Consider the following 71,185-nt stretch of genomic DNA (forward strand, 5'->3'; position numbering starts at 1 on the left):
GGTATTGGTATTGGTATAGGTATAGGAGGTGAACCTAGCCCTGGAACTGGAGGTGGTGGAGGTGGAGGTGGCGGCGGCGGTGGTGGTGGTGGACCTGGTGGCGGTGGTGGAGGAGGTGGCGGTGGAGGAGGCGGTGGGGGAGGCGTAGGAGATGGATATGGATATGGCCGTGGATGGGGCGGTGGATATGGAGGAGGAGGCGGAGGAGGATGGGGGTGGGGAGGAGATAGCAACGAAGGAGTATGGGGTCCCGGAAACGGCGGTGGTTGTTGGTTTCCCGGTTGTGATAAAAAATCAACGAAAGGTCAACATTAATCAAACATATTTAAAGACTGTTTTACATTTATTTAATGTACGACTATCATGGCTATGTTTGTTTTCAATATGGATTCTTTTATGAGATGCTTACGATTGAGAATATTCAAGAAAAATAGTTTCCATTTTAAGAAAGAAAAAGGTAATGAAATAACTTCAAATTTGGAAATCTATATAATTGGTTGATATGTAAACAAAATGTGTAGGCCAAAAAGTGGAGTGGAGATGATCGTAACGTTTTAAGTACAGAGAAGTTGGAAAGTGGGTGGATCAATTGAATAAAATAAAATAAAATTTGGATTTTTTTTTTTTAAAAACTAAGCTGTGAATCCCCAATTATTAATTAGTCCTGTAACTAATACTAAACAAGATAGGGATCGAGTAGTTTTGTGGCTTGTCTTAGATCTAAAACTCTACCCACACAGAATTCTATAAACATATGTTTTATATTCTCAGTGGTGAAAAAAAAGACTCCGTCAATGTTTAGGTTTTCAATGTTGGTCTACGTAATATGTCTCGTAGCTTTTTGAAATATGCATTTCAAATGGTATAAAGTTTTGGCACAAACTTGCGCTTCGACAGCTTCGAACGACTCAAGGGCTAGACTAAATACTAATACATTTATACATCCGTACAGGGATGCCCTGCTATAGACGATCCCTAATCATGCATAGGCACGTTACACAACTAACAAAAATCACGTGTCATGAGTAGTCTTTTTCATATTTAATTTATCTATATATGGAAAAAAGCAAATTATATATTAATTTTGTTCTTCACAAAACTGTTACTATGGTTGCACAGTTGACATTCTTATTTGCAGGAACATTTACTACGAATATGTACAAGAAACTCTTCTTATCTAGTCATGTATCCATGTTACTTAATTTTTTACGTATTGAGTTTTAGATAATCTTGAATCATAGTCATATAGATCTCTTTCAAAACAAGTAAATTGCATACCCAAAAAAAAAAATTAAAGAGAGTTTGAAAAGTAGATGTTACAATTAAGATCTTGGTGGGTTTTCATAGAATTGTGTACCAGGCGTAATCGTTTTATCCGGGCCTTGATTATACAGAATGCCCTTGAACTGATGACCAGCTATGCCTACCGTCGTCTGATATGCATATTGGCAATCTCCATCATTGGTACCACTCATTCTAACGCACCGGAAAAGTGCATTCGATGTCACTTCATCTGGAAATGTTGCATTTCCCATCTCTAACCCTAGCAAATTACACACCATTTAGTGGCTAGTGCTAACACTTTACGACAAAACATATTTCAAATCCTAACAAGAGCACAATGTTTTGATTGTTCCAAACACAAAAGAAAAATTGACCTTAATTTTACTTTTTACATCAAATAAACATTTTCATCATTTTGAAATAGAATTTCTTGGATTATAGGTGCAATATCTACAATGATATTTGATCAAAGAAAAAGTGATGCATTGTCTTATAAACATAAAGGTAAAACTTCATATTTTTAATTACTAAAAAGAAAAAGAAAAAAAAAATCAATTATGAAACAACAATGCAAAACTGAAAACAAACCTGATGAGTTAAAAGTAGCCGGTTGATCAATCTCTCTATACGGATTCGGGATGTTCCCAACTCGGTCTCCATCGGTGATTGGGTTGGAGGTTGGCGTCTGTATCTTCTGCTGCCGTTCACGGCGTTTGGCGATGGGGATCCAAGTGCTCCTCACGTGAGTGGGACAGTCGAGCCCGTGGCTCTTGCAGCAAGTTCTACACCGCCCGTGCGTGCACCCTTTCTTGGCTTGGTTTCCACAGTCTTGACAGCTTATGGTTAGGGATCTCGATGACGTGGTCAAATCACAGACGTTGATCTGACCCGGATATAGATCGAGGCTTGGATGCTGCCATATCTGATTGGTGTGGTGGCTCGTGCTTGTGTTATTTGTGTTTCTGTACCAAACCCAATTTGCCTTTTGTTGATTGTCTTCTTCGTTGTTTCTTGATGACCCTATCCCAGCCATTTTAAACTTTAACCTAGCTAGCTCCTCCTATAAACCCTAATCTAGAGTTTACAATATCCATAATTCACAAACCCTAGTTACCATGAAGTCTTGAGCTTTTGATAACTCCGGCCACGTCGCCTTTTTTTCTTTGTCTTTGAATTGTCTTCTTAAAACCTCAAATCCTCTCCGATCATATTGTGTGCTTTCATAGCTGTTGTGCAAAACGAAATCAATAAAAGGACATTAATTTCANGACAAAACATATTTCAAATCCTAACAAGAGCACAATGTTTTGATTGTTCCAAACACAAAAGAAAAATTGACCTTAATTTTACTTTTTACATCAAATAAACATTTTCATCATTTTGAAATAGAATTTCTTGGATTATAGGTGCAATATCTACAATGATATTTGATCAAAGAAAAAGTGATGCATTGTCTTATAAACATAAAGGTAAAACTTCATATTTTTAATTACTAAAAAGAAAAAGAAAAAAAAAATCAATTATGAAACAACAATGCAAAACTGAAAACAAACCTGATGAGTTAAAAGTAGCCGGTTGATCAATCTCTCTATACGGATTCGGGATGTTCCCAACTCGGTCTCCATCGGTGATTGGGTTGGAGGTTGGCGTCTGTATCTTCTGCTGCCGTTCACGGCGTTTGGCGATGGGGATCCAAGTGCTCCTCACGTGAGTGGGACAGTCGAGCCCGTGGCTCTTGCAGCAAGTTCTACACCGCCCGTGCGTGCACCCTTTCTTGGCTTGGTTTCCACAGTCTTGACAGCTTATGGTTAGGGATCTCGATGACGTGGTCAAATCACAGACGTTGATCTGACCCGGATATAGATCGAGGCTTGGATGCTGCCATATCTGATTGGTGTGGTGGCTCGTGCTTGTGTTATTTGTGTTTCTGTACCAAACCCAATTTGCCTTTTGTTGATTGTCTTCTTCGTTGTTTCTTGATGACCCTATCCCAGCCATTTTAAACTTTAACCTAGCTAGCTCCTCCTATAAACCCTAATCTAGAGTTTACAATATCCATAATTCACAAACCCTAGTTACCATGAAGTCTTGAGCTTTTGATAACTCCGGCCACGTCGCCTTTTTTTCTTTGTCTTTGAATTGTCTTCTTAAAACCTCAAATCCTCTCCGATCATATTGTGTGCTTTCATAGCTGTTGTGCAAAACGAAATCAATAAAAGGACATTAATTTCACCCTTTATCTCTACCTCATCTTTATCTCTTTCTCTCGGTTCATTACTAGTACTCGTCTCACGGACCATAGCATGCCATGTGGCAGTGATTTAACCGGAGAAATCGCACATGGGTTGTGTCCCAAGGTCATATATTAATGTACATCATCTTATGCCCTGCTGATTATATAATTCGCATAAAGATTTTAGTTAAGGTAATCTTCGATTTCATACGACAAATAGTTCACAACTAGTCGAAAATTTAGGTTCCTTTTGATTTCATACGACATATGTGCAACACATGCAATCATTCACATTCGAAAATTTCATTGCGCTTAAAGTTTAATGATAAGACAAAAACTATTTAAATTTTAGAATCTAAAGCTTCAAAATAAAAATTTTACTCTATACAATGCAAATTTTACAAAACAGACGAAGAAATATTTATGTTGTTTTTTTTTTAACTTTCTACCAGTCCCCGATATTGGCCAATTTTGACATTTTTGGTAATTATTTGTTTGTACGTGTTACAACTGAAGCACTAATCTCTTACTGTTGCGGTTAAAAAAAGGTGTACATAGTAAACTCATATCCTATATGCACAAACATTTAAAATTAATAGGGGACGTACGGAGAAATAAAAGAAGCATGTTACTCTAATTTGTATTATACTATATGTAGTGTGGCTATTCAAGGGAACAAAGCGCCACCTACGTTATGCTCTTTTTTGTATCCACTACTCCATTAACTTTTATCGTCGTCGGTTAAATATGATATGAGAAAAAAAAAATCATAATAAGTAACTTCAAACTGTTTACTTTTTAGTGGAAGATATATTCAAACTGTTTTTAATATCTCTAACTACTTTATGAAAATATGGACGAAATATTCTTCATCATTCATTTTTCGTTTCATCTAGTTTTTGAGTTGAACTGTTTTAAATTTAAATTTAACCCACGATAAAATAAAATAAAAAATGTTTGAGCGTGGAAATTGGAATAGTCCTCCAAAAAAAATTCAAAAACTGTTTTAAATATAACTCATCTTAATTGAAAAATATATTTTGTTGTGTGTTAGTTAAACAAAAACAAATTGTGGAAATTAATAATTTGTGTGTATATAGGAAAAACAGAACGGAGTGATAAGAGAGGGATAACGCCCGAGAAGATATCAAATTCGTTCTCAAATTTGTTGAGCGATTCTCGAGTCTTTTTATTTTTGTTTTTCTTCTAATATTCTTGATATAATTATATATTTTTTGTAATTAGTCCTTTTTTTTGGTCTAAATTCTGAAAGCTAGAGGGATATCAGGATATCTCCAACGAACTTCTGTAATCTATATATATGATCGAACTAGTATTATCCACTTTGATTTTAGATGCATTTTGAACAAAAATATCGAAACTGTTCTTAATAGATTATTTTGAATCTCCTTAATAAGATTTTTTTAAAGTTATTAATTCAATTATAAATGAAATATTGGAGCTAAATGAGGTATAGAATCGGATAGTGGAATTAATAAAACAGAAAAGATTTTCATTCGTTGGCTAAATGATATCCATTAGAATCTCAACAAATCTTAAAAAGGAAAACTAAGCAAAACCTACCAAAGTTCAAAGAACACTAAAACATTTAACTAGTCTTATTCATGAAAGAACATAAACCAACCCTAAGCTGTCTCCTCCTCCGGCAAGTAGTATCTGTTCTTCAACCAAATAGCATCGGCAATAATAGGCTCGTCATCTTTGTTCCTATGCCAAGTGTAATGGGCATGAGTCCTGTTCTTTATCTCAAGCATGGCGTGTCCGAAACTGGCCTCCCTAAAGGCGGAATAACTTGGTTGCGGATCCGTGTAACTGCATAAAAAAAATAGAGTATCTTAATCAAGAAAGATACAAAAGCTTTAATCAATGTCACTATACAATGTTTTAAAAAAAAAACCTGTTTGCGATTCCTTCGATGTTGCCTCCATCTCCAATGGTGATGTAAACGGGTGCAGATTGGTCTTTCACCGGAGTACTCATTCCATCAGTGATATTGTACTTAATGTTGGAGACGCGCTCTGATCGCTCGTAGGCATGAACATGACCAGCAAAGACGATATCGACTTTGTTTTCGACGAACCATGGCTCGAACGTAACTCTCATGCTCTCACCTTCCATGTAGTGATAATTGTTGCTATTGTACCACGGCGCATGAACAAGAACAATCAACCAGGGAGTCTCTGATCGGTTAACTTTCTTGAGCTCATCCTGGAGCCACGAGTTCTGAGGAGTGTACTTGTCTATAGTACACAAGAAACCATCAACATTAATGTGATATAGATCAAAATGTAGTAGAGTGCTAGTCTTAGGTCGTACCATAAGCTGAGTAAGAGGAGAGTACGATGATGTAAGCGGAGGCTCGTTTGATGGAGTACCAAAGCGGAGAAGTACTCTGTGAGGCTCTGTAGGGAACATGGTAGCGGTTCATGTACGGCTTGAAGGGTTGTGTCTCGCCCTGCGTGCAATTCAATGTTTTAACTCTAAAATTAAAAAATGTGTGTTCTTTAATTATGGAAAAATATAAATAGATAGGAACTTACTAAATATTGGGCATAATCAATCTCGTGGTTCCCTGCGGCCCAGATCCAAGGCTGGTACGCGGCGCTTGGTTCCACAAACCGGCCATATGAATCCCATTTTCTTTGGTCGTGATTAGGATGATCATCAGCGTAAGACAAGTCTCCGGCAAAAAGCACCGCTTGGCCTTTTGGGTTCGACATGTAATTGTACAATGTCTGGTTGGAGGCATAGGTTTGTCCAAGATCACCTATAAATGTAACATAGTTAAGATTAGTGAAATTATATAAAAAACCTCAAAATTCGTTTTTGAAAGTGTGAATCTATATGGGTTACCTATGACACCGAATGTGTAAGCAACATCTGGACCAACTTTTGGTGGAGTCATGAAGTTGAATTGTCTAATGGAGCGACCAGTTCCAAGCTCGTAGAAATACTTGGTATCATACTGCACACACACACACACACAAAAAGTTAGTATATTTAAAAACCTATTGAACTAGATAGATAACTTGGAGGGCAAGGCCCAGTAAATGTACAAACCTCAAGCCCTTTAATGGTGGCATGGTGAAGATAACCAGATGTGTAGTCGTAGTATCTATAGGTAGACGTTGACGCTACAGCACTCATCTTTTCACTACCATCAGTATCAGCGTTCCAATATCTAACGATATTGGAACCATCGTCCAAGTTTAAAGGCGTTACCCACGAGATAATCATACCTCGACCAGCGTGATCTCCTTGTGTTATGTGAACCTGAGAAAGGAGCAAGAGTGAACGCTCAATAAGTCCCAAAGTGAGAAAAAGAAAATGTAAAAATTGATTTTATATAGAGAAATTGAGATTCACTTGTTCCGGAGCGTTTAAACCGGCGGGTGGAGGAAAGGTTTCGAGTGGCATTTCTTCGGATGGTTCAGATACTCTGACATAGCTACTGGTGACTCCGGCGTGGCTCACAGCGAAGATGCTTAGCAACACGACCGCATAGCAAAAGAGTTCTAAACGATTCAAATTCATTTTGATTTGGTGTTTAGAAAGAAAGCTAATAGTGTGTGTCTTGCTTTGTAAATGATGTTGTTATTATGTGATCGAAATGTTTATATAGAGAAAAAAGAATGCTAGGTATATTCCACTTAAATTCTTCTCAAAGATTTTGTTCCAAAGAAAGGTAGTTTAGAATATATTCTTAGAATTATTCTAAAATCTTAAAAAACGAGATTCGCTCATTTGAGTAAAAAAATAATAACTATTTTTTTTCTACAAATTGAAAATATATTGACTCTATACGGAAAATAAGTATATATAATCAAATTTGTCATTACATCCAAATTTAGCTAAAACATGTGCAACACTGTTACATTTTCTTTTTGTAAAAATAAATATAGCATGGTGTAATTTTGATAACCAAAATCTTATATCTTGTAGAAGATTAATTTGTTAGTCAACTGTTTAAGTGTAAGTTATTAGCCATTTTGATTAAAGTATCACAATTACCCTCCAAAACAAAAACAATAGATAATTTATATCCTTTAATATAAGGCTATTGTATTGCTATCAAAAGTTTTTTTTTTCTGACGGTCACCTTGGTGGTAAAGAAAGTTTGTTTAGAAAATATTCTTAGAATAAAGATGTTTGAAAACGAGATCCAGCTGATTTGAGTGAAAGAATAACAATTATTTGTCACTGAAAAATAATTCAGTAAAAAAATCACAACAAAGAGTTATTAAGAAATGTTTGGCCGATGGCACTATAGTCTACTTGCTTGCCAAAATTTCCATTTGGCCATTAACCAACGTGACAAATTAGTACATGTGCTATATATAGCACGAATTGAAATTTATTTATACAAATATTTTTGAATATTTCTATATGTTAAATAATATTTTGATATGTTTTATTAGTTTTTAAATAATCACAGAATATAATCTGAACCTGTTATCTGTTGTAAACATTATAATTTATCATATTCATTACATTTAAACCGTCGTCTCATATAAATATTTTAAATTTTTTTTAATTACTTTTGGTAATTTGTTTTTGTATGTTCAGTATTGATCATATTTTTAAAAATATCAAGTTAGGCTTAAACCTTATAATTTACTAACAAACTATTTTCCATATGAGTGAACTAGAAAGTCAAATTCTTCATTATTTTATGTGATTATCTCTAAGCTGAGTCGATGAGAATCAAAATCAAAACATATAATATGGTTTGGAAATTGTGTTTTTTTTTACATCTAAAAGACTACCATAGTGGAAAGAATTATGAATTGAGTGCTTTTATGTTGCTAAATAACACAATGATATTATCCTATGATTCTAAAGAATTGAGAAGTGAAAACAAAAAATTGCACGAAAATTGTTAAATTTAAATAAATATATTCACTAATTTATCCTACTATATTAATTGAGAAGTATATTTATAAAAATAATATTAAAATTGTAAAAAATTACATTCGAATGCCATTAGAAATAGTTAGGATCCTTAAGGATAATTAAGACAATTTAACTAGGATAAATAAAAAAATAGTGTATTAAAATTAAGATATTAAGAAATATCCATTCAGTTAAACAACTTAGATTTCTACATATTTTTTTGGCAATAATTTCTGCAGCAATAATCTGATTGTAAGTAGACTGGATGAATTGCTAATAATAAATAACAAAATAACAAAAAAACTATTTCAAATTTAATTCAAATAAAATGTTCAGCCCACGGTTTAACGTGGGTTAATACCTAGTTGCAATGTAATCGTTGATTCATTAATTGTTTTCTATTATATTATAAAAAGAAGAAATTAATTTTAATCTAGGAAGTTGATGAAGTTCATAAAAATGCAAAAAATTACATTCGAATGCCATTAGAAATAGTAAAAAAATAGTTAGGATCTTTAAGGATAACTAAGACAATTTAACTAGGATAAATAAAAAAAATAGTGTATTAAAAATAAGATATTAAGAAATATCCATTCAGTTAAACAACTTAGATTTCTACAGATTTTTTTGGCAATAATTTCTGCCGCAATAATCTGATTGTAAGTAGACTGGATGAATTGCTAATAATAAATAACAAAATAACAAAAAAACTATTTTAAATTTAATTCAAATAAAATGTTCAGCCCACGGTTTAACGTGGGTTAATACCTAGTTGCAATGTAATCGTTGATTCGTTAATTGTTTTCCATTATATTATAAAAAGAAGAAATTAATTTTAATCTAGGAAGTTGATGAAGTTCATAAAAATGCAGATATTAACTGTATGGGATAAACGACCAATTTAATAAAAAAATTATGTGTAGTATCGCGACAAAAATCTATTTCAACATTTTGTTTACTTCATAATAATTGACAAATAAAAATCTTTTTTTTAATCCCATCATAAATTTACTGAATAAAACTTTAAATTTTTGGAACCAATTTCTTGCAGAGCTAAATAATTACCGGAAAGAGAATGACAAATAACACCAATACTAGTACTCTGCTTAAGTGAGGTCTGAAGATCTAAACACTCACCCCGGCTATCAACTTCTATACCTATACCTTCTCAAATTCTTGTTTAAGATTTTATTCCAGTTAAAATATTATAACTAAATATATCAAATCAGTAGTTTTTCTTTTTTGAATCTCGTTATATTTCTTCTACTTTCATGACCATTTTGCGATAGTCTAATGGCCCTATTTAGACCATTATAATTATATAATCATGTTCCATTTGGCCTTTAACAACGTGATTATAAAAATAACCTTTTCATTATAGAGATTAAATAATTTAAACTCACAAAATTCAAATTCTTAGACATCAGGAAATACCTGCAAACTCATACAAAATAAAGAACACAAATATATCTTTCCACTCATTTCTATTACGCCCAATCATTACTATAAAATCAAGAGTTATTAATTTTCCTGCAATTCTTCCTGATTTCACCACTCGAACCTGTCAAGGGAGAGATGTTCCCCATCTTGACCATCGATTCTGCGAACTGCTCAAAGAACTCTTCTTGATCCTCTGCATACTTCTTCACGAGCTCTCTCGATTGTTCATTGCTAGAGAACAAGACTTGGTCCGAGTTCAACAGTCCCATGTTCTCGATCAAGTTCTTGAAGTAGCTGTTATCAAACCTTCCGGCACTGTTGATGTCCAGCTCCGACAGTAACTGATCCCCACCAGATCTAGGGCACCTTTGGCGCAAGTTAGCAGCGTAGGATTGCTCTAAGGTTGTGTCGGGACTTCCGTTTCCAGATTGGTTGTAAAGTCTTTGTCTAAAACTAGTACATCTAGAGAATCCAATGGTGTGGCTCCCTGAATAAAATTTGAGTAAGGTTATGATAAAACCTTTTTTGAAAGTTTAACGGTAATTTGAAATGCAAGTACAGTAAAATTATGTCTTGTGTGTGAAGTAAGCTTACCAGATAAAGCAACAACGTCGGTGAGGTCAAGACCTTGATTGTTAAATCTCAAGACAATTGTGTTGAAAGTGTTGTTAGGTGCAGGGATGTTGTTGTTTGATCCACTCAAACTTGCACTTGTCGAATCTCTTCTTCCCAAAGGAACCATCCAGCTTGGTCCACCAGTCTACACAAAAACCAAACCAAATCAGATCTCGAAAATTTTGAAAAGCAATAGAGACAGAGGCAGAAAAATAAAGTGGCTTACAAGAACAGCGGAGTCTCTAGCAGCTAGAGTTAAGGCGTCAGCACAAGAAACAGTGTTAGGGCATTCACTCTCCAGTGCAGCTTTGATCTCGTCAACAACTTCAAACCCGCGGGCCGATCTGCTGTTAGGGTTTGAGTTCTTCTCAGTAACTATACTCCCACTTGTGTCTAAAAGCAACGATCCATCACAGCCCTACAAAGGTTCAATCAAACAAGTAAAAGTAGTGATGATTCATCTCAAACATTAGTCGTTAACTTGTTGAGAAAGTTACTTAAAAAAAACTCTTCAATACCTGAACGAAACAATCATGGAAATGAAGCCTCATGAGGGAAGCAGCCATACGAGTCTCCCTTGCAACAGCATTGGCTACAACTGACCTCACAATTTCTTCGGCTCTAGGGCACGAGCTGCGGTAGAAACCTGGAAAGAGATTCCCTCTCTCACCGCCATAGTTACTCTCGTCGTCGTCGCAGATGCAGAGAGTAAGAGCGTAAGTAAGATATAGAAGAACGAGAAAGCTTCCGATTCTTGCCATTGTCAGTTTCGGTTAGCTAGATCAAGAAAGAAGAAAGGAGACGGATGACTTTGTTATGGTAAGAGATATGGAAGAGGAGAAAAAGAATCGAAAGTATATATAGGCGACTAAGGCGAGAGAGAGTTCGTGGATTTTGGCGTCATGGAGAGGAAAAAGCAAAGGCAATAGAGTTGGTACCTTGATTGGAGTCCATTAATTAAGATAAATAAACGAAAAAAATGACAATACGTATATTTGAAAAAAATGGTTTGAATTCAAAGAGACTATACAAAATCTTGGGTTTGGTATCCAAATGTCCCAAACTTGCATGAGTTGTTTGACTAATTCACCTCCATTTTGGTTATTATAATAGTTTGTTTGTTATTTAAGGTTTGTATAAAGTTTAAACTCAGTTTAATTTGATAGAGCCAAAATAGAATCAAAAGTTTAAAAGTGATGAGATTAAAATGTTAAGATGAAATATGTGACAAATTTACGTTGATCTAATATATAGATGTGTCACCTAGTTATACTTATTTTTTTGTCAAACCACCTAGTTATACCATATAAATAAAATTATATACAAGGTATGATTCGGTCACAACGCACGCGGCAAATCTTAAACGCGTTTTTTAGTCCTTGACACTTAAGATTTAAACCTAGCTGTAAGAAATGCATTGTATAGTTTTACTTGGTCGTGATTAAATAATAGTCTAGCAAAGATGTTTGTGAAGGTTTTTTTAAGAAAAAGAGACAAAGAGGAGGAACAGTTTCTAACTGCTCTTTTGACAAAAATGCGATAACAAGCAATATCCCTCAAAATTTCATTTGTTTGTTGACTTATGAACAATAAAAAATGCAAAAGGGGTTTTGTCTTCTATCATAGAACATGGATATGCAGGTAAAAAGCAAATCTAAAGGATGAATAAAATAACTACGAACATTTCAAACGCGTGTTGTGAGTCCTACTTGCACTTAGTTTCTTGACTCTTGACATGGTCTCTTTCTAGAAACTAATCAATGATCAAGAACACAAAAGCCCAAAATAGAATGTCATCCTATATATGGGGTAGGTTATGTTTGCTATGCAGAGCCATGTCTAGAATCATACGAAAAAAAGACAGTTTAATTAATGGGTTTATGATATACAATGATAAACAGAATGTTGAAAACAAAAAGATAAACAGTATGTTTATAATAGTGTTATTATTATTTTTTAAATTTAATTACTACGGAGTACATCAATTTTAGAGATGAAAAAACACTAACAATGTCGGACTATTTAGGTTTCAGCGTTTGATCAACGTTTGAAATAGCATGAACTTTCTTGATGAGCACCTTAGTATATTCAATATATAGATAAAGGTTTCTACATTTTTCCATAACAAATGGCTCACCAGTCACCAAGTGATTTGTCTAACTCCGCGGTCTAAGACTAGAGGGAGAAACTTCAGAGATTTGAGACCATCTCTATCATTAATACTCAAATGAATGTCTTAAACTTTAAATAATATTTAAAAAAAATACTAATCTGATTTTAGATCCTTACTAACTTGTTTTTATTTTTTCTCCTCCCATTAGTCATCCTTAAATATGGGTGTCTTATATAATGCTCTGGCAAACATGATGGGTTCCTTCAATCTCAGTTCTTTCGGTCGCTGCTATCTTCTTATCTTATCTTTTTTGAATAATATCTTCTTTCTCTTTTCAGTTTGTTTGATTTGATGCATTTACATGTTCCAGTAAGACCTGGAATTGTCTCTGTTCTTGTGTTCTCTAAAGTACTGGACTGAATAAGTATCTATCTTTTTGTTTCCCTTTCTTTCACTGATCATGACCTTGAAATAATCGTAACAACATAACGTAATTACACAAACGTGGATCAAAATGTTGCATTACAACTGAAACCAGAAACAGTAACACTTTGTTCAGCCATAAGATTATATTCTGCTTGAAGCAAATCATTTAAGTAAGAGACAAAGCTCGTTCCTTAAATAGCTAGACAACAAAGCCAATGGTCAAGTGTATAATAAGAAATTCTTATGGCAAACAAAGCCAATGGTTAAGTTTCCAAGTAGATGACGTCCTCAATCTCATCCATAGAGCACTTCAAGTCGAAATAGCACTCCTTATCGAACCATATGTGTGGTACTCCTTTGATTTCAAGCTTTCTCAGGTCATTGCTTCCAATATCGTAACACAACAAAATATAGAATTGAGAATGCATCTTCACTAGTGCCAAGATAACCTTGCCATCTCGAGTTGTACCTTTAACGATCAGAGTAATGTCATGGACTACATGCTTTTGACAAGGCTGTAAAAAAAAGTCTCTTCTTCGACTATTGCTTCTTCCCAACGTCTTTCAATACCCATAAATCCACCAAACACTTATCTTCGAGGCGGGTATGATCGAAAACAGCTATTTTCCCATCATACTCGATAAGACCAGCTTTCATCCTGTTGGATAATTCCAACTTGAGGAAAAAGGTATCTTGTAGGAAGTTGCCATAATAGATAGAATAGGAAGAAATAAAAGTTCCTAAGATTAATAAGTTGTATAATGTTAATTCTAATAGGTTTAAGAAAAGTTTAAACCTATAAATATAAGAGTCTATGGAGAGGTATTCCATAAGACTTGAGAGAAGGAGAAATCTAGTTTTGAGAGAGTTTTCTAAATCTAATAAGAAAATGTGTTCTTATATTTTAAAGTTCTTTGTCTTAGATTTGATATTATTAAATTCTGATTAACCGGAAAGATGATGAACGACCGGAGGAGAGAAACACTGTTTTATTAATATGATCCAAAAGTTTGTTACAAGATGTTAAGTCTGATTAATGCTAATACACGAGCTTATAAGCTCAATACTAAACCAGACTCTAATACTGGTTAACTGAAATAACCGGTTCAAATCATAAACCATCAATCCTAATACACCCCCCTCAAGTCTTTAGCTTCGAACTGTCTGGTTAGGAAGATAAAGACTTGATAGTGACATGAGCTTGAGGAGATGATGGAATGGACCAGGGTAAAGCGGCTTCGTGAGTATGTCAGCGTGTTGGTTCTCGGTTGGAACATGTAATGTCCGTAGATTTCCTGCTTTTACTTGATCACGAACGGTATGGCAATCAATTTCAATGTGTTTGGTGCGTTCGTGGAACACCGGATTCATAGCAATGTGGAGAGCAGACTTGTTATCGCAGAACAACTTCGCAGGACATGTAACTGTGATGCGTAGGTCTTTGAGAAGTTGTTGTAGCCATATGATTTCACAAGTCGCATGTGCCATAGCTCGATATTCAGACTCTGTACTACTCCGGCTTGTAACAGCTTGCTTCTTCGACTTCCAGGAGATAAGAGAAGTGCCAAGGTAGATACAATAGCCTGTAATTGAACATCGAGTGTCCTTGCAAGTACCCCAGTCAGCATCTGCAAAACCATTTAAGCACAACTCTGTATCTGCAGAATACATTAGACCTTGACCTGGATTAGCTTTGATATAGCGTAGAACTCTATGTGCAGCCTACAGATGTACATCGGTAGGAGCGGATATGAAATGACTCAGTTGGTGTACTGCAAAAGTAATGTCGGGTCTCGTAATTGTTAAATATAACAATCGACCGACAAGTTCTCTATAAGCTCTCGGACTTGGAAGTAAGGTTCTCATATCTTTAGTAAGATGCATATTAGGATCCATAGGAACAGAACCGGGTTTGCAATCTAGGAAGCCAGCATCAGTTAACAGATTCAAGGCATACTTTCGTTGACAAACAGAGATTCCCTTATCAGATATAGCTATCTCCAAGCCTAAAAAGAACCGTGTTGGACCTAAGTCTTTAATCTTGAACTCAGACTTTAAAAGATCCTTTAAATCCTCTATTGTCTTGTCATTCTCACTTGTTATCATGATATCATCTACGTAGACAAGAACAACAACAAAAGCACCAGATCCTTCTTTGACAAATAATGTATTATCAGCAGGGGACTGAATATAATTGGCACCAAGTAAGACAGAGGATAGGCGTTTGTACCATTGTCAAGATGCCTGTTTAAGGCCATATAAGGACTTAAGTAGACGACATACTGGATTGGGAGGCAACGTGGTGTTGGGAGGAGGTGTGTAACCGGGAGGCAAACACATGTAAATCTCCTCTTCAAGGTCGCCATGTAGGAAAGCATTCGATACATCCATTTGTGTGAGGCTCCAACCTTGTTTAGCAGCAAGACCAAGTAGAAACTTCACACTAGTCAACTTAGCCACAGGTGAGAAAGTATCCAAATAATCGACTCCTTCTTGTTGAGTAAAACCCTGTGCCACCAAACGAGCTTTGTATCTCTCCACTGTGCCATCAGAATTATATTTGATGGTGAAGATCCATTTGCAACCCACAACATTTTACCCTCAGGTAATGATCCAACTTCACAAGTCTTGTTCAGTTCGAGAGCCTGTAACTCGTCATTAGCTGCATTAGTCCATTTCTCTGATTTCATAGCCTCAGCAAACGACTTTGGTTCCGTTTCATGATTATAAGAGAAGATATAAGATTGAAATTCAGGAGTGAATTTATCATAGGATATAGTAGAAGTAATAGGAAATGGAGTTGAAAGTTTAGTGGTAGGTGGTAAAGTAGAAGTGAAAGAGACTAAAGAACAATGATACTCAGACAAGTAGCTAGGAGGCTTAGTTGCTTGTTTCGGCCTAGCAACAGTTAGAGAATCACTCTCATTGTTAGACTCAGCTACATTATCGATGGTGCTAGCATCCAAATGCCTATTAGATGTAGAAGATGATGATGCAGCTGTAGTAGAAGATGATGCGGATGAATGATCAATCAAAGAACTTTCAAAATCACCAGCAGAATCAGAATCAACAAAGTGTAAAGGAGGAGGTAAAGGCAATATATGATTTGGAAACATATCAACAAAGGATGAAAGAAGTTCACTAGTTTTAAAAGGAATTTGGTTTTCTCGAAAAACAACATTTCTGGAAATGGAAATCGAATTTGACTCTAAATCAAGAACTTTGTAACCTTTAAAACCAGCAGGATAACCAAGGAAAACACAAGGTGTAGCTCTAGGTGAAATCTTATGTCTATCTTTAGAGTAAGTGGAGGTATAACATAAACAACCAAAAGACTTTAAAAGACTGTAATCAGGCAATTTCTTAAGCAGAAGTTCAAAAGGAGATTTATTTGCTAGCAATGGGGAAGGTATCCTATTGATTAAGAACACAACTGTCAAAATGCAATCACTCCAATGTTGCAGGTATGTTGGACTGAAATAGTAAAAAACAAGCTACATTAAGCAAATGTTGATGCTTACGTTCGACTACTGAATTTTGTTGTGGTGTGTATGCACATGAGAAGTAATGCATCATGCCATTTTATTTAACAATGTCATTGAAAGCTAACTCAGGAGCATTATCTGACCGTATAGCTTTGATCTTTGAATCATATTGAGTAGAAATGAGTTTAATAAAAGTTGGAAAAACAGTAGCAACATCACTTTTATTTCTGAGCATATAAACCCATGTAACTCTAGTACAATCATCAACTAAGGTTAGAAAATATCTAAAACCTTCAATAGACTCAACACTAAAGGGACCCCAAATATCCAAATGAACAAGATCAAATGGTTTTGCAGTTAGGTTATTATGAGAAATATAAGCTAATCTCTTTTGTTTTGCTAAGGGACAGATTTTACATTGCATTATATCTAAAGATTTATGTTTCAAAGAAGGAATATGACTAACAAGCTTATGTAAAGCAGACAAAGATGGATGTCCTAAGCGTTGATGCCAAAGAGCTTCATCTTCCAATACTGAGCCAGAGAAAGAACAAACCGCAGGAGTAGATGGTGAGAGGGATACTTGCTCTGTTTCCAGAATGTATAAGTTGTTAAACATTTTACCCCTCCCAATCATCAAGCCCTGAGAAAGTTCCTGAATGAAACAACATGAAGGAAAGAAATGAGCAGAACAAAATAATGTTTGCACTAAACAACTAACACTAATCAAATTGAATTTAAAATCAGGAACATGTAAAACATTAGACAAAATCAATTTCAATGTGATGCAAATGGTACCTATATGTGATATAGCAACCCTAGCACCATTCGGTAGTGTAACCGTAGTATTAGACACAAGAGTTAACTCACTAAACATTGCTAAATCAGAACAAACATGACTAGAAGCCCCACTATCTATTATCCAAGCATCATGAGGAAGTATTTTCTGAAGAGAGGAAAGAGTTTTTTGAAAAATTAGAGTATTATCTCTATATTTAAGACTAGTAGAAGGAAAAGAAACGGTACCAGAGGACGAATCCTGAGTCATCAAACCAAAGTTAGGAATAGTTGCAGCCACAGTATGTGGCATACTAGATGTAGTCGCATTCTCTGAAACTTGTGCTTGACCCTTGAGTTGAGATATAAGTTGTTGCATCTGTTGTGGTGTCAAGTCTTGTATCTTCAAGTTTGTACCATCATTCATACCATAAGGCAAATTCTGTTGAGGCATATACGCTGCACTTGCATCATTCGTAGATAAACCATAATCCGGATAGCCAACACTCTCATAATAGACATTAGCAATAGCATTAGCCTTCTGCATCGCATCATATAGAGCCATTGGCATTCGTGGTTGAGATTGCATCATTCGAGGCTGAATTTGAGAGACTGGCATACGCGGTTGAAACTGGTTCTGACCATATCCTTTATAGTTGTATCCCATCGAATTAGTTTTGTATCCTGGAGGAAAACCACGTAGCTTGAAACACTTTTGGATTGTATGTCTTGTCTTCCCACAGTGTGTGCAAACCAGCTTTTGATAAAACTTGATCGTGTTATAAGCTGCTACATAGGCACTCTCCATATCACCATCAGATTGTGAACCAGTTTGAAAGGCCACATTGTCAACCCGAGTAAGAGGTTTAACATGATTCTGTCTCTCATCTTGAGTAACCATGTTAAAAGCTTCCTCAATCGTAGGGATTGGCTTTAACATCAGAATATGACGCCTAATCTGATCATAATTCTCATTCAAACCCATAAGGAACTTCGTCATCTTACTATGCTGCTGTAAACGCTCCCATTTAACTGCAGCATCACATTGACATCTTCCACAAGTATAAACAGGAAGATCAATATAATTCTTGTGCTCCTCCCACAATGTGAGCAAATCAGTATAATAAGTGGAGACATCATTCGAACCTTGCTGAATCTTACTAAGCTCCTGTTCAATAGCAAATATTCGTGGTGCATCATCTTGCTTGAAACGAGAAACCAAATTGTTCCAAATACCTTCAGCAGTAGCTATAAAAAGCAAACTCAGACCTATCTTGTTATCAACCGAATTCATCAACCAAGTAGACACTAGATCATTGCATCGAGTCCAAGCATCATAATCTCTATGATTTTCTGGAGGTCTAGTGATCGTACCATTAATAAAGCCGAGCTTGTTCCTGATATTCAAACCCATCCACATCGAACGTCGCCAAGAATGAAAATCCGAAGCCGTAGATAAACGATCCAAGACAAGAACCAAGCCAGCATGATCAGTACTTTGCAACGAATAAGGATTAGCATATTGATCTATTGCACAGCGTGGTTGCTCAGTTGTAGGCGGCGGCGGCGGTGGTCGATTGTTTGGAGCAAGCGGCGGAGGAACTAACGAAGTCATTTAGAAAAGATGATGAAAGAAATTTCAAAAGAAAAGTGAAATCGGAATCAAAATTGCAACAAGATCCAATCACCCAAAGCTCAATCAAAGAGAAAATAAAAGAATCAGGATCAGAACCAAGATCCGAAGAAACAAATCACAAATCGTGATAAGAATGAGCTGAAGAAAATGAGAAATCGATGGAAGTGGAAGACTCATCTCCGATCAATGAATGCAGAAGCAAAAGAAACTCAAAAAGAGAGCTCTGATACCATATTAAATTCCGATTAACCGGAAAGATGATGAACGACCGGAGGAGAGAAACACCGTTTTATTAATCTGATCCAAAAGTTTGTTACAAGACGTTAAGTCCGATTAATGCTAATACACGAGCTTATAAGCTCAATACTAAACCAAACTCTAATACTGGTTAACTGAAATAACTGGTTCAAATCATAAACCATCAATCCTAATAGGTATCACAGCCTTGTGAAGAAGACTCGATCAAAGTTTGTGTTAGGAGACTCACGTAACCAAGGATGGGGGACATGCCAAACCCTGCACCACGAACCAAGGACCTTGGATCTCCATCGATCCATTGTCCGATGTTAACATCGACAAACTTTACGGTTTGGGCGATGCAGATGAAGATTACTCTTTGAGTTAGCGAAGTATAGGACAAGATAGAACCTGGTTCAGCCGTTGAGAAGAAGAACAATGTAGCTATAGCACTATTGTTACAGTACATCCCCAAGGAATTAATTTTGCAAGTTGGCGAACAAAGCTCATCGAAGAATCTGTGGGACGCCATAAAGTCTCGACACCAGGGAGCAGATCGGGTGAAAGAAGAAAGACTTCAAACCCTAATGGCAGAACTATAACGGCTGAAGATGAGTGAGACCGATTCGGTTGACGATTTTGTAGGCAAGATCTCAGGCCTAGCATCACAATCAGCTTCTTTAAGAGAGTATTGAAGAGTCGAAGTTGGTGAAGAAATTCTTGACGGACTTCCAAGAAACAAGTTCATTCGTAGTGTAGCTTCCCTTGAACAAGTTCTAGATCTAAATTCAACAGGATTTGCAGATATAGTTGGGAGAATAAAGGCGTATGAAGAACATTTAGGGGAAGAGACCAAAAGTGAAGATCAAGGAAAACTTATGTTTTCAAATTCTAGTAACAATCGTGGAGGTTACAATGGTTTCCAAGGAGGAAACAGAGGAGGTTATAACAGAGGAGGTTATAACAGAGGAAGTTATAACAAAGGAGACTATAACAAAGGAGGCAACACTCGAGGTGGATATGGTAGAGGTGATTATGGTCGAGGTGGATACAATAGAGGCGGATATGGTAGAGGAAACTATGGTGATAGTTTTGGTAGAGCCAGAGGTCAAGGGAGATCTAATGGCCAAAACCTAGGAGAAGAAGCCATATACTAGAATCAAAAACAGAAGAAAGACATTTCCAAGGTAGTTTGTTGGCGATGCGACAAACCAGGACATTATGCATCTACATGTCCAGATAAACCAATTCAACATGAGACAAATTTGAATGAGACGCATGAGGCTGATGCTCTTTATGTTCATGAAGTAGTGTTCATGAATGAAGATAAAGTATTTCCCAAGAACTATGATACCAACAATAAGAGTATATGGTATCTAGAAAATGAAGCCAACAATCACATGACGGGAAACAAAGAATTTTTCTCCAGCGTAGATGAGAGTGTCACAGGAAATGTGAAGTTCGGTGATGGCTCATTTGTTAGTATTTTCGGGAAGGGTTCAATTATCTTTGTAGGCAGAATGGGTGAGAGAAGATCACTTAAGGAAATTTATTATATACTCGACTTGAAGCATAATATTATCAGTCTTGGACAAGCGACAGAGAATGATTGTGAAGTTAACATGAAGGGAGATGCCTTGACTGTAACGCCCCCGAACCGTCCACACGGCCGGGCTAAACGCAGGCCGTCCTGGAGGTCATCACAACAAGATAACTGCTAGCGATCCGACCAAGGTTCCACCAACGAATTAGGTTCCCCAGCTAGTTCACCGGCAGCTATCTATCCGCTACGTACGTTCTTTAGGCTTTGCAACCCTCGGTACATACGCGGCATTATGCTGGCCCGGACTAATTCGTACCAGCTCCACTTGTCCGAATTATGTATGAAAATAATCGATTTATTATATAGAGAATAGAGTTTACAAAATCAATAACAACACAAAATAAAAGCGTTGGATCCAACTTAACAAAGAAAACGAGAATAAAAAATAACAAGAAGAAGCAAGGACTTTGTAACACAGCACGGAAACATCCTATTCGATCCATTAAACTCGGTACTACCCTCTTAAAAGAAACACTTTCCCTACAAGAAAAACAATTGTGGAGAGGGGTGAGCAATCTAAGATCACTCAGTGAGTTGGGCAACCCTCTAACATGCTATCTTCCTATAACATGCTATCTCAACACATCCAACTACCCCACAATCAAAGCACGCAATGCAGAAGCTTAACAAGCAAAAACCACACAAGCAATCAATCAAGGAACAAACAAGACCCGACTCGTCTAGACCTTGATTCTATCTTGGCCTCCACGCCACTTCACCCGCACTCACTGCCGAGGTGGAAAAAGCTATCAGTGCATCAAGAACACTTGACCACACTTGACACCCAAGTCAGGTATCCACACCATGACTATCACAACCAGACTTCTCCCAGGGATATTACAATCAACCTGAGAAAACAACTCCACACCTTAGAGAAAACTCCATTACAACCTAGGGCCCATCGATCCTCTGTTCCGTCCCAACACTCTTCCACGTTGATACCACAAAGGCAACCAACCGAACACACCCCAAATCCTCCGCATTGTTACCCATCCCAGGTGAACAACTGGGTACACAGTGCCGCATCGTCATGTGTTTCAGGCTAGTAGCTAGCTAGACCCGAATCCGGCATGCCATGAGATCCCTCTGGATTAGCTCACCGGACTTCCACACACGTCAGGAACAGAGTACGATCTCTAGCTACGAACCGAGACATTTAACCCGCAATCTAGCTAGGACAACACTTAACTCTAGGACTCAAGACTCCAAGAATTAAGTACAACCATACTACACAGAACATGCAAGCGTCACACGCAAGCAACCAACAATCACCACACACAAGGCTTAAGCCGCAAGAGAAACAATCAAGCAACTTAAGAAAACAATAAACATGCATGCATCCTATATGCTCTCCACCCCAAAGTTTTAACCTCAATTTAAACATTAAAATTTTGCATGCATCTTAACTCCCATATTTTTCACATGCATGCGGCTCTTTCCCTTCCGGAGATTCTCGCATGACTTGAGGAAACAACACTCCAATGGTCTGATCTCCCATCAACACCATGAGGTTACTTTTATCTGGTTTTGGGTACACATGCGGCTCTTTCCTCCCCGGAGATTCTCGCATGGCCTCACTAACAACCACCTTTCCCACTCTTAGAGGTTAAACTTTATTTTTCTTATATTTCTGGGTCCTCATACGGCTCTTTCCACACATGAGATTCTCGTATGGACTCACCAAAAATAACACCCCCTCAACTAGACCGATCTCCCATCGAGTCTAGGAGTTTAACCTCTCCCAAAAATTCACGCAAAAATAAAAATAAATTTTTATATGCATGATTCAACCCCCAAATTACTCAGTTTTAAGTAAGAAAAATCTTACTAATTTGTCCATCGATCCCCATGACCGAGAAAAATTCTCAAACCAACGTGCAAGGCATTTCACACTTGCATGTGATTTTTAAAATTATTTCCCACCCTTAGAAAAATTTTCAAAATCCCCAAAATCAATCATGCAAGGCATTTCACATTTGCATGAGATTTTCAAAATTATTCTTCCATCCCAAAATATTTTAAACGTTTAGATCTAGCATGCAAGGCATTTCACACTTGCATCTAGCTTAAGGAAAAGCCATTCTCCCCCCCAAGAATGCTTTGAAAACCCCTTAAAATCCTTCTTGTGTACATGCAATCTACAGATCTACATGCAACAAGGAGCTAATGCAACACACAAGGGCCGATGCATGAGCTAGAGAGCTCACACACCTCCAAATCCCCAAAATCCACAACTCACCTTAGCTTTGGAGAACTTTGGCCGATTAGAATCCCACCACACCACGCCGATCTGACAGCACCTCCCCTTGATCTTTAGCTCCTCTCACTGCCGAGATCTTCTCTTCTTCTTCCTCTTCACTCGAAAATCTCTTGATTTTCTTCTCAAAAGTTTGAGAGAAAATTTTGGCAAGGTTTTGGTATATAAAGAGTGTTTTTGTCGAAAATGAAGACCCAAAGGGGTCTATTTATAAGCCCACACTCGATCTCTTGGCTTAGGCAAGTGGCAATTTTTGTTTGACAAGTGTCAAAAAAATTGCATGTACTCTCCCCCACTCGCGTGTGCATCTCACTCGCTGGTGGAAGTGGCTTAATCGTGTGACATGTGACATCTCTCTCCCATGCAGAGAATCTTCCACTTCCTGCGTCCATCCGCGTCTCTCTTGCGTCCCAAGTACGTCCGTACTCGTCCGTAGAAACATCCTTTGTCCGTAAGTCCATTTCTTCGGTAGTCCCTGGTCCCCTTACTGTGACACCAACTTTTATGGCCATCTCCGGACCTCTTCGTCCATGACACTCGGTTGTCTTGTCCATCGTCGGACCTCCGTCCCAACGTCCGATCCAACCTTCGTCTGTGGTTCATTGACCGTTCGGTCGGTACATGGCCATTCCGTTCTCATGGTCCGTTTTACGTCCTTTGTACCATTTTCCATGGTCATTACTTTCCTTTTCCTTCCTTTGGTCTTTTCCCCATTGTCCTTGATCATTCATCATCCATCGGTCCGGATGTCCCAACGGTTCCCGTCCGTTCTTCGGCTATGGGCCCTTCCGCGACTTGGTAACTTTAGGTACAAGTTATTTAGGCCATTCTCAAATCTTTTCTTTTCTTTGTCTTTCCAAGACATCTCCTCGTTCTTTGTACATGTTCTTTGTGTCCGGTACGTACTTTGTGATAATGGGTCATTACATTGACACTAAGAGATACAGGAGGGAAACTACTAGTATGCATCATCAGATCATCAAATCGCCTATATAAAACACCAATAGAAGTAGAATATCCCAAGTGTTTTCATATTCAACATGATGACACTACATCGACTTGGCATGCACGGTTGGGGCATGTTAGCATTGGAGTTATGAATAACATGGTGAAACAAGCGATGGTTGTCAGAATGTCACAAGCACTGCATGAGAGGAATGTGTGCAGTGCCTGCTTGGCCGGAAAGCAAATTAGACATTCGTTTCCGACCACAGCAAATTACCGTGCAACTCATGCTTTGGAGCTAGTACACGGAGATTTGTGTGGACCGATTTCTCCATCTCCACCAGCAAACAATCGGCATGTGTTTGTCTTAATATATAATTACTCAAGATATATGTGGTCTATGCTGTTGAAGGAGAAGAGTGAGGCTTTCGATTGGTTTAAAAGGTTTAAAGACGGAGTGGAAAAACAAACTGGTTTGACAATCAAAACCTTTCGCAGCGATAGGGGGGGAGAGTTTACCTCGCTTGAGTTTACCGGTTTTGTGAAGAGAATGGAGTCTCTAGAAACTTAACTGCACCATATACACCTCAACAAAATGGTGTGGTTGAAAGGAGAAATTGCACTTTAATGGAGATGACAAGAATTTTGCTTAAAGCAATGAAGGTTCCGGATGATATGTGGGGAGAAATAGAAGAAGAGAATGATGTTGAGGAAGCTGAAAACCAATCGATAGTTACACGATATGGACGTGTTATTAACAAGCGCAGGTATCTCAATGATTATGTATTGCTAGCTGAACTTGAGAGTGAACAACTCTTACTCACCATAGACGGAGAACTAGAGAGTGTGTTTGAGGCTCTGAGTTTTTGAGAGTGGGTCAAAGCAATGAAGGCAGAGTTGGAGTCTATTATAAGAAACAAAACATGGGAGCTAGTTGAAAAACCAGATGGCGTGAAATCTATAAGGTTAAAGTGGGTTTACAAGATTAAAAGAAAAGCAGATGGTTTGGTGAACAAATACAAGGCGAGACTTGTAGCAAAAGGTTATGTACAATAACAAGGTGTGGATTTTGAAGAAGCGTTTGCACCTGTAGCTCGAATCGAGACAATAAGTTTGCTCATAGCTCTTGCAGCATCGAAAGGATGGGAGATACATCACCTAGATGTCAAGACTGCATTCTTAAATGGTGACTTAAATTAGCTGGTTTATGTTTGACAACCTGAAGGTTTTGTGAAACAAGGAGAGAAGAATCGAGTTTGTAGACTACATAAGGTGTTGTATGGTCTAAGACAAGCTCCAAGAGCTTGGCATGTGAAACACGATCATGTTCTAAAGAGAATGAATTTTAAAAGATGCATAAAAGAGCCTAAGGTGTATCTCAAGAATGAAAAGACAGAGAGTTTGATTGTAGCAATCTATGTTGATGATTTGTTTGGATCCACACGAAGAGTCATTGATTAATTCAAGAAGGATATGTCATTTGAGATGTCATACCTTGGAAAATTGACTTACTATCTTGGTATAGAAGTAATAAAAGGAGCAGATGGGATTAAAATAAAGCAAGAAGGCTATGCTCAAGGTATTCTCACTGATAATAAGATGGATTCGTGCAATCCAGTTCACATACCCATGGAGACAGGTTTGGAGATCTCAAAGGTTGAGAAGCAGCCAGAAATTGATGCCACAAAGTACAGAAGAACCATTGGTTGTCTGCGGTATCTACATCACACACGACCTGACATGGCATTCGCAGTAGGTGTCCTAAGTCGCTATATGCAAAGTCCGAGAGCGATACATGGACAAACTCTCAAACACTTGTTGAGGTATGTGAAAGGGACCACCAACTTAGGATTATTCTTCAAGCGAGATGGGGTGAATAAGGTAATTAGATATAGTGATAGTAGTTACAAAGCAGACATTGATGACGAAAGATGCACTGGAGGACATGTGTTTTATTATGGATCATCGCTGATCACTTGGACCTCACAAAAACAACACACAGTGGCGATGTCATCATGTGAAGCTGAGTTTATGGCAGCTACAGAAGCAGCAAAGCAAGCAATATGGTTGAAGGAGTTGATAAGAGAAATACTTAGTCGAGATGAGGAGATCTTACTAAGGATTGACAACAAGTCGGCCATTGCAGTTACCAAGAATCAAGTGTTTCACGGAAGGAGTAAACACATACTCACAAAGTATTACTTTATTCGTGAATGTGTAGAGAACGATCAGATTGAAGTAGAGCATCTCCCTGGTGAAGAACAAAAGGCGGACATCCTTACTAAGACACTAGCGAAAATCAAGTTTAGAGAAATGAGAAATCTGATTGGAGTACAAGAGATTGAAGCTGCCGGAGATCAAGTTGGAATTAAGGGGGAGAATTTTGGATAATTCCAACTTGAGGAAGAAGCTATCTCCTAGGAAGTTGCCAAAAGAGATATAATAGGAAAAAGGAAAAGTTCCTAAGATTAATAAGTTATATAATGTTAATTCTGATAGGTTTAGGAAAAGTTTAAACCTATAAATATAAGAGTCTATGGAGAGGTGTTCCATAAGACTTGAGAGAAGGAGAGACTTAGTTTTTGAGAGAGTTTTCTAAAACTAATAAAAAAAGGTGTTCTTATATTTTCAAGTTCTTTATCTTAGACATCTTGTTTTAAAACAAAACGGAAACAAGAGGCAAATCAAGACTGTTTTAACTAACATTTGTACAATGTAACTGGAATGTTGTGAGGCCAACCAAAAAGAGCAAAACGTCCACAAATGTCTCGACCAAGATGGTTCTCTAAAAGGGTATTGAACAAGAACGGGGATTTAGATATATATATATCTCCTAACCAATTTAAACTCTGAAGCAAAGCATTATAAGTCATTCCACAACTGAATAAATAGCTTTAATGATTAAGAATCAGAAGAAGAGAAGCAAAAATATTTCCTATAGGAACAACCAATCATTGAAACCCTCGCTTATACATATGTTAGAAGTAAGCTAAGATGAAGCACCCACTTAGGCTGAAGCAATATTCCTCAAAACTAAATGCAACCTTTGAACAATGACAAAGCATAAATATCTAAGCCAACCTAATGAAATGAAAACCCAAAAACCACAATCTAAACTAGACGATGCAGTAAACACAAAGCTGAAGCAAATACAAGTATCAGAATCACAAATTTTCGACTAAGATACCCATGAGAATGACCTTCACATATGACTTCAAACTCTAGAAAACTCGAAATCGATTCCTAGATTTTGTTCACATAATCAAACTCGACATCAAATTGGAACCCTCAATCCAATTAACAAAGGGCTTTTCTCTAATTAGAAAACTACCAATGAATTCGACGAAAAGAAGATATTTTCTTTGCTTACCTACAGTGTCTTCGACTGCAATTTCCGATCAGAGTTTTGTTCTCGTTCGATTTTGATTATACGAAATCTAGGAATTGATTTTGATAAACCGATTCTCAAAACAGAGTGTGTTCCTTGTTTCTCTCCAGAGAGAGAAAGAGAGAAGAGCAAATGAAGAAAAGGGGGAGTAAAAAAATGAAACCAATGCATTATTGACACGTTTAGATATCTTTGAGTATCTAAATTAGTCTCGGCAGTGTTCTAAAAGTCGGACTCGGCGGCCGTTTAAGCGGCGTGGAGGCGGTGGGCGGTGGTTAACCGCCGCGATTTGGTCATAATCGGTAGAAAAATCGACCTGAGAAAAAAGTTTATAAAACTCATTTTTTTGTCAAGAATCCAAAGATGGAAGGTAGATCTATGCTATTTGGGTTAAGATATGTGAAAAAATGACAGCAAACGAAAGGAAATCAAAAAAACAGAAGATAGAAAAATGCAGGAAATATGAAGCGGTCATTAGGGTTGATGGGTGGAAGAAGATGATCTGGACGAAATTACTTATTTACCTTTCACTAGAGAGGGAAAATTTATAAATTCGCATGTTGGAGACTCAAACCCTGGTCCTCATGCGTTATTTTGATAAACTTCACCACTATGCCACTTCATAATTTACAATATTTGTCGACTGTAACTATATATAACTCTAAAATTTATAAAAAAAAAATTAAGTTAACTTAAAACGCTTTCTGCCGCTTGGTCACTGATTAATCCCCGCCTTAATCGTTTAGGCGCTAGGCGCTAGTTAGCGTCTAGCGCTTTTTAGAACACTGATCTCGGCAGAAACACCGGTCTGGAATAATTGGGATTAAAACTTTAATTTTTTAGTAGTTTATTATTATAAAACTCGGAAACATCGTAAAAGTATAATCGATGGAGATGTTGATGGTGCTTTATAAAACACATCTAACAAAGTTTCAATTAGAATTCTGTAAATTGAAATTTGAGAAGCGAACTGATTTGTTTAAGTTAAGAAGCGGATCAGCTATAACTAAATGGGCCAAACTTTGAAACTGAAAAGCTGATTAGCTTAGTAAAATATGGGCTAAAGCAATAATTAACAAAATACAATTGGATTTTATTATCAATTTTTAACTTCTCCGATACTCGCATGATTTTAGTTTTAACTTGAGCACTGGAATTCTTTCAAAGTTACAACTTATCATATAATCCCTAATCATTTCTTTGTTTGCTTTGTTACCACAACTTTCGATTTGCTCCATAAAAGTTATCTTGTTTTCATGAGATAAATGATATTTTCCAAGTTTAAACTATATATTTAAGATGGCTTTAAATCCAGACGAACAATAGGATGAAACATACGAGATGCTCATTTATCACATGTGTACGCACCAAGTCCAAACACACCTGCACACATATATCGTAGTCATACCGAATAATTGTCTCGTTTGATCAAAAAAAAAAAAAACCTAATAATTGTCTCATGACATATACGAAAAACAATAGCCGATCGTTAGTGATGAGATCACTTTTTGGATTATATTTATTTTAAATTGAACAAATTCGGAAGATACAGCCGATTAGTTTCAACAAGTGTGTAGTAGCTTCACATATACAAGAAGAACAAGACAGCCATTAGTGATTTTATTTTATTTGTGTTGATGATGTTTATATTTCGTTTTCATATTTATGCCTGTGACATACATAATAAAGTTAAGATTGAAATCGTAAAGACACAGCACAAGACCAACTTTTTTTATATTTATAATGGTAGGATATAAAAAGTTGAAAAAAAAAAACCTACGCCTTATTATTCACTCATAGTAATACAAGTGTACAATATATAAAAAATGCATGGAAAAAGCAATTAAAATAAATTGACACTATATATTTTCTTGACCACATATGTAATAAATACAAGATACACCATCATGTTTTTATAAACGTTTTGCGTTCGTACAATAAACTTTAATATATACTTTTCACATATACTGCCATCAAAAAATTTTAAGAAAAATCATTGATCATTTGAAATACTGTCCTTTTATATGAATAGTGCTTTAATATATAAGAAAATAATAATTGATTATTATGAATTTCTGTCCTTTTATATAGCGAAAATGTTTGACTGAGGAAGGTTTTAATAGACTTCTAAATAATTATGATAACCCTAAGATTTGATCATCTATGTTTTATGCAAAGAAAAAACCATCAATATAACATTTTTTTCAAGTTTACCTTGGCTTGCAAAAATACAAGTCAAATTTAACCCGCAATGATTTAATATATAATTTTTTAATCAATAAAATTAACAGTGACATTGGTGACTGCTGGTTAATTTTTAAAAATTTGACATATATTTTTTACATGTTAAAATTAAACTTGTAAAAAATGTCATTTCACTTGATTCTAATTTTCTTGTTTTTATAAAATTAGCTTCTTCTTTATTTCTAGGAAGTTTAATCGTTTAGCTGATGAGTTAGCAAAGACAACTCTTTTATCCTTTGTACTAAATTCGGTACAATTTTATTATGAAATAAAAATTGTAATTTCACTCCCAAAAAAAAGTACAAAACCCCAAAATAATTAATCAAATAACATACATAATACTTATAATTGCATCTCAAAATGAACTTAAACCATCAACCAAAAATGTTCTCTTAAATGTGTGTTTGTCTTCCTTATTAAATTACAAATCCAGATAGTTGCTTTTCTCGAAATAGGGAAATACAACTACTAGTATGTTTATAATCATGAATCCGAATGGTAACCGCGCATTTAGTAGTGCGGGACAAAAAATTTGATAGTGCGGTACGGTTCAACTGCGGTATATGCGGGACAAATGTATTTGCAGGACAAGTGCGGTTATTCCAAAATAAGCGGTACAAAATAATATTTGATTGGTGAAAAACAATTTGCGGTACAAATTTCATATTATTTTATTAATAAATAAAATTTTAATTTCTGAATTTTAAATACCAAAATTAATTTAAATTTAAATTTGATTGATAAAAATAATAGTGCAGTTCACAACTTTAATTATATTATGATTGATTTTAATACATTTCTGATTAATAACATTATAAGCATTCAGTACTTACATAATTACAACTCTTACAGATATATATGTTTACAAAACCGCAAAATTGTTTTCCAAAACACATGAAATAGGAGCGTAATTACTGTTACCTGTGTTTTACAATTTTTCTTTGCAAAATTGGACCGCACCTTGAATTATTGTTTTTTTATTAACAAAAGTAAAAACGTACCGCATGTTACAAAATTGTGTTGATTGATGAAATAAATTGGGATCCATTAAAAACTGTCCAGCGTTTTGCAATAACGCAGTTCCCATTCACTATATTTGTTTAAAAATATTTATTATAATACTATAAACAAACCATATCTCAAAAACAATTGGAATAATTAAAGTGAAGACAAAATCATGATAACATAAACATAATCAATCATATAATTATAACAGAACACACACCAATACATGACAAAAGTATACAACTCATATATATGCCCCAAATATATTTATAAAGTTGATATTTATCCTTCCAACCAATCAAAGATGCATGTACTATAATTACATCATCACACCAACCCAAAAAAACAAAAAGCTAAACTTAAAAAAACAAAAAAGGAGGGGCAACAATAATAATAATACTAATCCTTAATTAATTTATTAATCAATACATATTGATATCATTAGCCATGATGGGTTGGTTAGAGTAAACCGAACCACCCCAATGATTAACACCACTCATCATATCCTCGTAATATCCGTCAATCCCAACCGTACGATCATCGAAACCACAGCCGTCGATCTGGTCAACACCAAATCCTGCACCGTTGGATTGCACGAGATCAACGATCTCGTTCAAAGAATGGAGCCTGGTGCTAAGCTCAGACATCTGAGCGGTGAGAACAGAGTTCTCGGCTTGGATCTTCATGTAAAGCTGAGACGTCACGGTGAGGCTGTTCAAGATCTGACGGTTGTCGTTCGAAAGCTGATTGATCTGAGCCGTTAGATCGTCAACGTGTTTCTGTTTACGCATCCTTGACCTACGTGCAGATTCACGGTTCGATAGCATTCTTTTACGTTTTCGTTCGTCGACGGTGACGACGGAGTCTGATGATGGGTTGTTGTTACCGCCGTCGGAAGAGCTAGAGCTCCGGTACGTGCTGCTTGATGACGCCATTGATATTTTTTAAAAACAAGAAAAATTACAATAAAAGGACAGATCTTTATGTTTTTTTTTTGGATGTTGTCTGAAAATTAATGAATATTGTATGTAGTTTTAATTTTATGATTTAGATTCGGAGTTTGTAACAATTCATGAAACGTTGTAAAACCAGTAGAGGAAGACGACGGAGAAAGATTGAACGAGATGGGTTCTACGGCGGAGAGCAGATTTAACCGTGAGCCCAGAGAGCAGGATTTCGCAGAGAACCGGAGTCATCAGTTTCCGAACATCAAAGACTTGGTTGTTATGTTTTTTCCTCGGCGAGGAACGGTGTGAATATGTTTTTGTGTTATGATGATGACAGAACAGAGAAAGAAGAAAATATTAAAACAGAGGAGAGGTAATGAAGATGTTTTGCTGTGGAGAAGATGCAAAAACAGAGGAGATAGAAGATAAATAAAGATTTTTGTTAAGGAGATAAGGAAGAGAAGATGAGTGAAGGGGAAAGAGGTTTTTGAAGAAGGGTCTGTTGTGGATTATATAGAAACCAAATCTCAAGTATCTCATCCACTTGTGTATTGTTTTTTAGGAAATAATGGATGGTGGAAAGCTGGAATACGCGCCCATTGTTTTATAACAATTTGTTAATTGTATATATTTTTTTTGTGTGTAGGACCTGTAGGTCAGTAGGTGGTTGCTTTTTGGTTTTTTTTTTTTTTGGTAAATGTTATACTGTACTTTGATATTGGTAAGACTGTATTAAATTTTGAATGGTGTAATGGTGTGATTAATGATATGTTGTAGGGTGGACAAATAGGTAGGTTAAACTTGACCAGATAATCAAGATTATCATTAGGACAAAAACAGTCAAAGTCTTGAAAATTGCATCATTATTATTCTCTGTGTATCACAAAAGATGATGTTTTAGGATTTTCACATAAATTAAGAAAAACATTTAATGTTTAGATTTAAATGCATTATTTATTTATAATAACATTTTTATAACTATTAACCAATAGTAGTTTATCAAACTTTAAGATTTTAATTTAATAGTCTTTAAAAATTACAATTTTTTTAGCATTAATTGATAAAAATCAATCTTTGTGATACAAAAAAAAATTCTAGAAAGTCATCTACTATAATACAGAGGGAGTAGTAGAAAACTACATAGTATAATCTTTAATGTAATATTTGTTTGTACCATAATTCTCAGTCAATGGTTTTGAGTACATTATATAGTAGTGAATCAAAAGTGATATTAAGCATATATCTAGGACAAGTTTTTTAAAGCATTTTGTGAAATATGTTTAGAGTGATTTTAAATTTGATTTTTCAATATTTTACAACATATTTTTGATATTTTATTTGTTTGAGTAATTGTTTACATTTTAAAAAAGTGAATAAAGTTATTTTCGTTTTAAGAAAATGTGACCGTAAATTTTTAAAAATTGAGATATGTATAGTGCTATAACTCATATAATACATTAAACGAATTTAATATGACAATACATTTGTATTTAACTTTAAGTTTAAAATCCAGGTTTAAAATAATTTCAGAATAATAATTTAAACATAAATTTACTATATTCGTGAAATTCTATCTTTTACGATATATATCCATGCTAAGAGGATGGAGAGCGGTGGTTTTAGCCGCCGCCGACCAAAATTTCCGATTCGAGGTTGGAGAGCGGTGGCTTCGTTAGCACCGGCTCTGGCCACTCCCTCGTTTTAGTTTATTGCCTTCTTTTGCGGCTTTGTCTGGAGTAATTTCTCATTGGATCTAAACCGGATCAGAATTGGGAGAAAAAGTACGATGGCAGAGCTTGCTCATGGTTGGATTGTCTCTAGCCAGCCTTGTCTCCTAAATCCTTTGATGTGAACGGTAGTTTTATCCTGGTGGTTTTAGCTCTCTGGCCATCGATTGGTTTCTTTTGCTGTTTCGGAGGAGTCTCGCCTTTCCTTGAAGTTCCAGATCTGGTCGTGGTGATGCTCGGTGGTGTATGTCCGAGGTTTTTATTCTTAAGGGGAAGTGTGGTTGATTTTCTGACTGGTAATCGTTATCAATTTCATCAAGTTAAGCGTGTTTGGTATATCCCTTGTTCGCTTGATGGTGGCTTTAGTTTTTAGCGGGTTTGTGTGGTGTGACCTTGGTTTCATTTAGGGTTGTTTGTTTATGTGAGGCTTAGATTGGTGGATATGGCTCTGTTATTTGGTTTGAAATTGGAATTTTGCTCTACCTCTCCTTCAAGTCCTCTTGCTGGTTGTGGTTGTGTGTTTGCTCTAGATTCGTTCTTAGTGTGAGCCATTTGGAGGGATTTTGTTGCTGAGTCACCTACTAGCCTCTCTTTGAGTTTCTTTGGATTCTTTGGAGTGAGGTTTTAGTCAAAGCTGTGGAATCGGTCTCTAGTTCTTCTCTTGCGAGGACGTCACCAGTTTTATGTCTGTAGGTGGCTAAAACTGTGGTCGACGAGTGTCCGCGTGTAAGAACAGCTGATCTTGTGTGGTTTGTCTCCGGTCGATATCAAAGTTTTTCTTTGACCCTAGGATTTCATGCTCAATCCATTTGGCTGTTGAGGTTCTATGGGAGTTGTATTTGTGTCCTTAGTCGCGTTGGTATCTTGCTTTCCTCCCTGTCGGTTTGCTTCTAGTTTGGCTTCGGTGTGAGGTCTATCCGGCTTTATTGGTGCTTCCGACGTTTAATGGTTTTATAGGGAAGCTTTGTGAGAGTCTCTCATGCCATTGTTCAATTATTGAGCTTAAGTTTCAGTTTTTCCATAACTTTGCTTTTAGAATTATGTTTTAGTATTTGTTTCTTAATATGCATCCTCGTTCTTGAGGTTTGATCCCTCTTTTGGGCTTAAGACCGCATGGACTTTTACTAGTTCGTCGCCTAATGATTGCGAGGACATCAAATTGTTTGTCTCTTTTGTAATGTTAACTTATATTTTTCTTTGTGTTCAATAATAAAATTGAGATGAAAAAAAAAAGGAATAGCTAGTATTCGACCATATTATTAATCGAAAATACAATTTAAAATATTTCGTCATATTAATTTGATTATAAAGTCTTTCCTCTTATAGTTTATTTAATTTATTTTTGTGTCTGCACTGTGCGCTGACCCGAATCCTAGTAACTTATAAAAGTGAGTAAAAAGGCTGCTGACACAACTTTAACAGTTTCACTTCACCTGATACACATTTGAGTTACCGTTGCTGAAGTATTAATCTAATTCACCAACTACACTACAATGCACGACACCGTCTTTGACGGGAATCTCTTTTATAGATCTGCACCGTACGAGACCACGTGCATTGCACAATCCATGTTCTCAATGAGCGGCTCTTAATAAACGTCAAAGCTCCAATTTAAAATTAAACTATACTTTAACTATTTGGCCAAAGAAACATTAGTATATACAAAAATACATACATAAAGGTGATTAACACTTAACCTCTAAGCAGAGGCAGGGGACAATAATCACATGGGTCCATAGCTCATCTCTTCTGGAACTTCATTATAACAATTTTTTTAAATTTATAAGATATTGTAAATCTATCAAAATCACTCCTTAATCGGAGATGAAAATGACGACTAATTGCCAAATACCGCATTTGGGTTAGGTGAAATCCCTATTAACATTATTTCTCTATTAATGAGTTTTTATCAAAAAGATATGTGAATCTTGTAATTAAATTAAATTAAATTATTTATTGCNGAAAAAAAAAAGGAATAGCTAGTATTCGACCATATTATTAATCGAAAATACAATTTAAAATATTTCGTCATATTAATTTGATTATAAAGTCTTTCCTCTTATAGTTTATTTAATTTATTTTTGTGTCTGCACTGTGCGCTGACCCGAATCCTAGTAACTTATAAAAGTGAGTAAAAAGGCTGCTGACACAACTTTAACAGTTTCACTTCACCTGATACACATTTGAGTTACCGTTGCTGAAGTATTAATCTAATTCACCAACTACACTACAATGCACGACACCGTCTTTGACGGGAATCTCTTTTATAGATCTGCACCGTACGAGACCACGTGCATTGCACAATCCATGTTCTCAATGAGCGGCTCTTAATAAACGTCAAAGCTCCAATTTAAAATTAAACTATACTTTAACTATTTGGCCAAAGAAACATTAGTATATACAAAAATACATACATAAAGGTGATTAACACTTAACCTCTAAGCAGAGGCAGGGGACAATAATCACATGGGTCCATAGCTCATCTCTTCTGGAACTTCATTATAACAATTTTTTTAAATTTATAAGATATTGTAAATCTATCAAAATCACTCCTTAATCGGAGATGAAAATGACGACTAATTGCCAAATACCGCATTTGGGTTAGGTGAAATCCCTATTAACATTATTTCTCTATTAATGAGTTTTTATCAAAAAGATATGTGAATCTTGTAATTAAATTAAATTAAATTATTTATTGCTGTAAACTAGAGAATCGAAAGTTGTAATTCTCTTATTCTTATTATTAGAATCGAATAGAGGTTACAATATATATAGCAATGTTAAAGGCTAAAACCGACTAGGCAATAGTAAATAGGCCATGGGCCATCGGTCATGGGCCTTACACATCAAGACACATAACGGGCCGGTTATGGAAGTCCACTCCAAGTGTTTTACAACACTCCCCCTTGGAAGACATAACTGTGCTGATGCTAAAGGATCAGTGCAATACGCTTAGGGGTGGTGCCTCATTAAAACCTTACCAGGAAAACCCAATGGGACAAAACCATGGTGAAGGAAAAAGAGTACAACATGCATTGCTCCCCCTGTTCTAAGCATCCCTAAAGTCTTTAAGCCTCCGCATTCCAATCTGGTGCATGAGCTTCTTGAATGTAGTGGTCGGTAATACCTTAGTGAAAAAATCGGCTGAGTTGTCACATGATTGAACTTGCACCACTTGAACTTCTCCGGCCTTTTGTAGTTCATGTGTGAAGAAGAACTTGGGTAGGATGTGCTTTGTCCGATCTCCCTTGATGTATCCTTCCTTGAGCTGTGCGATGCATGTCGTATTGTCTTTGTATATGACCGTTGGTTCCTTATCGTCAATCATGCCACAATCTGTCCTGATATGTTGAGTCATTGACCTCAACCAAACACACTCACGTCCGGCTTCATGAATTGCTAGGATCTCCGCATGGTTAGATGAAGTGGCCACAATGCTTTGTTTCATAGAACACCATGAGATCGCCGTACCACCGTGAGTAAAAACATAACCGGTCTGGGACCTAGAGTTGTGTGGATCCGATAAGTAACCTGCATCAGCAAAACCAACTAAACCTTCCTTGTTATAGTTAGTATAAAATAAACCAAAGTCTGTCGTCCCTTGTAGGTAACACAGAACATGCTTACCACCGTTCTAGTGCCTTTTAGTCGGACAGGAACTAAATCTTGCTAGGAGGTTCACGGCAAAACATATGTCCGGTCTAGTGTGGCTAGCCAAGAACATTAACGCTCCTATAGCACTGAGGTATGGCACTTCAGGACCGAGAACTTCTTCATCGGCCTTCTTTGGACCAAATGGATCTTTATCCAAATCAAGGCTCCTCACAACCATTGGGCTGGTCAATGGGTGAGATTGGTCCATATTAAACCTCTTGAGTACTTTTTCTGTATATGCCATTTGATGCACAAGGATTCCATCATTTATGCACTAAAGCTGCAATCCCAAACAGAACTTAGTCTTACCTAGGTCTTTCATTTCAAATTCTTTCTTGAGATATTCTACTGTTTGGGCAATTTCACCAGAGGTCCCAAGGATGTTTAAATAATCCACATGCACTGTTATTATTACAAACCCTTTGTTTGCAAACTTCTTTATAAATATACATGGACTGATTGGGTCATTCTTATAGCCTTCTTTAGCTAAATACTCACTTAATCGATTATACCACATTCGACCACTTTGTTTCAGTCCATAAAGGGATTTGTTCAGCCTTATGCAGTACTGTTCTCGAGAACCACTCTTATCTTTGAGCTCAAAACCCTCTGGTAATCTCATATAAATTTTATTATCCAGTGGACCATATAAGTATGCGGTTACAACATCCATTAACCGCAAATCCAGTTTTTCTCTTATAGCCAGACTTATTAAGTACCTAAATGTTGTTGCATCCATCACAGGGGAGTATGTCTCCTCATAGTCTATTCCTGGTCTTTGAGAGAATCCTTGTGCTACAAACCGTGCTTTATATCTCACGATTTCATTTTTCTCATTTCTCTTCCTTACAAAGACCCACTTATGTCCAACTGGTTTTATTTTAGGTGTTGTCCTTAAGATCGAACCAAACACACTTCTCTTCTTTAAAGAGTTTAACTCCACGTCAATGGCTTCTTTCCATTTTAGCTAATCTTTACTTTGAGTGCACTCTAATATAGACGTGGGTTCATGATCCTCATTTATTTCAAGTGCTACCTTGTATGAAAATATTACATCAATGTCGACATCTTTACGGTTCCATTGTATACCAGACATGATATAATTGATTGAGATCTCATTATTATCAACACCTTCAGGACCTTGAAGTTCAGCATCCCAAACCTCACTTGGTACCTTAGGATTTGCCGCGGCCATGTCTGCATTTTCCTTAACCTCGTTTTGATTTGCAGCTTTCTTAGATTTCCGAGGGTTCTTATCTTTGGAACCTAATGGTCTACCTCGTTTTAAACGTGGCTTAGACTCTGTAGCAACTTGATTGTGTTCCTTTTGAACATCAATACGTACTAGTGCATTACAAGCTGGTATGTACGGTTTTGTTACTCTCTTTGGGTCAGCAAAGGAATCTGGCAACTGATTAGCTAGCTTCTGTAAATGAATAATCTTTTGAACCTCTGCATCACATGCTAGAGTTCGAGGATCTTACCAATTTAAAAATGTTTGATTCCATGTTAATTCTTTAACCAGCTTGCTTGTCTCTCCACACAACATAGGAAATTCGGATTCTGTAAATTGACAGTCCGCGTATCTGGCCTTAAATAAATCTCCTGTAGTTGGCTCAAGATACTTAATAATAGTGCGAGACTCATATCCAACATATATTCCCATCCTCCTTTGAGGTCCCATCTTAGTTCTCTGTGGTGGAGCATTTGGTACATAAACGGCACACCCGAATGTTTTGAGATGGGATATGTCTGGCTCATGACCCGTTAATAGTTGGGATGGTGAATACTTATGTTCACTAGATGGCCTGATGCGTATAAGTTTTGCTGCATGTAAGACTGCGTTTCCCCAAGCCGACACAGGAAGCTTCGACCTCATTAGCAATGGTAGAGCAATTAGTTGTATTCGTTTAATGAAGGATTCAGCTAATCCGTTTTGTGTATGGACATGTGCCACATGATGTTCCACACTCACCCCCATGGACATATAGTAATCATTAAACGCTTGGGATGTAAATTCACCAGCATTGTCTAGACGTATAGTCTTAAGTGGAAAATCTGGAAAATGTGCTCTTAGTCTTATAATTTGAGCCAATAGCCTAGCAAATGCTAGGTTCCTCGTGGATAACAAGCAAACGTGTGACCATTTAGTTGATGCATCGATCATAACCAAAAAATATCTAAACGTCCCACAAGGTGGGTGTATTGGTTCACATATATCACCTTGTATCCCNTATTCTACTGTTTGGGCAATTTCACCAGAGGTCCCAAGGATGTTTAAATAATCCACATGCACTGTNAGTCTCTTTATTGACTTTTACTGGTGATGGTCGTATGATAAGTTTCCCTTGTGCACATGCTACACACGTGAGATTTTTAGGGATAACTTTTCTCTCTTTAAGAGTGTGTCCATTTGAATTCTTAATCAATTTACGCATCATGTTCGAACCTGGATGGCCAAGCCGGTCATGCCATAGAGTGAACTGTTCATTGAACATTTTATTCTTTGCCAAGTTAGCTTCGATCATGTTAATCTTAGCATGGTATAAACTAGTGGCTAGTGCAGGTATAGTCTCTAGGACCTTCTTATGTCCATTCACAATTTCAGTAATATATAGAAATTCTTTGCTTCCTTCACCCTTTGTTTCAACATGATAACCATTCAATTGAATGTCTTTAAAACTCAATAAACTTCTCTTAGAGCTGGGTGAGTACAAGGCATCACTTAGTTCAATATGTGTGCCATTAGGTAATAATATGTGAGCTTGGTCGTAGCCTTCTATTAAGCTTGCTATACCCGTAATTGTACTAACATTGGCACTTTTCATTATGAGGTTTATGAAATATCTCTTGTCCTTCAATATTGTGTGGCTGGATCCACTGTCCACCACTAGTACACTCATATCCTCGGGCATTTCTATAATGACAATAATTTTGTTTTAAACTTTAATAAAACAAGCAAATATATATTGAAATAAAATCATTGAATTTAAACCAAAATAATTATCCAGTACATAAACCAAAATTAAAGCATAAGAGCATAAAAATTAAACCAAAATCAGAATTTAGAACTAGTTATCGTATTTAAAACAATCGGAAGTCTCATAGTCTAGTGAATCATCATTCTCATGGTCGAAGTCATCTTCACCATCGAGATGCACATAGTTGGCTTCTGGGTTCTTCTTCAAATTCTCTTGATAAGTATCAATAAGATGCTTAGGGGTTCTACAATTCTTGACCCAATGGTTAGACATACCACATCGGTGACAAACCAATTTAGTCTTGGATTGTGGTTTAAAGGACCCACGGCCCCTACCACCACGGCCACGGCCTCGACGACCATAACCATCAAAACGGCTAGCTTGGTACTGTCCACGACCACCATGGCCACGGCCATAGTGTCTTTCTCTGTGGACATAGTTGGTCTCCTTGGGCTCTTTAGGCTCCTTAGGCTCTTTAGGATTTTGCTTTGCCATATCTACCTTGTGTGCTTCTGGTAATGGAGCTGTACCAGGAGGTCTCATAGCACTATTCATCAACAACAGCTCATTGTTCTGCTCAGCTAGCAGCAAACATGAGATTATTTCCCCATAGGTTTTGAAACCCTTTTCGCGATACTGTTGCTGAAGCAGTATGTTGTTAGTGCTAAAAGTAGACAATGTCTTCTCTTGCAGTTCTTTCTCGGTTACCTCAGTACCACACAACCTAAGGAGTGAGACAATCCTAAAAAGCTCTGAGTTATACTCATCCACGGATTTGTAGTCCTGGATCCTTAGGTTTTTCCAATCAAATTGAGCCTTTGGTAGGAGCACCGTCTGTTGGTGTCCGTATCTGCGTTTAAGCTCTGTCCAAAGGTCAAGAGGATTCTCTATGGTGAGGTACTGATTCTTGAGACTCTCAGCAAGGTGATGGCGCATATGCATAATGGCCTTGTAATTTTGCTTATCAGTTGGTTCATAACCTTCCTCAATGCACTCAAATAATTCCTTTAACTTCAGCATGATTTTAGTGTCCAATTCCCATTGCAGATAATTGTCTCCAGAAGCATTCAAGGCAGCATAGTCTAAGTTGTTTAGCCTTGCCATCTGCATAACACAGAAATAGACAACCGATCATTAGCATGCGGTAATAAGAGACCGATCCATGTAATAAATATTAAACTTTAGGTCATGCGGTATTTGAGACCAAAACATGCCTTAGGCCATGCGGTATTTGAGACCGAAACATGCCTTAGGCCATGCGGTATTTGAGACCGAAACATGTCTTGCCATTTACTCATTATTTTTGGTTTTGGTATGCATGGAAAACAAACAAACCTAGATAGGAACTAGCATGCAACAATTTCCTTTTTCTTAAATAGTTTTTAGTTTTAGAAATTTTCCTTTTTACTAGATTGGATTTCCTTTTTCTTAAGATAAGATAACAACAAAGTTTTTAGGAAATATTTCTTAAACCTTTAAGATAATGATTATAATTAATTTAGAAGTTATCCTAATTTCTTTTATGCAAACATATAAATTTCCGATTTTAATTTCTTAGTTTTAGAGTTTGAATTTCTCAAACACCTAAATCGAATTTAATCCTTAGAACAATTAGATTAAATTTTCTTCTATGAATTTCAGATTTAATAGTTTAGTTCTAGGGTTCTTATGCAACAAACAAACAATCAAGCAACCCTAAACTTTCAATCATAAGGGATTCGGATTTTAGAATTTGGTTCTAAGGTTTCAAGCAATCAAACAATCAACAGGATTTTAATCTTGATATAGTTGTGTATGGTTCAATTCACAATCAATCTAGCAACCCTAAACATCTGATTTTAAAGTTTTATAGGATTTAGCGGATTTAATCTTTGTTAGTTGTGTACTTGTATGTTTAGGGTTCAATAGTCTTAAGATCCAAATTCGATTATATGGTCCCATAAGTTTTCGATTTTACCTTAACACCAATAGGGGGTTGACCGGTTTTGATCTGGGAGCTAAAGACCTCAGATTTTCCCTTGATCACAAACTACGAACCTCGATCTGGTACTGGACAACGAACCGATCACGAACAGGATTATGAACGGCGCCCTTCTCTCGAACAGAAACCGAATCATTCACGTACAAGACCACGAACCTCGAACTTCTTTTGAATAGAACTTTAATCAAAAGCACAGGCTGCTTAAACTGATTTCGAACAAGGACTAGTCACGAACAGGGGTTGATCGTGAGCTAGTATGGGAAGTAGGGTTCGAGGAAGAATAAAAGAGGAGAGGCGGCGGTTTAGGGTTTATGGGGTTTTTACTCAGCTGGATCTTTAGAACAATCGTGCTGATAACGTGTTGTAAACTAGAGAATCGAAAGTTGTAATTCTCTTATTCTTATTATTAGAATCGAATAGAGGTTACAATATATATAGCAATGTCAAAGGCTAAAACCGACTAGACAATAGTAAATAGGCCATGGGCCATCATCCATGGGTCTTATACATCAAAACACATAATGGGCCGGTTATGGAAGTCCACTCCAAATATTTTACAACAATTTTAAGAGGAATATTCTAAGATACCATTAAAAATTATTTTCCAAAAACATCACAATCTTTTTAAAAATAATTGTTTCTTTACAAAAAGGCTTCCCCAAATATTTTCTGGTATTAAAAAGACAGTATTTTAACAAAAATTTCCTTCGATATAATTCTCCACCATGTATTAGGGAATCTTTCTTTGTCAGAAATTGTATAATTGTTATTATTATTTTCAAGTTTAAGTGTTTTGCTTTTATCAATGACGTCCCGGTTTACGTATCAGGTATTAACAATGAGAAAACATATTAAGTATGTTTTCATGATAATAAGATAAGACAATGCAAAGTTAGGTTGGAAGGGGGCATCATAATTCTTTATTAAGATTTGTGAAAGTACCTCTAGCATATACTTTGCAAATTTGATGTGGTTAAAACCTATATGTATTGTCAAGTACTCAAGTTAATAGGCATTAGGCAACATGAATATATATGCCGATTCCTTGAACTGTTTACAGATGCTAAAACGTTAAAAACTCATATACGAACTACCCATTTACAAACAAAACTGAATTGACCCAAGAGAAATTAATAGTTTATTGTTTAAACCGTTTACAGCATAATACATACCAGATTACCTGAAAAGTCAATATATTTATTCACAAAAAGTAGTGATGTATTATACGACTAGTCACTAGATATGAATTTTTCTTATAAACAATGTACTACATAAAATTGGGCTGCTTAATGAGTCACAAATTGTTGGCCTCCAACTTTGAGAAAGAAAAGAGAATAGTGGAAAGATGAGGAGAAAAGTAACTGTTAATAATTTTAAAAACAAAAAAAAACAAAGTCACTGCATGCAACCACAGCTCATAGGTCAGACCTTAAATTGGACCATTCCTTTTTTAAAAGAAAAATATTTTTCTCATTAGTTTAAAATTGGTAAAAAATGAGATGTCAAATAGAATTTTATCTCACTTTAATGTGAGGTTATTAATATATAAATATCTCAATGATGTAATTGATGAGGAATATTCCCAAACAACGATTTATTTTGTATTCATTGAACCTGTTTTATAAAAGTTTAAACATGTAATGACATATCCATGAGGTCACTTATCTTATGATTATTGAGTTGATTAATTTACAAATGACTTGTAAGTCAGCATTTTCGGCTCATTTAATATAAATTTCGAAAGCTTTTTCTATTTTCATACTTTGTTTGTCTCAAAACAAAATGAAAACTTATATCTGACTTATTTTAAAGCTTAGCCATAAAAATCAATACAGAAAACTCAAAACATAGAAATTAGCTCGCGTTATTTATTTTTGTAAAAGGTCTTTAAAAGTCGAATACCTAAATAATAAAAGTTTATTTTCTATAAAATTGAGAAACTAAATTTTGAAGAGTAATTGGTATTGGATTCTAATTTTTGAAGATTTCAACAAAATTATTAAAAGTGAATAAGTGAAAGATTGTTAAGATTGCTAGAGAGTTTTGTTGATTAGTTTTCTAAAATCCTGTAAAGTCTTCTAAACAATCCCTGTATTTTTATGATACTTTCCATAACTTTATTTTGTAAAAAATATGTCTAAAATCATGAACCAATAATATAATAATTGAACTTATTAATAATCAATATTCTTTTGTTTTAATTAAATAACACAAAACTTTTAATGACTTTATAAAAGTCTGAATCCAATAACACAAATTTGTTAAGATTTTAAATGATTTTTTAGAAATCACAAACTAATAATACTTAATTTTAACTGAATTTTATAAAATCTTGATCTAATAACAATAAGTTCTATATAACATTTAAAATCTTTAAAATTCTATTCAAATCTCAAATCAGTAATCCCACTAATAATTTCAGACTTTCAGTGTTTCAAGCAATATTTTAGTGATTTAGTAGTTTCTTTCTTTTTTTAGGTCGGCAATAGTTTAATATGCGAATACTTACACTATATAGTATATACAAAAACAAAGAAAGAGCTACTATTATGTACTACTTCACCACTAAGCAAAGCCTCAAAGAGGCAAAGAAAAAAAAAAGCTTTATTTTACTTCTGTTGAAGAAGATTTTGTAAAAGATTACAGGTCATGTGCTTCTGTTAAAAGTGATTTGATTCTCTGCATCTTTAAAAAGTAAAAAAAATCACACGATTGTCATCAGATGATTTTCTAATGTCATGTGTGTGCGTAAAGAAAATTATTTCTATTTTGTTATTAATTTATAAAATACATTTAATTAACACAAAATTATATACGAAAACTAGATTTTAAACTCCAACCAGTTTATCTAATTGTTCTGATTGTTTGTCTAAATGAATTTTTGTGCTAAATAAAAAGAGCGTAATAGTTTTTTTTTTGTTAAAGCAAATCTATACTAAATAAAAGTAAAAGCTATAAGCTCCTAATACTGTCTATCTAGGATTTTAAACATCCAATCGGAATTCGACATGTCACTAATTAACATTTTTAAGATTTCCAGAATTTTTTATATTAAGATATATTTTAAACGACCAATTAGGATTTGACATGTCATTCATTAACATTTTTAAAATTTCCACATCAGCTAGAAATTTTTTAGACAATAGTTCAGAACCATTATAAATAAGATTAATATGCTTCCAACAACGAATGAGCAGGAAAGCTTGATTTATCAGGCTTCCAAGTTTAAAAGTTTTATTCGGTTTGATCCGGTTTTTTATCTGATCAAATTAAAACTTTAAAAAGTTTCAAAAAAAATATTATAATATTTAAAAATTTTAAAAGTTTAAATATTATAAATATTAAAACTTTTAAAAGTTCTTAGCTTTTTATAAGTTTTTAAATATTATAATTTTAAATTTTAACAGTTTAAATATTATAAATATTGAAACTTCTAAAAGTTTTAGCTTCTAAAGGTTTCAAAATATTGTAATTTTTAAATTTAAAAAAATTTCTTTACATTTAATAGGTTTTTTAAAAATTATAATTTATAAATTTTAAAAGTTTAAAATATTATAAATAATGAAACTTGAAAATTTCAAAAGGTTCAAATATTAAAAATATTTAAACTTCATAGAATGTTTTAAAACATTACAATTACTTAACATCCATAGAAATTTTAAGACATTATATCTATACTAATGAAAAGTTGAAGCTATTAACTCCTAAAGGTGTCCATATAGGATTTTAAAAAAATCAATAAGAATTAGATATTTCACTAATAACATTTTTTAGAAATATAGTAGTAATCTATATATTAAGATTTTTTTAGAAAAAAAAAAGTAAAATCTATAGAAATAAAAGAAATATTTACAACATCCCACATCGGTTATAAAATTTTAGACAATGGCTAAGAACCATTATAAATAAAACTAATATGTTTTTAACTATAAATTTATCAGGTTTGCTTGATTTATGCTTATTTATCATGTTTCCAAATTTAGAAGTTTTATTTGATTTATTTTAGCAAATTAAAATATATAAAGGTTTAAATATTTAATATAGAATATTTAGAAATATTATAAATACCTCCATAAAAATGTTAAAAAATTATAACTATCTAAACTCTATAAAAAGTTAAAGTGTCATTAATATTTAACTCAAAAAAATAAAATGTTACAAATATTTAATCTACATCTAAAGTTTGAAATATTTTAAAATTTTAATCTCTATTAAAAATTTAAAAGTTTAAGAATTATTAAATATTATATAACAAATTTTTAATATCTTGAAAATATCTTACTTATCTCCGTTTATGCTTTATATATCTTATGAGCTGTAAAACATGTTTTTATGTATAACTTTACAAATGATTTGATACTTTTGCAGTAAATTTTTATTTTCAAGTCTAAAAAATAAGGATTGACGTCGCAAGACCTTGATTTAATGTTATTTGAGTTAAAAGAAGAATTGACGAAAAGCATAAATATTGTTTTAACTGTGTTCATATTACTTTCTCTGCAAGTAAGGATTTTGGTTTGAGAAGTTTCAAACCGTGTGGATCTAAAATCGAATAATATGGATGAAATTATCAATAATTGGGTGCATGTGTTGACTATGCTGGTTTTCATGAATTGCACAATTTTTATGAGAAAATATATGATTTTGGTCTTGGAGTTTGATGGGTTAACAAGTTGTGTGGTAGTCTAAAAAAAGGTTTTTCAGTGGAAAAATGTGAAGAAGTTGACGAGGAAGAACAAGAAGAAGAGTATAACGAAGAACCGGACGGTAAAAGTAATGATGACAATTACCATAAAATTTGACAGTGAAAATGACAAGAAAGAATACGAAGAATAAGAAAACATTGAATAAAAAACATGAAAACATAGGTGATAGCGATCAATTAAATATGAAAAACGAGATACATTCATGATTATAAAATTGTTCCGTTTTCTGGTGGTCAAAGAAATGGTTTAGAATATGTGAGGTCACTAGTTTGATCCGTTTCTCCTGGACGTCAGAGTTAAATTCATGATTTGAAAACACAACTGATTTTTATATTTTTAAAAATTGTGTATCTGAATTTATTTTTTTCCTTAATAGTAATTTAAAGTTTTCTATAAGATAATATTTTATTACCGTTATCAATCATATATAATTTTTATTAAAATATATTAAATAAATTCACGTGTAGCGTGGGTTCAAAATCTAGTGTAATAGACTAATAGTTAATCTTCAAACTTGCGGTATCCATCAAATAAGGTGAATAAAATACTTTCATGCATTACATATTTGGAGTGGGTTGTTCTTCATCAGCTAACAACTGCATATTTTTTTTTTTTTCTTTTTTGTGTGTACGAGTGTGCGTAGATTTAAGATAATTTACAATCAGTTTCTTCTACAATATAACATTCAAAATTTGAAACTTTGTAATGGTACTACTTTGGAGAAATATTAAGAATTCAAAATAAAAACGAAAACAATGTGCATAATAAACATTTCGAAGTAGAAATTTTGTTGATTGGACATGAAATATTCATCCTCATTGGAATATGTATCTTATATATATAATTAGGGAAATCATAAAAGTTTGTAATTCTATGTATTACAAACTAGGTAATAATGCATATTAATGTCGAGAATACAAAAACAACACATAAATTTAGACATATACCGTAATTAATGATAATTTAACAAATTGATCAGATATTTTTTCTGTTTTAGAATTCGCTAGGCACTAGGCGGGCGGTTGGAATGGGCCTAACGTCTAACGAGAAAATCGGAGATTAATGGAATTAATCAGGGACTACTTTAGAGTTATTTTATTAAATTAATAATAAATTAAAAATATATAGTACGAAATATATGTATAATTCTATTTATGTTAAGAGAACAAACATCAAATAAAATATAAAACTATAGTATTGTCTTTAAAGTTATGATAAACACATAAAAATATAATTTTAAAATAAATTTTTGTGATTTTTATTAAAAATTTGTAGAATAGTTATTGTAAAACATTACAAACTTTTAAATTAAAATGTCTAAATAAAAATAAAAAATATTTGATTTATATATGGCTCTAAAAATAGTTGGTATACACAAAATTAAACGAGAAGCACTCGAATTAAATATGTATAATCGGATAATTAATGTTAGGCGAAAATTAAGATGATGGACTAGCAATTTTATGGTGCTAGTTGGAAATTTTTAAAATAGCGATATTATACACATTTAATTCTTGTTTTATACAGTGGATAGGTCAAAGTAGGTAACAGTTACCACCTTTCTGACGCGACCATGAGCCAAATATAGAAACTTGGGCCTGGAGTTTCTATTCCAACCATACCATTTATTTATATGGCCTAAAAACTTTACTGTTTACTGTTCTAATAACCAGGTGGGATATAGTTATACAACTTGTTTTGTATTTTGTCGTCGATGCCATTGTTAAGTTTTTTTTTTGTATATACAGTAATTTTCTTTCAAAAAAGATTAATTTTCTAAGCTAATGGGCCACAAGTTGAGTTGTGCTTGGGGCCCTCTTAATGTTTAGGTCAGCCCTATATCTTATTATTCCATTCTTATTTATAGTGTTTTTTTTTAATTAAAAATAATATGTTTAATGTTTTCAAAGATTTTTTTAATATTTTCGTTTATTGTTTACTAATTCGAATTGCGATAAATAGGCGCATACCAGAGTCTTTAAATTAAAAAACACACACACACTAATTTCAAGTTAAAATTTATTAAGTAATAAAATTTGTGAAATTGTTTTGGTTGTTTTATAAATAGAGTAAAAATATGAAGTGACACAATATCCAATTTTCCGTTCTAATCAATAGAGAAAACATGTTGGTCCGCTTTGTAAAAGGTAGCATATTACTTGATATAGTATGAGCAACTAACAAATAACTTAGTGTGGCTGGCTAGTGGCAAGGGCAGCTTTACAAAATACAGGATTTGGTCTTAAAAATCTGAAGTAAACTCATCAACAACTCAAAATTAATGTAAGAAGAACAAAGCCTTCTAACTTAGTAACAAACAGTCAAATTTACAAAGTGGGGAAGAGATACTGAGAGCAACATTTCAAACTCTGTTACTAACTTACTACTACTCACTCACTCACTGCAACTAAATCATCAAACCAGGCGAGATCAAAGCACCAGGCATTTTTATCCATTTGTTTCCGCGTTTGTGGACTCGCTATATTACATAACATCAAAGCTGCATTGTAGAAAGAAAGAAAGAAAAAAACTGTAAAAAGCTTACTCTTGATGATCATTGATGAAGTTGAATCATGATGACTGATTATGCGTTTCAGATATCAGCTTCAGGGTGGTAATACAGCATCTCATTCCACATCATCTCTCTGATCATTGGTTCCTCCATGCTCTCATCTATATCCAGAGCGATTGGAACATTAGCAGGCGGGTTGGATCCAGGATCAAACAGCCCCGCCATGTACGGGTGTAAGAGTGCATCTGTCACAGAGATTCTCTTCGTTGGATCAAACACAAGCATCCTCTGTAACAAATCTATAGCTAAAGGATTGGCTTGTGGATAAAGATTGGAGAGATGTGTTCCTCTTGAGAAAGGAAGAGACTTTATAAACCTTCGAGCTTTCGGGTTGTCTATAAACCGAATATCAGATTCTTGCTGGCTACCAACAACATTGATGATTAGCTTAAGCTGGTTGAGGCATTCTGTTCCCGGGAAGATCGGCTTCCTACCAAGAATCTCAGCGAATATGCAACCAACTGACCAAACATCAATGGAAGTTCCATAGTTATCACAGCAAAGAAGAAGCTCCGGTGCCCGGTACCAACGTGTAACCACGTACTCTGTCATGAACTGCTCATTGCCTTGGCTTGTTCTCGCTAACCCGAAATCACAAATCTTGAGATCACAATTAGCATTGACTAAGAGGTTCCCTGGCTTCAAGTCACGGTGAAGGATGTTTGCAGAGTGAAGATACTTCAATCCCCTTAGCAACTAAACATAACAAACAAAATGTCAATATTACAACCAACCGATAAAACTCAAAAATGTAGACTTACTAAGGAAGGACATACGACGTTACCTGAAACAAGAAGTACTTGCAGTGATCATCAGAGAGTGACTGAGAGGATTTGATAATCTGATGAAGATCAGTATCCATCAGCTCATAAACCAAATACACATCTTTAAAACTGGATCTAACAGCAGGCAACATAACATCTTTAAGAGCGATGACATTATCATGCCTGACATGCCTAAGAAGCTTAAGTTCCCTCAACGTCCTCAAAGCATCAACACGATTCTCAAAGACATTGTGAATCTTTTTAATAGCAACTCTCTCGTTAGTCTCTCGGTTGATGGAAGAACAAACCACACCATAAGCTCCTCTACCAATGGGTTTGATAGGAACATACTTAGTATCGATTTCGAACAACGTTTGCCACATAGAGTAGTAATGTTTCCCTTTCTGTTTAATCCCATTTGGTGGCTCAACCAACATCGCCATTTCTCTCTCTCTCTCTCTCTCTGCTAAACCAAAAAAAACCAAAACCAAAACCAAAACTTTTCAGTATATTTTTCCCCCAAATTGGCAAAATTCTGAAAAGGGGTTTATAGAAGATATTTATCGAAATTTCAGGGATTTTTGTGAAATCATTGAAGCTTTATTCTTCTTTACGTCTTCAAAAAAAGTGAAACTCCAACTATTTTTTTTTTTATATAATCCTTTTTCCTTTACTTAGCTATCAATCTTACTAGTCCCAATAAAAAAGCAAACTTTAAGCGTAATCATAATCAAAAAACTCAAAAAGAAAGCTAAATCAAACAGAGGAAGAGATGGAACATAACATACCCCAAAAAAACTGAAATTAAAGAAGCCAAATTCGTTGTTACTGTTGTTGAAGATGATCAGAGAAAGAGGAGAAGGGTATGATTGGATCTGAATTGAGATTGCTTCTTCATCATATAGCTTAAACCAGACAGAAGATATAAGAGAGAGAGAGAAGAGTTAGGAAGTGGTGAGACCCATACAGAGGAGGAATGGGAATGTTTAGGGAAGGAAGAAGAAGGAAAGAAGGAAGGAAGCAAAATACGTTTGGTTTGATGCAAGTCTTCTAATTACGAAAACGACATTCTTTTTTAGATAGATTAGATATTTTTTTTTTTTTGTGTGTGACAAAAAAACTTCAGTTACAAACTATCTTGAATGAAATATAAAAAATCTCAAAAGTCTTGCTGATATTTTTTATTTTCTTACAAATCAGGATTATTTATTACTATATTTGGTAATTGAATTTCGTAATTAATAGAAAAAATTTGAGTAAAGATTTAGTATTAAGTAGAATTATCTTGGTACATGCGTACACGAATACACACATATTGAGGGTTTAAATGGATCAAGTAACCGGCTAAGCACGTGGGTGCAGTGAAAGGTAACACGTGGCTAACGTTGATTTGGAGAGACTTCATCTTGTTGTTGTTGTCCGAACCGAAGTTTCCACTGAGAGCCGGTGAAGTTAAACCTAACTTTAAAGAGTGCGTCATTACAACTACTCTGGTTTGGTTTCAAGAAACCCTCTCTTTGAGAGGGAGCTTTTGTCGACGCAATTTTATGAAATAAAAAAATAAAGTGTGGCTGCTGGGATTCGAGCCCAGGTCTCCACGGCCACAACGTGGAATTCTTACCACTAAACTACAGCCACTTTTGTTGTTATTTTCACACCAATAACATATTTATATACATTATTATCACAAAAATGCAAAACATGTGATAATAAAAACAACAAATTGAAATGCAAACCTTAATTTTTGTTGTTGTTTACAGTATTTTTAACTTTATAATACTCTCTCCCTTTCAATATATTGGATGTTTTGAGGTTTATTTAGTGTTTCAAAATATAGGATGCTTCTTATCCCTATATAAAATTAATACTATTTTATTTTAAAAAAACGTTTTCTCATTAAAGTTTATTGTCTTGGTAATAGTTCTTCCCATCACTCCATCATTACTCCTCATTAGTAAAGCATTGAAAATCATCCATGGCTCTTCATTTGATAGATTTTTTCTGGTTTGTCCCAAATTTTATATATCTTCGTTTTTTGTTTTAAGAAAATATATAGATTTAAGAAAACAAATTAGATGTTAAATTGTATGAGTCACGACGTTAAACTATGTAACAACAAAATCGGAACTAATTTTAAAAGAGCCTAAATAACTGGAATATTAGAACAATTAGAAAACTATCCTCAAACAAAAATACGAGAACGTGACTAATTAAAAAGAACTAATAGAGAAAAATTAGGAACTAAAAAATTAATCAGTAACTAACTTCAGTTTATTATGCCAAAAAAAAATACGTGGAACAACTACAAAGTCTCCATTGCCATTGCTAAAAGTTTCTTCTGTTGGTGGGAATTGGTTTAAATCAAACAAAAAATCATTTTCATTGTTTAGTAATGACATACTCAAATCATAATTTAGAATTGTGAAATAAAAATTAGAAACTATTCTAATTTTGAAACTTAAATAAGCATAACAGATTCACAAAAAATTACATTGGCTCCAATGTAAAAATTTTGAATTTAAAGTTTAACAATAATTATGTAAAACGTTGGCTCTATTTTTTCAAGTATTCAGATTCACCAAAATTTTACTTTGCCTCCTCCATTGTGTAATGACGTTTAGTATTTTTTTTTATTGATTGTTTTTTTTGTTGCCTTTTTGGACAAAATGATTAGACATGTTTTGCCCACTTTAATTGCTTTTAACTGTTTTATTGAGTGTTTTAATTAAATAAGTATTTTTCTTAATCTGTGTGCTAAACTCAAAACATCCAATGTATTGAAACGAGGGAGTAAAAAACAATAAGAATATATGAAATATAAACTTTAATTTTTGGTTTCTGGTTTTAATTTCTAAGTTTTGGCCAATTGTTTTTTGGTTTTTCTCTTGTGAACTTTTTGTTTACCTTGTTTGAATATCAATATCCCTCTTTTGGAGCTTTTTTTTTTTTTTTTGCCGAAACACCTCAATTAACTTTCATATTAAAAAAAATTACATTAGTGTTAGATTGGATTTGACAAAACACAACATTGGGCTTTAATGGGCCTGCGAAAATGACATAAGGAGGAACAACGTGATCTATTTGGTACACTTAAATATCTACAAAGATATGGGAGAGTGGAGGTAGGTGAGAAAAGAGAAACAAAAGAGACTTCTAGAGAAAGAGAGAAACGTGAGAGTTTCAAGAGAGAGCTTTTCCTTCTTTGTTATCTTTGATTCTTGTATCTCCTTCCGTGTGTGCCAAAGTCTGTAAACCAAGAACAACATCACAAGTTAGTGGTGTGGTGTGTGTAACCTCTTTCATATAGTGGAGTTTGGGAGCAAGAGTTCTCCCCCGAGACGTAGCGGTTTGAGGCCGTGAACTCGGTGATCAAATTTTCCGTGTGTTGTTTCTTTTACAAGCAACCATATTCTTACTCTTTTCTCAACAAGTGGTATCAGAGCGCTAGGCTTGGTGTAAGGTTGCTAAAGAGGTTCTAGGGTTTCAGGGAGACTTACAAGATGAGTAACACTAGGGTGGAGGTGGACAGATTTGATGGCATAGGGGACTTCTCTTTGTGGAAGGTCAGGATGTTGGCTCACTTTGGTGTGCTAGGGCTAAAAGAGATCTTGAATGATGAGCAGCTGCTAAAAGACCCACCTACTACAGAAGCGGAAGCTACAACAGCTCAAAGAGACTCTCAAACGGGAACAAGCGGAGGTTCTGGGCAGTCTCCAAGTATTGATCCTGTAAAGTTTGAAAAATCAGAGAAGGCCAAAGATCTCATAGTACTAAACGTTGGAAATCAAGTACTAAGGAAGATCACACATTGTGAAACAGCAGCAGCCATGTGGTCTACTCTAAACAGGTTATATATGGAGACCTCTTTGCCTAATCGCATCTACTTACAGCTTAAGTTCTATACTTTTAAAATGACAGATTCTAAGAGTATAGATGAGAATGTGGATGACTTTCTTAAGCTGGTTGCGGATCTAAACAACATTGGAGTAGATGTGACAGAAGAAGTTCAGGCTATATTGTTGTTGAGTTCATTATCTGACAGGTATGATCAACTCAAAGAGACCCTGAAGTATGGCAGAGATATTTTGAGGTTGAATGATGTTATTGGGGCTGCAAAATCAAAGGAAAGAGAGCTTACAGAAAGTGGGAAGCTTCCAAGATAAGAGGCAGAAGGGTTGTATGTTGAGAGAAAAGGTAGGTCAGAGAACAGGTTCAACAACAACCAGGGGAGAGGAAGGTCTAGGAGCAGAGGCAGGTCAAGACCAAGGCACATCAAAACTGACACAAGCTGTTTCATTTGTGGTAAAGAAGGACACTGGAAAGAGAATGCCCTGAAAGGAAGAAACATGGAGAATCAGCTAACATTGAACTGAGCTTGTGCAGCCTTTGGTGTTAACAGTGAGCACTCAAGACTCTGGTAAGGAATGGGTTATGGACTCTGGTTGTACGCTCCACAGTACACCAGACAAAGAAGTCTTGTTTGACTTCAAGGAGTTCAGTGGAGGTAGAGTGCTACTGGCTGACAAAACTCATGGAGAAATCAAAGGAAGTGGGAAAATAAAAATTCAGAATCAAGATGGTTCTGTAGTGATACTCAAGGATGTAAAATACATTCCGGATGTGAGTAGGAATCTGATTTCTTATGGGATGTTAGAAAAATCAGGCTGCAGGTATAAGGGAAGTGATTTCATGGTTCACTTCTACAAGGATAATAAAAAGGTGATATCAGGAAAATATCACAAAGGGCTTTATTATCTTCAAGGCACAGTTGTTAAGGGTGAAGTAAATAAGTCACAGGCTGCAATCGGTGGAAAAGATATTGCTAAGGCTGAAGATGGAGTGAGAAAGAAGAAGTCAAAGAAGGTGACTTTCAGCGTGAATTTAATTCAGGGACCTACTCCAAATGGTTTTGAGAGAAGAGAATCATCAGCTACAAGTGGAGATTCATCCTCAACGGAAAAATCAGAAAGTTCAGATGAGGCTAAATCTGAGAAGAGTAAAGAAATTTTTGAGACCAGCCACGGTTGAGAGACCACAGTCTAGACCGGATGCACTGTGATAATAAAATGAAGGATGAAAGGGTTGTGGAGGATAAACCAGAAAGTGTCAATGGAGAAGCAGAGCTGTCAGAAATCAGTTTGGTTCAGGAGAGCTTAAGCGATAAAGTTGAAATGAGAGATTTGGGACAAGCTTCAAGGATTCAAGGAATGGACATCAAAAGAGATGGAGCAAAGGGAGGTCTAGCTCTCTCACAGGAAAGTCAGGAAAAGGAAGAGGCTTTCGGAATTTCTGAAGCTAAAACACAGTTCATCACAGGTTTGGTATCTAAAGGAGAGGCGGTCCTGAGCAAGATACTAACTACAATTCATACTACAGATTTTAAGACTCAAGCAGTACCTGGAGAGGAATTTCAAGTCTGCTATGATCTTATCAACATCGCCTGAAGGACAACACAGCTCCAGGTAACTCCACTATCGACATTGTAGGCTGGCAGGAAGAAAAGAAAAAAAAAGGGAAACAAGTCAGCATTGAAAAAAAAACAAAATATTATGTCGATAGAGTTAAGTGAGGAGGTTAAGGGAGTTACCTGTAGTTGTAGGCACCTGGAATTAATGTGAAGAGAATTAAATTCCAGGTAGAGCTGTTGAGAAAATTCAAGAAAAAGGACAGTTAGTTAAGTTCTTGAATTTTTTGTAAGTATCGAATCAGGAGAGAGTGATTCAGGATCAGAGAAGTTGGTAACCTGTGGAGAATCAGTTGTCGAGAGTTGGAGACTGATTCCAGGTGGAGGTTCTGTGATGAAAATTCAGGAAATCCAAGTTAAGATTTTGGTGGCTCAAAAGAAAAAAAAAAATAACTCCAGCAGCTAGAGATCGAAGGATGATTCATGGTCAAGAGGGAACCTGAAGTCATCAAGGAGAAAGAAGAACATGGGATGTTCAACAGAGGAGCTGCTGTGAGAGTAGACATGAAATTGAAGTTAGAGTTTCATGGAGTCTATGGAATTTGAGAGAGACGTAAGAAAAAAAAAAAAAGGTGACTCAGCTTGAGAAGGGTTACCGGGGATGTCTTAACAGGTGAAGGCGGCAATGCTCATTAAAGAAGCAGTCCTAGTGTTTGTGACATGATCTTGCAGGACATATTTGACAAAGGAAAAAGGTGGTTAGTCTCTAAAAAAGCTTGAAGATCATAAGTCATTGGATGAGCTGTCACAAAGGGCTGTGAAGGAACTACCTGAAAAAGGGTTGTGGAGCTGTGATAAGGGTGATTAGTTCCAGGTGGAGCAGCTTATGAAAGTTCCAAAGAGGACTTGGTAGAAAATCACATCAGACCATGAGGTTGGAGTAATTGGTCAAGCAGAGGTGATTCAAGGTCGTGATCCGTCGTGAAGGTTTCTGAAACTAGGCTTAAAGAAACAAGGTTTCAGGTGGAGTCGCAATTGACAGGCATGTTTAGTGTTTATGGTTAACATGTCCTAAATATCAACAAGTCCAGAGCAAAAGGTAAGAGATTGACGTCTTACCAGAAGGTGTTCATGTCTGAGCAGCTTATGTGGTCGTTGAGAGTGGAGATTCAACTGTTAACAGAGTAGATGAGTTAAATCTCTCGGTTAAAAACTGAATCACAAAAGGTTTGACAAAGAGATTCAGTGAAAAGTGATTACCTGTATCTCGACAGAGAAGCTGCGGAGTTCACCCGAGAAGCAGTGAGGCTCGTCGGAGCAGTTAATAGAGCCGATCACCTGAATTAGTTTCAGAAGTGGAAATTTTATAAGTTTCAAAATTCCTGAAAATTTCAGAAGATCCTAATCTCTAAGTGTCAAGAAGAGACAAGAGAGAGAGAGAGAATAGATGTACCTGGGATTTATAGAGGAGTATATGGCTGTAGAAGCTGGGAGACGTTTCGCCAAAGGAGATGAAGGACCTGTGTTCTTTGATCCATTGGAGGAGACTAAGGTGAGATATTTCTCGGAACATGTCGGGAATGATGGAGGAGAACACAGTCAGAGTTGTTTGCCGGAAAAGATGATGGTGAATGTTTCACGAACCAGCGAAGACAAGAGATGAAATGACACTTTGATTCACCGGAATTGGGAGACGCCGTGAAACAGGTGGAGTCTGAAGCGTGGTTTCGCCGGAGAACATGTGGGATTAGCCTCCAATTCTGGCTATATCATGGGAAAATAAAAGCTCCATCTTCTCCATGTCGATAACGATTGATCTCGGTAGGGAAAGGAGGAGAAGATGGCTGAGTGGTCTATTTGGTACACTTAAATATCTACAAAGATATGGGAGAGTGGAGGTAGGTGAGAAAAGAGAAACAAAAGAGACTTCTAGAGGAAGAGAAAAACGTGAGAGTTTCAAGAGAGAGCTTTTCCTTCTTTGTTGCCTTTGATTCTTGTATCTCCTTCCGTGTGTGCCAAAGTCTGTAAACCAAGAACAACATGACAAGTTAGTGGTGTGGTGTGTGTAACCTCTTTCATATAGTAGAGTTTGGGAGCAAGAGCTCTCCCCCAAGACGTAGCGGTTTGAGGCCGTGAACTCGGTGATCAAATTTTCTGTGTGTTGTTTCTTTTACAAGCAACCATATTCTTACTCTTTTCTCAACAATTAGAATTCTTACATCAACGTATAGAGTGTGCAAAAATTAGATGACAAAAAAAAAATGCACACTACTTAACCTTTGTATATAAAACTACATTAGAATTCTTATAAATTCGAGTAAACCTCGCATAATATGATGCGAGTAAAACCATCTAAGGAAGATATATATACAGAGACAAAACTAAATTTAATTCTTCCAAGAATCACTTAATTTTAGTATGACTGTAGAATTTTTTTAAGTCAATGATATGAGTGCACCAATCCACCATTTAGAACCGCTTACTCCTCTAGCGGCTTCTTCGTCCTCATGTTCTTCACTCACCAAGTGAACTGCGCAGAGATAAAAGCAAGCAAAACACCAGTTCAAATAACCATGACAAAATCCAATTAATGCTTGTAAGCACTACACACATGATTTATGTCTTCAATGGCCTTTAATTTTTCTTTTCTGAATAAGTGAAAGGTTCCGGGCCTAGACCCGTAATTTTTCTTAGGCCAGAGACCAAAACATTTTATATGGTCCCCTCTCAAGCATCACTCGGCAACCTTGAATTTGATCAACACGTACCAACTTCTTCTTCTTTTTCTTTCTCTCAATGTATGCCACTAGGTCCTCTTGTCGGCCAAGAGAATCATCCAGGGCCTGTGAAGATCCAAGAACTCTTAAATGGGAGAGATAGTGAAAGAAACATGGAATGCATAGTGAAAATGAGGAATTGATCAGAACAAATGAGTGATATTAAGTTTCCTTCTATGTTACCTTCTTGGTTGCAGAAAGCTCTTGTTCTAAGACATCGACTTGGCTAATAGCAGCATTAAGCATTTCTTCCTTCTCAGGAGGCATAGTTGCTGGCTGCGCACTCAAGATAGTGACTTTGTGCTCAAGCTCAGCCAGTCTTTTCATGAAGGCCATGAAATCTTCCCCTGATATGGTGGCTGTCGATTGCATTGAGCTCTTGTTCATCGACTTGTCATTGCAGTAAACTGGGGTCGAGTATAATGTAGACTCAGTCAGCTTCCTTGGAACGTTTTTAGTAACTCTTATCATGGTGAATACACCCATCATAAAAGCCATCACGCCAGTGAAAACAGGTGACCTCCCAATTTCATTTGTAGCTTTGCAAGCTTCTTGAATAGCGTAAACATCTCCTGTTCAATCATAGAGAAGTATTTAAATTCAAATCTTTTAACTAGGAGTAGTATTTGCGTCTTTAGTTGTGTTTTGCACAAGATCTACCTTTCGAGATGGAAAATTTGTGAGCTTCTGGTATGTTCCATGCTGGGTGAGCAACTACGACCTGAGATACAAGGGGACACATACGGAGAAAGTCAAAGAAACATTCAAATTCTTTGGACTTTGGACATATACGGACATATATATACAACATGTTTCAGGAAGTAGTGTCATTCTTACATTTTGACAGGGAGAGGAGAGCTGTGACTGGTCAGTTTCAAGAGCTTCCTCAGCTGCAGAGTCATTTCCCTGGGAAATGATATAACATGAATGAGTGACATTCAACTTGTTTCACAAGGAATTTACAGAAAATATTTGTTAAGAAAGATTATTGATGCATATAGATTAGCTCAAGGCAAGCAAGACCTTGGAGTGCACAATATCTTCCTCAAATGTAGTATTTTCTGCAGCATTTTCAGCTTGAGATCGCTTTGAACATTTGTGATCACCATTATTTACCCTCTGTAGGTCAATGGTGAGAATCAGCTTAGTTTTCATAGAGAAGGACCTAAACTAACTATGAGAGTTGTTGTTGCTATAGTAGATCAAAGAACTTGTAGAAAGCAGACCTTCATAATATCTGGATTGTTCCATGGACCTTTATCCGAGCGCATGCAACCTCCATTGTCAGCACAAATACAAGAACCTCCTAGACACTCGGGAAGTTCACTGATACAAGGAAAAATGATATGCATATTTATACACAGAGAAATACTATATATCTTTGGAGAGTTCATGCGGAATTTTTTTGTAAAGCTCACGTGGCATCAATTATCTCAAGCAACTTGCTTTGGTACTTGTTACCAAGAACCTGAATATTTTATAAGCTAAAGTAGTTAGAATATCTTTCACTAGAACATCTAGAAAAGGTAGCAAAGAGGTTTTAGATACTTGCATGGATCTTTGCTGTAGTCTTTGGGTCAAGGAAGGACTTAACCGTGCTCCACAACATCCTGAATCCTGAGCCAGCATTGATGATAAACATCCTGTTCAAGGTCTAAGCCGATGGCATGTAAATGAGAATAACAAATAATTCGAGTGACCAAGAATCAGACATAATAAGATGATATAAACTCACCTCCGGATAGTTGTCGCCATCGACCTTTTGAAGACGAGTAATCAAATCCCTTGCTGCCTTGTTGAAGTTTTTGAGCCCCTATTGTGACCACGGGAGTTTTAATGATGATGTTTGTATAATAGGTTGGTTTCGTAAAAAGTGATTTACACTATTTTTGGTCAATATTGGATAATAGTTTCTAACAATTATAAGATTGAATATGTCTTACGTACCACTCCTTGGACATCAAGAATTGTTGTACTTTGATCAATATGCTTCTTTGCTGCAATGGAGCATGCTGGGAACTTAACATTGAAAGTCCTCTCAAACTCCATCACATGGTAGTTTACATATCTATCCATAGTCGTAACTTGCATCAACTTGGTAGAGTCTACTTGACCTAGCCTCTCAATGTACACGGGTCGACCTTCCTTGTCGACTCCGTGGTGTCCATGAGGGTAGTATTTCAACACTTCATCTATTTCCTTAAATTCAAAATCCTAAGAGAAATACATACAAACAAAAACAGAATTATAAATTTTCAATCGCAATGCACATATCTTCAAGATTCCATAAAAGCTCCATAGTGTACAACTGTACATACCTCCATAATTGTGTCAGCACCAAACTCCTTCCTCCATAAGAGCATGTCAGACCACATTTGTTTAGTTTTCTCGAGATCAAATTTTCTGGCTTTCAAAAACCTACACATACAGAACTTTACAAGCTTAAGCCTAATTAGTTCATTGGCATGATCTATTATATGAACAGTTTAAGACAGCCAACTACCTGAGCATCATATGGTAATCATCATGTTTGTCCGGAAGCAGTTCATCGAGAATAAGCGCTTGGCGGAATGCATCAACCGCCTTTAACTCCTCAGCGTCATGCTCATCCTCGATGATCTCCACGGACATCACTTTGCTACTTCTTCTCTTCTTAGTCAAGGAACAGCTCAACTTGGAGCAACTCCTTTTTTTAAAAGAACACGCATTGGGTGTCTCCAGAACACATACGTCATTATCTAATTAAGTACAAGATCCATAAAAAAAAAACACACGTCATGAAAGGTAACAAAGAGAAGGATTCACAAAAGAAAAAAAAAATATATAATAATAATCAATGGTCAAAAAGAACAGAGATTTACCAACGGTGAGAGACATGTTATGTATTTAAGATAGGCGTGGATTTAGGCAGATACGGGCAGGCGAGAAGAGCACTCCAAAAAGAGTGATCTTATAATAACAAAACCAAAGTCTTATCCAAATGCCTGCAAAGATCACATCCCCAAATATCATAAGACTTAAAAATGACAGACTCAAAACACAGCCCAATCCAAAACACAATGTATGACTAAATCATCAACTGATTCGATCATTTTTCGAAAAGAAACACATGCATAATTAGAGCATTGGTGACGATGATGAATATGGAGGAACAAAAAAAACGAAAAAAAAAAACGATAAATTACCTCTGCAAAGAGGAAAATGAGAAATTGGTAAGAGATTAAAAGGAGATATGAAAAATGTCCAAAAATATCTATTAATCTTTTCTTTGAAAGCTACACCCCATGTTTTTGTGTTATCTCTCTTGACCAACCATTGATGATACTCTTCTCCATTTCTCTTTCTCTCTCTCTTTTGTTCTTTGTACATTCCCCATATAGAAACGGAAAGAAGAGAGATGACATGCATTTGTTGTTTCATAATTCTTGTACAGAAATATTTTATTCGAACCAAAATTTTATTAGAAGAATTAATTGTATAGAAACATATATTTAAATATTTTTTAAGATATTTTTTTTGTCAAGAACCACCAAATCAATCAGAGTAAAAATATAATTAGATTCCTAATGAGATGTATCTTATATAATATGAGAAGCTTTTTTCCTAACTTTGCATAACACGAAGACATTTGACAGCATATATTTTCGACACGGGTCCTTACTTCTCAATTATTAATATTTTTAATTTATTTTTTTCAAAAATACATACATTATTTTTCATATTCACTAAATTTAAATGATATTTCTGTACTAAAAATATATTGAAATTTATACAATGTCCTGTTAGCAATTATATATAGATATCATTGATCAATATTTTTATATAATTAACATAACATTATAATTTCTCGGTATCATTTATCAATATTTTATATAATTACCATAACATTATAATTTTGCAAATAAAAAATAATTAAATATTAATATCATAAATTTGGACAAAATAAATTTCCGATAATTAAAGATTTAAATATCATAATTTTGGAAAAATATAATGTGATGGTTATTAAATTCTTTAGTAATGTTAAAAAAAAAGTATAATATTTGTTTCACAGTTTTTGTGCCAAAAGATCAAATCACTTTTATTCTAAAATAATTTCAAAATATAAAACAATATGATATTTTATATTTCTTTAATAGTAATCATTTACACAATTTATTGCATATTAATTCTTTAAAATGTAACTCCCATGATGTTTGAAAAAAATTAAAAGCAAATCTTTCATCATATGAATACACTTTAATGTATTAATTGCAATACAATTAGTGTTTTACAAAAGAAAAAAGAAAAAAAAACACAGACAAAACCTATGGTATGTTTATTCTTTGAAATGTAACCATAACTTCCATAATGTATGACAAAAAAAAACTGAAAAACCTCTCATACTACTACAAATTTATCTACAAAATCTTCATCAAACATCATACTCTACCTCTCACATAATTTTCTAAATTTTGTAATATTTAACTTTTTCCTTTATGTGACATTTGTAGGTTTTGAAATAAATAAGTTGAGTCTAAATTTTGGAGCATATTTAGAAGTGAACATGTGAAATGTGATTATTTATTAGAAAGAGTTAGATGAAGAAGGTCTTAGGTACATAACACATTCTTACTTCTAAAAGTTGGTAAATGTTGTTTTGAATGCCTATTTTGTATATCAATATTGTAATTCATTTTTCTTTTGATCCATTTGATAAATTTTTAATATAAATTTTTTAGTTTTTGATCCTAATTCATAAACTCTAATAGATTTTATATCTTAGTCACAATATTTATGCTACTTATTACCCATGTTATATTTCATACAAGTGTGTTTGTATGTATTACCCATGAAAATGAGTTTAAACAAATATTAACTGTTTCAAATAATATTACTTTGAATTCGTTCCTTAACGTTACAATTGAGTTTGTATATAATTATTAATTTTGTTTCTGATAATCATTTCCATAGTCCTTTATTTTATTTATAGGTTATGACTTCTGCTTAGAAAGGTATTGCGATGGTTCAGGGCTAGGTTGCATGGAAACGGAAACGGATACGCGGAAGCGAAACGTTTCGGAAACGGGAAACGATATTTTTTTAAAATTAAGAAATGGAAACATTTTTGAAACGTATGTATATATATATATATGGATATATATATGTATATATACAATATAATACCAAACATAAAACCTATATCAAAAGAAATATTTGAAACAACACAAATTCAAAATAAAAATGTTAAATAGTTGAATTAAAACACTAATAATATTATATATTTATATGTATTATGAATATATATTTTCAAATTATTCTATTTATTAGGTTTCTAAGCTTAAAAAAAGTTTTCGTCGTGTTTCCAAAACGAAAACGGAGTTTCCATCGTGTTTCCAAACAAAGATTTTTCGAAATCGTGTTTCTGTGTTTTGTTTCCGTGTTTCCACGAGTTTCTGTTTCCGAAACGTTTCAGAAACGGGAAACGGACCTTAAAAAGAGTTTCCATGCAATATTAGCTTAACATTGAACCTTAACAACTTACAATGTCATCATATTAACTTAACTAAACCAAAGATGATCAAACAACCAAATACTAAAACAATTATCATCCTATTCATCCTTGATTTGAATTCAGCTTTCACATCTTCAATCCTCTCAAATATCTGTTTCTCAAGCTCCATTTCCATCTTCTTCTCAAGCTACATGTGCAGCTCCATTTGCATCTTCTTCTCATGCCTACCAAGTACTCCTTTAGGGCCAATTTCCAAGCTAAGTCTAGGCATGTTTAGAGTTCCATGAGCAGCAGATCTTAATCTAGTAACAGACCACCACCCATTAGGAGTTTCTTCAGCTCCAACTGCTTCGTTAGCTGCATAGTCTTAGCCTGCAAATGATATTTGCAATCATCAAGCTTACTTCAGCAAAATTAAAAATAAGTTAGCAACAACTTCTCAACTAATGTCCAAGCATCTCATTCATTAATACCAAACTTGCGACAATGGAGGAATTTCTCACTCATTCATTGAGAAAATATGAATAAGGAGGCTAGTTAGTCATGTGAAATATAATAATTAATTACTGGAGATGACAACTCCACCTGCCCAGTTCATGATTACATAAATTTAGGGAGCATTTTAAGATACTAACTGCATCAGCTAAACACCACCAGACTCTGGCTAAAACTATCTAACAATCAGAAACTTCAAAAACATGATGAACAGTTAAAAGGCCTAGCCTGACTTGACCTCAACACTAAATTAACTTAACACCAACTTTACCAGTTTGACAACCTGATAAGCTCAAATTAAACCCTAGAGCTACTCTCTCAAATTAAGAGATCACAGCAGTACTTAGGGGTCGAATTCCACAAGGACTGAAGACTACACAATAAATTATAGAGTTTTATGATTACGCTAACCAAATTGATTTAAATAAGGAAAGCAATGCAAAATATTAAAATAAAACTGTTGTAAATTCAAAGGATTATAAAGCTAGGTCTAGGGATTAAAATAAAACTCAAGATATTATGAAATATTAAATCAATCAATAAATTAGGAGTCAAGCAATTAAAAATCAGATCTAGAAATCTAAACTCTTTTGTAAAATAAATCATTTCTCACTGCAAATATTATCTAAATTTAAAACCAGAAAATCCAAATCTCTTTGTAAAATTCTAGGTTAAAAATCAGTTTTAAAAACAGGTTTAGATAAGTTCACAAAATTACTAAATCAAATCTCTTAGCAGAAAGTAATTTTGCTCATCAAAAGGTTTTATCAGTTAAATCAATTATATTCTCATATCAATTTATTTTCCTAGAGTATTAATTCTAGATGGCCAATCAAGGATTAATATGAAGAACAACCTGTGATAAAGATCTAGAAAGATAATGAATCCTAAATAAACATATCTAATAAATCATAAAATCCATGTGAAAAATCCTTAACCTAACAAGCAAACTAAACAGACATATTCAATTAAGAACAAAACATAATTCTGAATAATAAGCAATTGAAATTAAAAGAGTAAAGAAAGGAGTTCAGGAAATCTTCTCTCGAAGGAGTTCAGATCTCTCTCTCCCAAAAGCTCTCAAAATCTCACAGGGTTGCAGAAAATAAAACTTGCTAGAAAATAACTTAAGGGTTTCTGAAACCTAAAAATACTATATATATATGTCCTAAAACACGTCCAGGGACTAATGATGCAAATATGGAAAACTTCGGGTAAATTTGTAAACTTCCAAAACTTCTTCTCTCTTGGCTAAAACAGGGTGTCGATCGATGCTAAGGCAGTGTTGATCGACACTCTCATCCTTCCTCGGCTCCAAGTTCTCTTCCTTAGCTGAATTGCTCCAAAATCCCTCTAATTACTCAATTTTGCTCCTTTCATGCCAAAATCCTAGAAAACCTGTAAAGACTCTAAAACATCCTAGAAAACAAATCAAAAGACTCTAAAAGACTCCTTATATCATGGTTAAAAACCACAAAAACCATGATATATCAACTCCCCCAGACCTAGCCTTTACTTGACCTCAAGCAAAACAGAAACTTAGACCTGTGAAAGAGGTTTGAAAACATAGAAACTCATTTTCTTTCTAAGGTAATGCCATGATCATTCAAAACCATAATCCACATGCTTAGCAGACAAATCCAAATCGAACCACCATGTACTTCTCCGTTGACATTCATAGCATCCCAGATTCAAACCAAATTCCACTACTTCCTCCATTAAGCCTTCATCGGTGGGACTCATCAATTTGATCAATGTCAAGAACCTTCTAGACTCATTCCCGTACTATACTATAACAAGCAAGATATAACTTTTATAACATGTGGTACTCTTTCTCTCCCCCAGACTTATTCTATTCTTATCCTCCTTTGAGCTTTGCTTTGCTGTTTTTTTTTTACTAACTTCTTTTTTTCTCAAAGTTGTAGGCGAATAATGGGGTCATCGGTAATTTACCTACCCCTCGCTTCCAAGCTTTGTGTGATCATTTGACTCAAGAGTAGAATAATGAGGTCATATTTAATTTACCTACCTCTCTAAACTGATCAAAATCATCTCATCTTTTATTCTTTTTTTTTTTAAACAAAGCTCTCATNTATCATGGTTAAAAACCACAAAAACCATGATATATCAACTCCCCCAGACCTAGCCTTTACTTGACCTCAAGCAAAACAGAAACTTAGACCTGTGAAAGAGGTTTGAAAACATAGAAACTCATTTTCTTTCTAAGGTAATGCCATGATCATTCAAAACCATAATCCACATGCTTAGCAGACAAATCCAAATCGAACCACCATGTACTTCTCCGTTGACATTCATAGCATCCCAGATTCAAACCAAATTCCACTACTTCCTCCATTAAGCCTTCATCGGTGGGACTCATCAATTTGATCAATGTCAAGAACCTTCTAGACTCATTCCCGTACTATACTATAACAAGCAAGATATAACTTTTATAACATGTGGTACTCTTTCTCTCCCCCAGACTTATTCTATTCTTATCCTCCTTTGAGCTTTGCTTTGCTGTTTTTTTTTTACTAACTTCTTTTTTTCTCAAAGTTGTAGGCGAATAATGGGGTCATCGGTAATTTACCTACCCCTCGCTTCCAAGCTTTGTGTGATCATTTGACTCAAGAGTAGAATAATGAGGTCATATTTAATTTACCTACCTCTCTAAACTGATCAAAATCATCTCATCTTTTATTCTTTTTTTTTTTAAACAAAGCTCTCATGAAAAATCTTTCAAACTTAAATAAGGGAGAGGAGTACCATTTTTTTTTTTTTTTTGAAATCTTACTTGTCAGCTATGAACAAGGAGTCAAGCTCTATGAACATCAATCTCCTTGATGAGGTAAAAAGAAAAGTGCATAAGTTACCTCAGGCTTTTATGGATTCTTTTAGAAATTCGGATGTCTCTGGTTCACTGGTCAGCCATTGGATTTTTCATTAGTCGGATTTGTGGATTCAATCTGCAGCATTAATCAACCAAGGCAATACACTAAAAAGAAAAATCATAGTTTCCAAAATAAAATGAAAAATTTGACTCAATAAAAACAAAAATACGGTTTGACACAACAAAAACTAAGTTAGTTAGTACTAACCTCCCTAGATTTTAAAAAAACTGTCCCCAGTGTTATCAAGCAAGGGAGAGGAAAAGAAACAAAAAATATGTTGAAAAAGTGTAAAGAAAAGATGAACTGTTTTCGGGTTACCCATCGGTGTCGACCGACACCATTACAGTGTCGATCGACACCCTCGACGAATGGTGAATTCTTGGCCGAAACTCCTTGTTAGTTGCAGTTAGTTGTGTTCATGTGTTGTTGGATCAATCCTTTGATGATTATGCTANTCAATTTGATCAATGTCAAGAACCTTCTAGACTCATTCCCGTACTATACTATAACAAGCAAGATATAACTTTTATANAACAAAAACTGACTCAATGCAAAAAGAAAAATGACTCAAAAGGAAAAAAAAAAAACTAGAAGTGGGTTGCCTCCCACTAAGGGCTTGTTTTCAGTCATTAGCTTGACTGTGTTGAAGCTCAGGCATTCGGTGGATCGGAAAGTGGCAATGAATGCTTCCGAGAAAATGTCTCATCATCCAAGGTGGTGTATAAGATTTAGGTGCATGAGGTCTGCCAAGGATGTGAGGAACAGGACCAGAGCGGGATTTAGGGATGGGTTTGCTTCTCTTATGTCCTGCAAAATCATCAACAGAAAAAACAAGCGCTCTATGATAATTCCGTGGCTTGGTCAACTGCAAAACAGTTTTTGTATCTTTGAAATTCTTATTGATGATACGAGGGGGTTTGGGTGAAGAAAATGCATACCTTGGCCTTACCTGAGGACTTTGGAGTATGGAGTGTTGAGTTGTCTGTTTAGGATCAGGTTTATGACTTGGAGCATCAGTTTTGGACAAGTTCGGTCCCAGATGTGGAGGGGTGTCGATCGATGCTGATAGGGTGTCGGTCGACACTGAGCTTGTTGCTTGTGTATTTGCTTCTTTGCAGCTTATCTTAGCAATCTTCTCAACATAAAATGTCTGTCCATCAATGGTAGGAGCTCTCCTCAGCTTATGCATCTCAAAGTTCACACTTAAACCATCCACATTCAGTGTTATATGTCCCTTCTGCACATCTATGATGGCACCAGCTGTAACCAAGAAAGATCTTCCTAAGATGAGAGGGTCTTTAGGCTCTTTATCATACTTCAGCACCACAAAGTCAGTGGGAATCATGAAGTTTCCAACCTTAATTGGAATATCCTCTAAGACACCTTCAGCAATTCTCTGAGATCTATCAGCTAAGATAAGAGATAATCTAGTTGGCTTGAATTCTGTCATCCCAAGTTTCACAGCAACAGAATGTGGCATCAAGTTAATACTAGAGCCTAGATCACAAAGTGAGTGAGAAAACCGTTCTGCAGAGATAGTGCAATCAAGTACAAAGCTCCCAGGATCTGGTAATTTCTCTACAGTCCTACACTGAATCATTGCACTCACTTTCTTAGAGACAACCACCTCTTGTTTCTTCTCTTTCTTTTTCTGTGAGGGCTGGTTCAGCAGAATCGCACTGACATCCTTAGTTAACAAAGCTCCTTCCTCAGGGCTCAAACTATTTGATACCATTCTCTTCACATAGCGCTTAAGTGGTGGTAAAAGCTTTACTGCATCAATCAAAGGCATCTCAATCATCACCTTGTCCATCATTGCCTTGCATCTAGCATCTTCAATCTCCTGCTTGGACCTTCTTGGCTTAGGAAAAGGAATCTTCGGTTGGTACACCCTTTCAACAGCTGCTGGGACCTGAGATTTTGTAATTTCCGCATCTGTCTGAGATGAGTGTCGACCGACACCCAGGTGGTGTCGATCGACACCATCATCTGAACCCGACAGATTTGTCGATTTCTCTCCCTTTTCTGCAGAAAGAATTTTCACCATCATCTTCATCTCTCAGTGATATGGCATTGCAAGCATGCTTGGGGTTTGACTCAGTTCTTCCAGGAAGAAAACCCTCTTATCGTTTGACAGACCCAGCAGTCTGTGCAACTTGATTCTCTAGTTTCTTAACATGAACATTCAGTGCATCAATCCTTCCGGTAAGCTCTGTGTAGACATTGTCGATTTTTCCATTGAATGTCACTGTCATATTCTCCTGTCCCTGAAGAATCTGATCAAGCATGGCTTCCATTCTACTCTCCGAAGAAGTCTTAGGAGGTGGAGACTGATAGGATGAGTTCCCATAGGTTCTTGTATAATTGTTGTTCTGCTTCTGATAATCTGGGTTAGGAGTGTACCCTGAAGAGTTCCCACTGTAAGGCATGTTGCCTTGCTGATTACCGAATCTCTGCCCAGATCCATACACATAGTTGACATTCTCCTCTGTATTCTCTGGCTCTGGCTCAAATGTCTCAACTTCAGCTGCAAATTGGACTGACTTCTTACCAACTAGAAGATTGTGCACTGAATCCAGCTTGACATTAACAGAAGCTAACTGGTTTGAATCAAATCCTCCATGCAATCTCTTCCTTTCAGCATCTGCTCTTTTAGTGCTATTGCTGGAAGCCAAATTCTCAATCAAAGGTTCAACATCTTCAGGATATCTTGTCTTGAAATTTCCATGGCTTGCAGCATCCAAAGCTAACTGATACTCCCAGTCACCTCCTCTGAAGAAGATACTCAACAATTGTACTCTTGAAAAACCATGGTGTGGATAATCCCTTTGATAAGCCTTGAATCTCATCCAAACTGCCTTGAAAGCTTCATCTGGTCTTTGCTTGAAGGAGGACAGCTTGACTCTCAGCTCATCAGACATTGCATCATCATAGAAATAGTTCAGCCACCTTGATTTGTTGCCAAGATGTCAAAGATCCAGCTGGCAACTGCTTCAACCACTGAGATGCCTCTCCTGCAAGTGAGTAAGGAAAGAATTTGCAGTAGATGTAATCCTCAGTCACTCTATTAGCCTTGATACTGGTCACAAGATCCTCAAAATGCTCAATGTGGTCGAAAGGCTTCTCATTGGGCAGGTTAGAGAAAGGTCTCTGCCCAACTAGTTGAAAGTAAGTAGGTTTCAACTCAAAATCATTCCTCTGGAATGGAGGAGGAACAATAGCAGACCGGTTCTCATACACAAGATCAGCCCGGTTGTAGTCAGCAATGGTCCTGATCAAGTCTCGGTTGTTCTCCTGTCTTCGAACCGGATTATTAACGTGGTTTGAAGCTCCACGCCCGTCTGCAGGAAGGGGGTGTCGATCGATACCCTGTTGGTGTTGATCGACACCATCGACAACATCAGCTTGCTCGTCGCCAACAGCAGCTTCAGCAATCACATTGCCTTCTGCATCAAGCTGTTGGCCCTGCTCATTGCGCAAGTGGCCCTCTTGATCCCTCAAAGCACCATCCTCATCACGCATCAGAATGACTGTGTTAACCATCTTCAAGGATTTGGCTGCTTTTCGGTTTTCACGCTCAAGTTTTCCCAACTCTTGATTTGTAAGCTTCACAGTAGGACCAGTCTTGTTGCTCCTTGTGTTAGGCTTATTTGGCATGTACCTGAAACACACAAGAGAAGAAAAACAAAAACGTGTTAGTTGAAAATAAAATGAAAAATTTAGACAAAATCAAAAACTCAAATCTAATGGTAGATCAAAGAGTCCCCGACAACGGCGCCAAAATTTGATAAGCTCAAATTAAACCCTAGAGCTACTCTCTCAAATTAAGAGATCACTGCAGTACTTAGGGGTCGAATTCCACAAGGACTCAAGACTACATAATAAATTATAGAGTTTTATGATTACACTAAACAAATTCATTTAAATAAGAAAAGCAATGCAAAATATTAAAATAAAACTGTTGTAAATTCAAGGGATTAAAAAGCTAGGTCTAGGGAATTTCTCAGGAAATTATGAAATATTAAGTCAATCAATAAATTAGGATTCAAGCAATTAAAAATCAGATCTAGAACTCTAAACTTTTTTGTAAAATAAATCATTTCTCACTGCAAATATTATCTAAATTTAAAACCAGAAAATCCAAATCTCTTTGTAAAATTCTAGGTTAAAAATCAGCTTTAAAAACAGGT

The 71,185-nt window shown here is 35.4% G+C and overlaps 8 protein-coding genes, 1 long non-coding RNA gene, 1 other non-coding gene and 1 pseudogene across 12 annotated transcripts in view; 2 read left to right on the forward strand and 9 right to left on the reverse strand.

The window, feature by feature from the left end:
* LOC104768204 (putative glycine-rich cell wall structural protein 1) overlaps positions 1–315 on the forward strand; it is a 7,394-nt gene extending 7,079 nt beyond the window's left edge. Inside the window, exons 2-3 of the mRNA XM_010492128.1 lie at positions 20–61; positions 116–315. Of these exons, the coding sequence (XP_010490430.1) occupies positions 20–61; positions 116–315 (242 nt within the window). The remainder of the gene's footprint in view (positions 1–19; positions 62–115) is intronic.
* Positions 1,290–2,340, reverse strand: LOC104767168 (annotated as a pseudogene).
* LOC104768205 (protein SHI RELATED SEQUENCE 4-like) lies at positions 2,638–3,282 on the reverse strand. The gene is made up of 2 exons (XM_010492130.1): positions 2,838–3,282; positions 2,638–2,699 (listed from the first exon to the last, which is right to left on the reverse strand). The coding sequence occupies exons 1-2, from the start codon at positions 3,280–3,282 to the stop codon at positions 2,638–2,640; spliced, it is 507 nt and encodes a 168-aa protein (XP_010490432.1).
* On the reverse strand, positions 5,037–7,108 carry LOC104767169 (purple acid phosphatase 5-like). Its single transcript, XM_010491208.1, has 7 exons — positions 6,905–7,108; positions 6,599–6,811; positions 6,392–6,503; positions 6,079–6,305; positions 5,855–5,993; positions 5,436–5,778; positions 5,037–5,350 (listed from the first exon to the last, which is right to left on the reverse strand). The coding sequence occupies exons 1-7, from the start codon at positions 7,070–7,072 to the stop codon at positions 5,164–5,166; spliced, it is 1,389 nt and encodes a 462-aa protein (XP_010489510.1). The 5' UTR covers positions 7,073–7,108; the 3' UTR covers positions 5,037–5,163.
* On the reverse strand, positions 9,787–11,375 carry LOC104767170 (peroxidase 15). Its single transcript, XM_010491209.2, has 4 exons — positions 11,005–11,375; positions 10,713–10,904; positions 10,466–10,631; positions 9,787–10,358 (listed from the first exon to the last, which is right to left on the reverse strand). The coding sequence occupies exons 1-4, from the start codon at positions 11,245–11,247 to the stop codon at positions 9,943–9,945; spliced, it is 1,017 nt and encodes a 338-aa protein (XP_010489511.1). The 5' UTR covers positions 11,248–11,375; the 3' UTR covers positions 9,787–9,942.
* LOC104768206 (glycine-rich RNA-binding protein 1-like) lies at positions 19,772–20,317 on the forward strand. The gene is made up of 2 exons (XM_010492131.1): positions 19,772–19,805; positions 19,956–20,317. The coding sequence occupies exons 1-2, from the start codon at positions 19,772–19,774 to the stop codon at positions 20,315–20,317; spliced, it is 396 nt and encodes a 131-aa protein (XP_010490433.1).
* On the reverse strand, positions 30,776–32,072 carry LOC104767171 (bZIP transcription factor 2). Its single transcript, XM_010491212.2, has one exon. The coding sequence runs from the start codon at positions 31,535–31,537 to the stop codon at positions 31,025–31,027; it is 513 nt and encodes a 170-aa protein (XP_010489514.1). The 5' UTR covers positions 31,538–32,072; the 3' UTR covers positions 30,776–31,024.
* Positions 48,850–51,011, reverse strand: LOC104767173 (mitogen-activated protein kinase 7). Of its 2 annotated transcripts, none has more exons than XM_010491214.1 (3): positions 50,723–51,011; positions 49,955–50,400; positions 48,850–49,866 (listed from the first exon to the last, which is right to left on the reverse strand). In XM_010491214.1, the coding sequence occupies exons 2-3, from the start codon at positions 50,375–50,377 to the stop codon at positions 49,192–49,194; spliced, it is 1,098 nt and encodes a 365-aa protein (XP_010489516.1). In that variant the 5' UTR covers positions 50,378–50,400; positions 50,723–51,011; the 3' UTR covers positions 48,850–49,191. The 2 variants fall into 2 exon arrangements, with proteins under 2 accessions (XP_010489516.1, XP_010489515.1); XM_010491213.2 differs by having other exon boundaries at positions 49,955–50,397; positions 50,723–51,010.
* Positions 51,501–51,572, reverse strand: TRNAH-GUG. The gene has a single exon. It is a non-coding gene; the product is annotated as a tRNA-His (tRNA).
* LOC104767174 lies at positions 55,676–56,512 on the reverse strand. Of its 2 annotated transcripts, none has more exons than XR_002036733.1 (5): positions 56,458–56,512; positions 56,169–56,335; positions 55,995–56,063; positions 55,838–55,888; positions 55,676–55,727 (listed from the first exon to the last, which is right to left on the reverse strand). It is a non-coding gene; the product is annotated as an uncharacterized LOC104767174 (long non-coding RNA). The 2 variants fall into 2 exon arrangements; XR_764199.2 differs by having other exon boundaries at positions 56,169–56,340; positions 56,458–56,507.
* On the reverse strand, positions 57,525–61,092 carry LOC104767175 (phosphatidylinositol/phosphatidylcholine transfer protein SFH10-like). The gene is made up of 13 exons (XM_019241126.1): positions 60,977–61,092; positions 60,619–60,853; positions 60,434–60,533; positions 60,063–60,329; positions 59,851–59,928; positions 59,668–59,769; positions 59,534–59,583; positions 59,342–59,441; positions 59,139–59,234; positions 58,953–59,021; positions 58,776–58,836; positions 58,299–58,687; positions 57,525–58,181 (listed from the first exon to the last, which is right to left on the reverse strand). The coding sequence occupies exons 1-13, from the start codon at positions 60,990–60,992 to the stop codon at positions 58,029–58,031; spliced, it is 1,716 nt and encodes a 571-aa protein (XP_019096671.1). The 5' UTR covers positions 60,993–61,092; the 3' UTR covers positions 57,525–58,028.

Source organism: Camelina sativa, chromosome 19 (genome assembly GCF_000633955.1).
Source record: "Camelina sativa cultivar DH55 chromosome 19, Cs, whole genome shotgun sequence".
Lineage (NCBI taxonomy): Eukaryota > Viridiplantae > Streptophyta > Magnoliopsida > Brassicales > Brassicaceae > Camelina > Camelina sativa.

Coding starts and splice junctions, on each gene's coding strand:
- LOC104768205 (XM_010492130.1), bottom strand. CDS start 3,282: ATGGCTGGGATAGGGTCATCAAGAAACAACGAAGAAGACAATCAACAA. Junction 2,700..2,837: donor GGCTACTTTTAACTCATCAG/GTTTGTTTTCAG, acceptor ATATCATTGTAG/ATATTGCACCTATAATCCAA.
- LOC104767169 (XM_010491208.1), bottom strand. CDS start 7,072: ATGAATTTGAATCGTTTAGAACTCTTTTGCTATGCGGTCGTGTTGCTA. Junction 6,504..6,598: donor CCACCATTAAAGGGCTTGAG/GTTTGTACATTT, acceptor GTGTGTGTGCAG/TATGATACCAAGTATTTCTA. Junction 5,351..5,435: donor ATCGAAGGAATCGCAAACAG/GTTTTTTTTTTA, acceptor TTTTTTATGCAG/TTACACGGATCCGCAACCAA.
- LOC104767170 (XM_010491209.2), bottom strand. CDS start 11,247: ATGGCAAGAATCGGAAGCTTTCTCGTTCTTCTATATCTTACTTACGCT. Junction 10,905..11,004: donor TCCATGATTGTTTCGTTCAG/GTATTGAAGAGT, acceptor GAACCTTTGTAG/GGCTGTGATGGATCGTTGCT. Junction 10,359..10,465: donor CGACGTTGTTGCTTTATCTG/GTAAGCTTACTT, acceptor AATTTTATTCAG/GGAGCCACACCATTGGATTC.
- LOC104768206 (XM_010492131.1), top strand. CDS start 19,772: ATGAGTGAGACCGATTCGGTTGACGATTTTGTAG. Junction 19,806..19,955: donor TTCGGTTGACGATTTTGTAG/GCAAGATCTCAG, acceptor TAAATTCAACAG/GATTTGCAGATATAGTTGGG.
- LOC104767171 (XM_010491212.2), bottom strand. CDS start 31,537: ATGGCGTCATCAAGCAGCACGTACCGGAGCTCTAGCTCTTCCGACGGC.
- LOC104767173 (XM_010491214.1), bottom strand. CDS start 50,377: ATGGCGATGTTGGTTGAGCCACCAAATGGGATTAAACAGAAAGGGAAA. Junction 49,867..49,954: donor GCAAGTACTTCTTGTTTCAG/GTAACGTCGTAT, acceptor TGTTATGTTTAG/TTGCTAAGGGGATTGAAGTA.
- LOC104767175 (XM_019241126.1), bottom strand. Junction 60,534..60,618: donor GATTACCATATGATGCTCAG/GTAGTTGGCTGT, acceptor CTGTATGTGTAG/GTTTTTGAAAGCCAGAAAAT. Junction 59,770..59,850: donor ATGGCGACAACTATCCGGAG/GTGAGTTTATAT, acceptor CCATCGGCTTAG/ACCTTGAACAGGATGTTTAT.